Source organism: Enhydra lutris, unplaced genomic scaffold (genome assembly GCF_002288905.1).
Source record: "Enhydra lutris kenyoni isolate GAN:26980312 unplaced genomic scaffold, ASM228890v2 scaffoldscaffold46, whole genome shotgun sequence".
Lineage (NCBI taxonomy): Eukaryota > Metazoa > Chordata > Mammalia > Carnivora > Mustelidae > Enhydra > Enhydra lutris.
This window is the reverse complement of record NW_019154130.1, coordinates 14,216,509-14,288,597: the sequence shown is the minus strand read 5'-3', so window position 1 is coordinate 14,288,597 and position 72,089 is coordinate 14,216,509. Positions and strand designations below refer to the sequence as shown.

General features: G+C 43.5%; 1 protein-coding gene across 1 annotated transcript; it reads right to left on the bottom strand.

Moving 5' to 3' along the window:
- Positions 1–18,123: 18,123 nt before the first annotated feature.
- Positions 18,124–44,343, bottom strand: LOC111156339 (transmembrane protein 233). Its single transcript, XM_022517106.1, has 2 exons — positions 44,158–44,343; positions 18,124–18,264 (listed from the first exon to the last, which is right to left on the bottom strand). The coding sequence occupies exons 1-2, from the start codon at positions 44,341–44,343 to the stop codon at positions 18,124–18,126; spliced, it is 327 nt and encodes a 108-aa protein (XP_022372814.1).
- Positions 44,344–72,089: the final 27,746 nt, after the last annotated feature.

Here is a 72,089-nt window from a genome sequence, read left to right as displayed (position 1 = left end):
AGAAGAAGAAAAAATAACTGGAACAGCTAAAACAACTATACTATGCTTGGGGTTTTGCTGTGGCATCTAAATTTTAGACTCAGCTTATCAGTTTCTGCAAAAAGTCCTGTTGAGATTCTGATGAAGAGTATGGTCTTTTCTATTTACTCACACATCTAACATTTCCAGAACTTTTAATTTTTTTTTCCATAGATACTAATTTCCATCTGGCTTTCCTTTCCTTCAACCTAATGGACTTCCTTGAGCATTTATGGTACTTCAGATCTGCTGGAAACCAACACTTTCAGCTTTGGTTTGGCCAAAAATGTCTTTATTTCATTTTCTACTCAAAGGATATTTTCACTGGAGCTTGACAGTTGTTTATTTTACAGTTGTCATTCCACTGTATTCTTTATTCCATTGTTTCTGATGAGAAGTCAATGATTTTCACCATTGTTTCCATGTATATAATCTATTTTACCCCCTCTGGCTGCTTTTTAGATTTTATTCTTTAACTTTGGTTTCCAGCAATTTGGTTTTCTTTGAATATTTCCATATTAGAGTTTTTTGAGCTTCTTGAATATATGGGATGATATTTTAGATGACATTTGGAAACATTTAAGTCAGTATTTCTTTAATTTTTTTTTTTTACTGCTCTGTTCTCTCTCTCTCCTTTTGGTCTGTTTCTATTAACTGTTTGTTCTCTTGATGATAATACTTTCCTGTTTCTTCACATGCTCAGTGATTTTTAAACTTTATCCTGGACATTGTGTATGATGTAGTGAACTTGGATTCTGTTATCTTCCTCAGAAAAGTGTCGGGTTTTGATTTATCTGGCAGTTAAATTACTGACGACCCTTACTTAACCAGCAGAGGCATGGATTTAGGCTTCTTTCAGGTGAGTCTATTTTGGTTTTGTGCATTCTCGACTTTTGTCCTTAGATATGGTCTTTACGGCTAATGCGTGACTCTTCTAGAGTTTCAATAGAACGACTGAGGGGTTACCAGTCTTCTCTAATTTGGTGGAACTTAAACTCCAAACTCTGCTTCCCAGCCCTGAGGATCTGCTAAAATCTCTGCTCAGTTCCTTAAGTTTTCCAACTGTCTTCTTTTTCTTTTTCTCCTCCTCTTCCCTCTCCTTCTCCCTTTTCCTTTTCCTTCTCCTTCTCCCTCTCCTCTTTCTCTCCCTCTCCTCTCTCTCTCTCTTTATTTTTTTCCTGCTGGGCTCCACATATGCAGTTCAGGGGTCAGCCAAGGATTTGAGGGGAGTTTATGTTCAGATTTTTGGGCCCCTTCTCTGTGGCTCTTATCTTTTCTGGGATTTCTCCCCTCAATTTTGAGGTAGCCCAAGAGCCCCAAACACCAACCTGTGATTTCTCAGCCCAGCAAAACTATTGCTTTCTGCTTGACATTTATTCTCTGTGAGTTATGCAGGCTTGGAGCCCCCTCGAAGGAAAATCCAGGTAAATGTGGATAATTCTCTTCTTTCAATGGTTCTGTTGCTTACAGTTTTTGCCTGCTATTGGTTGTTCTCAAGAACCTCTCATTAAAAAAAAAAAAAAAAAAAAGTCTTGTCCAGCATTGGTAGCTGCTATTGACAGGAGATTAGTCCAATGTAAGTTACTCTGCCATTTTCAGAAACCAGAAGTCTAATCAGTATTGGTGGACATTTTTTTTTTCATTTTGGATTTTCACAAATAACACTGCCCGATCTATATATCCTAGTGTGGTTTTGTGAGTAAAGGAGTGGGAAGAGTTCCTAATGATAGAATCACTAGATCTAAGAGTACATACTTTAAAACATTTGCTAGAAATTGCCAAATATACCTCTAAAACATGGTGGTAATTATGTTTGGGATGACTGTTTATCACACCTTCTTCAAAACCGAGCATCATAACATTTAAAATTTTGTTCAGCATTCTGACTAGTAAAAATTACATCTCATTGTTGTGCTGTGTGTTTGTGGATTTATGACTGAGCCAGACCAGCTTTCACTATTGGTCATTCTACTTCTACTTTACCTGTGTATGGAAACATCTCATTTCTCGCAATAATAAAATTAGTAAGAGCCAATATTTACTGAGTGACTCCAAGGGCAGGTTGTGACTGGACAACCTCACCTGTCTTGCTACCATAGTTGCTTCAGGAATGGGCACGTAGCCCAGACCTATGGCAATCTGGATTCAGCCAGGGCCCTACAGTGCAAGTGTGGGGCGTTCATCAGATGGTTTGGGGGAGAGAAGCCTTCCATCTCCTGGAACACTGATGAGGAAGTTTTTAGCCTGAGGAGCTCCTCCCATAAGGGAAGCCAGTCTGACAATAAAGACTTATACACAAAAGCGAACAGAACAGAGACTCAAAGAGAAACAGAGACATAGTCTGCTCGCTTTGTGATCTGTTGAATCAAATCAACCTTGAAGTTTGCCCTCTGTCTGCAGTTTTCCCACTGTGAGAATGAGTAACTTCTCTTTCTGTGGTAGCTGACTGGATTTTCTCTCCCTTGCAGCCAACAGCATTCCAAATCACACATGAGCCAATCAGATGAGCTCCTGTTCGCAGGCAGTGGGCTTGTAGTTGTTTTGTCTTCTATGGTTATCAATCATCAAATATAGAAAATCAATTTTAGAGATAGAGTGGAGACCTCAGAGTTTCTTTAGTTCTTTATTTTTTAAAAGTTATTTGTTTATTTGACAGAGAGAGAGATCACAAGTAGGCAGAGAGGCAGGCAGAGAGAGAGAGGGGGAAGCAGGCTCCCCGCTGAGCAGAGAGCCTGATGCGGGGCTCGATCCCAGGACCCTGAGATCATGACCCAGGCCGAAGGCAGAGGCTTGAGCCACCCAGACTCCCCTCAGAGTTTCTTTAATATCTAATAAGATTCCAAACAGAAAATGTGTCGTAACAAAAGCAGATCTGTTCCAAAAGGTCAGCCCACACAAATTTATATCAAGCTTGTGCCTATTTAGGGAAAGTGGGGAATAGGCAATGAAGTCATTTTATTCTGTTATGTGTGAAAAGTAGTTTTGTTATTTTTTCTTAGTTATGAACTAAAAACTATGAAAGCTGGTTTGTGATTTATGGGAGCTAGTCAGGTGTTGTGATTAAGAACATGGATTTTAGAATCAACTCCCTGGGCTCAAATTCTCAGACTTAGCTGACGTGTGACCTTAAAAGAACCCTTTAACTTCTCTGTGCCTCAGTTTCCTCAGAGGCAAAGATGACTTAATCATGGTGTTTATGTCTGGGGTTGTTAACAGTGATTGTGTGAAAGTACAATCCTTGGTAGTTAGCACGTCATGCCTTAATATTATTATTATAGTTACCTGCTTTTTAAGAATGGCTAAACAGTATCTTGGGGGCAAAAGAGCTAATTTTAGAACTTCAGAATGTAGAGACTGAAGAACAAGCCTTACTGAGCCAGCCTTTGCCTTCCTTGGTCACCAGGCATTTTACCATCTTGTCTACCGTCGGTGTTTTTAAGGAACAGAGATGTGAATATTGGTATCTACATCATTGCTTTTGAGAATTTTGTGGCCATAGCTAAGTTTTGGAGTGAGCTAGCCTGAAAATTATCCTAGAAATCAGTCAAGGATCTGGTTCAAAAGCAACAGACTGGACTTTAGTGCTTTGAAGCAGTGACTACGGGCAAGGACCATCATGGTTGGGATCCCAGGCTCCGGGGCCAGCCCACCGAGGTTCACACCTTGGTTCTACCACTTTTTAGTCATGGGCCTTTGGGCAAGTCAGTTACTTACCCTTTCTACGCCTCAGTTTCCTTGTTTATCGAACTGGATAGTCAAGAGTGATTTCCTCAGTTGGATCTTGGAAAGATGATACGACACAGCGTGCTTATTAGTATGGTGCTTGGCCCAATGTCAGATCTTAAAGAACCTTGGCTCCGTTTCCACTTTATTGAGCTTTGTTGCTTCTTTTCTCTATCAAAGTTGTGTGATTTCCCTCCAGCTGGTTTCGGGATCTCCTTGCAAAAGCGCAGAGGGTTATAAGAGACAGAAGGAATGTACCATTCATCAAAGGAACACCTTAGGTGCCTTTGTCCACTGCTTCCACTAGGGGGCAGCCCAGCCTCAAAGGGAGCCTTGGGGAAAGGTCACGGGGCACCCACAAGCTGGAGTTCTTCATTAGGGTCAGTATCTTCTTGAAATAACTTTTGGGTGGACATGAATTGTCATAAATTCCTCTTTCCAAACCATCATGATGAGTGACAAAGGAATATGATGAGGATGTTTTGGGACAGAGCTTTGAACCAGTTCCTTGGTTAGTTACATCTTCCTTCGAAAAGGAGGTTCAAATCTGCCAGAGAATGTAAAAATAAGACCTAGGTGATGGAGCAACTTTTGTTTCTGTCCTCTTTTTCCATTTCTCTGTTCCCTACACCCTCATTCTCGTTCATTATTTATTTATTTCTTCTTACCGAAAACCTTCTTTGTGCCAGGTCCTGGGAATGCAGAGGTGAAAAATGTGAACAGTGTTCCCGTTTTCACAGGGGCTGAGAGTCTGCTGGGAAAGACAGGCATTAAATGATAATTATACAACCGATGACCCTATCTAACTCCATTGTGACAGACCTTGAAGCCAAGCTCTGAGGCTGTGTGACTGTGCAAATAGAAGACCCTAGGGGTGGGGTGGTGGGAGGGCAGGTTAGGGCAGCTCTCTCCAAGAAGTTGAGACCTGGAGGAAGAGAAAGAGAGAATCTGGGACTCATTGTTCTGAGTGGAGGCAACAGCACATACAAAGGCCCTGAGGCAGGAATGATTTTGGCAAATGTGTGAGATACCAAAAGGCCAGGGTGGGGCTGCAGCAGAGGGAGGGAGCAGCAGTGGTAGGAGAAGGCAAGGAAATGGATTCTCCCTGAGTAACTTCAGGAATGAGCGCAACCCTGGGGCATCTTGGTTTGGGCCCCATGAGAACTGATTCACTTTTTTTTTTTAAAGATTTTATTTATTTATTTGACAGACAGAGATCACAAGTAGGCAGAGAGGCAGGCAGAGAGAGAGAGAGAGGAGGAAGCAGACTCCCCACTGAGACAGAGAGCCCGATGCGGGGCTCGATCCCAGGACCCTGGGATCATGGCCTGAGCCGAAGGCAGAGGCTTTAACCCACTGAGCCAGCCAGGCACCCCTGATTCAGACTTTTGACCTCCAAAAGTGTAGGGCAATAAATGTGGGCTGTTTTCAAGTCACTGAGTTTGTAGTATTTGTTTTAGGCCGATCCACAATGAAGACACACGTGAGACCTATAAGAAAACTACTGTAATGGTTTAGATGAACTTTGGGAGTGGCTTGAGAAGTATTTCTTTACCTTCCCTACTAGGTGTTGAGACCTGTGCGAGGCCCTCTGTCATGCTGGTTATCAGGCCACTAGTTACCCCTGTAGGGGCAGGATTTATTCCCCCCCCGCCCCCGCCGAGGGCCTCTCAGTATATTATTCACTCTGCAGTACACCCAGTCCTCATACTTAGGATTCTGTGTCACCCCGGGGGAAGCGACACTTGGTGTCAGTGCCAGGGGCAGACAGCTTCAGAAAATGAAAACGGCAGGGCCCCTCTGTGAGGCAGGGTGCGACGGTGAACCAGGCAAGCGGGGGCTGAGACCGGAAGAGGGATGAGCGTTGGGACCGTCCCAGGTTTGACCTGGCGGCCCATCCGAGGTGTGGCTGCCCAACCAGGTACACAGATGAAACGCAGATGCTTGACCCAGGGGAATACACAACGGCAGCTCTGCTTCCCTCTCTTAACCCCCGATAAAGAAATCTCCATCGGAACAAATAATACAGAAATCTGTATTGGAAAGGGAAGTCTTCTTCTTTCTGTGGCTTCTCCAGGAACGGTGGGTGGTGCCTGGATAGTCTTGATGTGTCCTTCTGCCTCTGTCAAAACCAGAATTCAAAGTGTGTGGGTTCAGGGACCTGTTTTTATAGGGTAACTCCCCAGGCTCAAATATCTAACATTGACGAGCGTTTTTTATGGATTGGTAGTAGCCAATGAAGGTGGATGCTGTCTTAGAATAATTATTTTTTTTAAATTCAGTGGCCCAAAACCGTCTCTTATATTTAGAAGCATGGATCTAGGATTACATATCAAGATACACGCATAATACTGTTTTGCTGAATGCAGCTGTCCTAGCATAGGCCAGAGATAATTTGCTGATCCAGGAGCTGAGGCCAGCGAATTTATGTCTGCATCTGCTTCTGCCCATAACTCTTGGGTAAAGATAGGGCAACTTCAAGGACTGTAGCCATATCAGCCTGAGCAAGGCACAGAGCCGTGGAACAGGGACATTTGTTTCCTGAGGCTCCCGCTCGCCTTGGATATAGCCAGTGACACGTCCTGCAAAGTGACTGTGGAACCCCGTTCATGCCTGTCTTAGCATCCTCACATTTTCTCCGCATTTTTGACGATGTGTCTGCTCCTCACAGGGTCTTTCTTGATCCTACTGGAATCTCCAAAGCCTGGCCCGTGGTTGAACAGGAGCTCTGTAAATAACGATCAGGCGAGGGAGAGGATGAGAACGCCAACAGACTGGGGAAACGTTTCGAAATGACTTTCTATTACTTCTGCCCTTGTTTGGGGCAGGCCTGTAAGAAGTAGAATGCCGAACGCAGACAGCGGTGTTTCTTCTGCTCAACTTCTGTCTCTCCTTCTTCTGGTAAAAGCACTTTGGGTTTCCTTTGGGAAACCATCCTCCCCACTCAATCCATAAAGTTTGGGCAGAGCTGACCTCACCTTCAGTTCTACTAGCTGAGTCACGAGCCGGGCCAGGCCAATGAGAGTGCCACACTCCCTTGGTCACGGATTCTGTTTGTGTTGAAAGGGTGGCCACACCTGTTTGTTAATGGCTAGTGTCCGTACCGATGGACTGGTTCTCATTCTGAATCAATTCTGCATTATTTCGCATCATACCTGCTCCCCCCCCTCCCACCCCCGTAGCTCTTAGGGGAAAGACACTTCATTTCTGCCACATTGCCGACTGGTAGGGAGAAGCTGGAAGCTGCTGGCAGCCGTCATGGCCACCACGAAACCAAAATGAACTCAGGAAGTTGAAGCTGAGAAACAGGTAGGGAGAATTTCTTAATGCTGAGCGCTGAGATCCAGCCATGCCTGAAGCTATTTCTAGAATTTTCAGTTAGAGGAACCAGTAAACTCTACTTTTTGGTCTAGGCTTTTTTTTGGGGGGGGTGGTGGTCATAGGCTACTGAACGTGTCCCCTGCCCTTGGTCAGTCTTTTTTCTCACTACTTTTTGGAGTGGAGCAGGGATGATCTCACCCTTGCAGGAAGCCCGGGAGAAGACCATCACCTTACTTTATCAGTATGAAAGCTCTCTGCCGGGTTCTGAGAGTCCAGCAAAAATCAGACCCCTGTGGGTCCCAGGGAACTCCTTTAGTGACTTAAGTGGAAGGAACATTTTCAGTGCCTCCTGGGAAGGCATTTCTGAGTCAACTGCTCTCCAGCCCTACCCCCAGCTTCTCTGTGTTCCTTCCTACAAGCTTAGGCTGGGATGCAGGAGCCCACGGTGGTTACGGGAATCTCTAGAAGGTTGGGAGCACCAAGAAAACACAACTTACACACCATGGTAAACAGACTTACTTAAAACCATTTTTATTCTGCCTCTCAGCAACACTTCTCATTTGAGTTGGGTAAAAGATCGGGGACCCAAACACAAACAAACAAGAAACGAGGTGCCTGAAACAAATCAGGACCCAATACATTGGAATGAGGCTGGGATCCCTGCGTGCTGAGAGATTCAAGGCCATGATTCCATTTCCTCCTGGGACAAGTGCTGGCTCATGGCAGACATCCAGGTGAAGGGACAGGTGGTATCTGACATCCGTCAACGTTGATTGTTTTGCTAGGGTCCAGGGTTTTAACAAATAGCCTGAGATTCCTAGTAATCTAAGAACAATGCTTTGTATTTGGATAGCACTTAGAATCTCCCTCCAGGGGCATTCCCATCGATTACGATGATTAATTCTCGATTAATTCTCGTAACAACGCTCTGAGGTATGTAGGCAGGTGTTTTTATGTCCATTTCCAGGTGAAGAAACTCGAGGCACAGAGAGGCTAAGAAACTTGCCTCTCATAGCGAGTTAGTGGCAAAAAGGCATTGGGATGCAGGTGTTTTCTCAGCCTCATGTTTATTCCTTAGAATAAGCTGCTTTTTTTCTTGCTTAGGAAAGTTCATTACCACTGTGTTTCTATGAGTTCTTGAAGTTATTTTTGCCATGTATACATATCACCCGTTGTGTTAACTCCTTGATATTTTCTTTGAGTACACTTATTTTCCTTAAGTAAGTGTATTTGAACAGAAACAATAGATCCCATCCCTATGGGGAAACTGTAAATAGGAGGCGATTAATAAAAGAAATACAACAAAAACAGGACTATGTTCTTAAGTTCTATCTCGGCTTTGAACCTGAGGCCTGCTCTTTCTTTATGAAGAAGGGAAAAGAGCTAAAGTCATGGAAAGGTGTTGAGGACCCATGAGCACTAAATGGAAGTTTTCTCTTTGCTGTAATCAGCATTGGACAAGACCAGGAAAGGGGAAACATACTTTGCAATTGGTATCACTTAATGTTGTGTCCTAGAACTGTCTTGAAAATTATCTTGAGTACCACTAGCTGTATGCCTTGCATTCTGTGAAACTCTGGGTTGGCGTGTTTTGGCGGGCAGAATAATGGCATCATTAAACCAGTACGATCACACCTAAAGGGGTTACCTTTGACAAAAAAGAAATCCAGGTTGGCATCCGGGAAAAATCAAAGATCGTGCTTGAGACTTGTTAAAAAAAAGAGAGAGAGAGAGAGTTTGAAAAAAGCACATTCCTAAAACACAGCCAGTTTATTCCCAAAACTGGGAAAGGGAAAGGTGTTCCTGTACCTAGAATTGACCATGAAGTACATTCTCAGAATCTTTAAGTGAAGTGAGGGGAACAGCGGTGGATGAAAGCAAGGGAGGGGCCGTAGGAAGATCGAGGTCAGGATAAAAGGCCAGAAAGCCCTTTCCTTGGTTTCTTTGGGGAGCAACTGAACTCGGGGGGTTGTGACGGGGAGCAGCTGATGGAGGAGGACCCGCTAGGTCCAACAGGCAAAAATAAAAGGAAAAAACAAAAGCACAGATTCCACGCTGTCGGACAACTTGAAACATGCTACAAGTGTCTGTGCCCGACTTTGCAGACACCGGCACCCGTCGTTCTTCCTAGGACCTCCCTCCTCCCGCCCGATCTGGACCCCTTCACCGCCCCCATTAGAAGTACTGAGATTTCCCGCGGCTCATCTCTGCAGAGAGGAATGGACACGGAGGCTTTCACTAAACTCAGAGAGTGAGACGTGAGTTTTTCTTTTTCTTTTTCTTTTCTTTTTCTAATCAATGACCGGCTGTTCCAGCAGTACTACTTGGTTTTCCTTCATTTTGGAAATTTTTCCTTTTCCTTTTTCTTTTTTTAAAAGTTCATTTGCCAGGGACCTGCCTCTGGAGATTGCTAGAGGAGGAGATCTCACAGTCCTGAAGTCAAGGGTCCATTCCTTAGAAACTCCTGTGGGGGTGTGTGTGGATGAGGTCTGTCCTCCGTGCTCGCAGTAGACTGCTGACTGCTCAGGCTCTGTGTGGGACAAACAGATAGTGAGAAAGAGAGAGAGCGCGCGCACAGGCCCAAGCCTTCTTGGCCCAAGGGCTTCCGTTCTCTCTAGGAGAAGTCCAGCACATCTGTGTTTTTGAGTCTAAGCACTGGCTTCCTTTTGAGAAACATCGTTATCTGGAAACGTATTTACTTTTACATTAGGTGCATGCAAAAAAAAAAAAAAAAATCCCACAAATGGTACAGATGAAACAAAACGCTTCGTGAGCGTTTCTGAACCCCATTCTCCTCCTCAGGGGCTAGTAGCACCGTTAGGATTTGGTGTACGTCCTCCAGGTGTTTTTCTATGCACTTAAATCCATAAGTGTGCACTCAGAAATTCATCTTGTGTGCGTTTATGTAAATGGGATAATGTTATGCCCGTATACTGTATGTATGTGTCATGTATGTAATGTAACATACATATGATACATATATATTCATGCATTAATTTATTCAATAAATATTTACATGGCAGGCAGTGCTCTAGATGCTGGTGAGGACAGGTGTCCCACAGTTACATGGTGAGTACCATGTGCCGGGCACTGTGTCAGGCACAACTTAATCTTCACAGTTCTGTGGGCTAGGTACTGTTTAATCCCCATTTTATGGGTGAGAAAACCAAGGCACAGACTGGTTAAAAGACATGCCCAAGAGCACACATCTACTTAGAGGTGGGACCTGCATTTAAAACCCAACAGATCAGCTTCAAAGTGAACATCCTGAGGGGTTATGCTCTATTATTATGGACAGTGACAGCAATGAAAGTGTTTTTGGCTTTTATTCCAGTAGGATGAGAGAGACCATAAAAGTATATATGATTATGTGTATGTTAATATATAAAATGGATAATTATATATCAGTATATTATAGAAATTATGTATAATTTATATTATATATTTGGTTTCTCAGGGAGTGGTAAGTACTAGGAAGAAAACTAAAGTTGGGATAAGGGGATCAAGGGAAGGAGGGCAGGGCTTTGGGTGCTATTTTATTTTATTTTATTTTTTATTTATTTTTTTTTTAAAGATTTTATTTATTTGTCAGAGAGAGAGGGAGAGAGAGCGAGCACAGGCAGACAGAATGGCAGGCAGAGGCATAGGGAGAAGCAGGCTCCCCGCCAAGCAAGGAGCCCGATGTGGGACTTGATCCCAGGACGCTGGGATCATGACCTGAGCCGAAGGCAGCTGCTTAACCAACTGAGCCACCCAGGTGTCCCAGTGGGTGCTATTTTAGAGAAGATGGTCAGCGGTAGCCTCTCTGCTAACAAAGGGGCAAGCATCTCAAGGAAAGATGGGAACAAGCCATGTGGATATTAGGAGGAAGGAAATTCTAGGTATAGGAACCAGAAAGTGCAAAGGCCCTGTGGCAGGAGCATACTCAGTGTCGCTGAAGTGGAGGAGGGAGGGGCAGTGTGCTGGGAGATGAAGACAGAGAGGCAGCAGCCAGATCATGTGGGGCCTCATAAGCCATAGTATGGGAGATTATCCATGTGTAAGCTGCAGTGTGGCATTCCGTCCTCTGAATAAACCGCTGTGTATTTTATTTTATTTTTTTAAAGATTTTATTTATTTATTTGAGAGAGAGAGATCACAAGTAGGCAGAGAGGCAGGCAGAGAGAGAAGAAGGGAAGCAGGCTCCCTGCTGAGCAGAGAGTCCGATGCAGGACTCGATCCCAGGACCCTGAGATCATGACCTGAGCCGAAGGCAGCGGCTTAACCCACTGAGCCACCCAGGCACCCACCACTGTGTATTTTAATCATTTCCCCATCAATTGAGGGAGGCCATTGAGGTTGTTTCATGGTTTCCCCTATTTCAAACAGAGCTGCAATGAACTTTCCTGCACATTCTTAGTCCTCTACCCTGTCTGCATTAGAATCCTCTGGAAAGCCCTAAAACCTACCAATGCCCGGCCCTATCACTGGAGATTCTGATTTAACTGATTCAGGGTGGGCCCTGGACATTGTTTCTTGTTTTGTTTTGTTTTTGTTCGTTAAAGCTCCCCAGGCGATTCTAATGTGTAGCTAGGGAAGAGAGCCACTGTTTTACATCCTTTTTGTGCACTTGTATCTAGGGAGGATATCCAGAAGTAGAATTGCTGAGTGGGTGGCTGATGGATTTTAAAGTTTAATAGACGTATCCAACTTGACCTCCCAAACACTGTCCCAATTTACTCTTCTGCCAAGAGTGTTGTATCTAATTCTGCACACTCTTGCTAACCTTGATGTTATCCGTCTTTTTAATTGTTTCAACCTGGCAGACAAAAAAAGAGAAGTGTATCATTGTCATTTTAACTTGTATTGTTCTGGTTACTGGGAAGGTCGAACATCGTTTTCATGGTTATTTTGATTTCTTTGCCAGAGTCCACCACTTTATAACCTTTTCAAAGCCAAAATCTTTCCATTGTTGATGATGACTTAGGTGTGACTTCTGGAAGTAGGTAATGTTCCCCATTTTTCATCATGAGATCACAAGAATTATCTGAAGACACAACTATGCAGGAAGTTTTATAGTCCAACCCATCATGTAGGAAAGAAGATGGATTTGCTTTTACGTTTTTGCAAAAAGGCCAGCTTCTTGCCTCTTACCCACCTTGATGCATATGTTTGCTTCCAATCCTAATGCAACTGAAGGATATTTTGCAGCCAGCAAAGGACTTATGCCAGTTTGTTTATAAGACCTAAGCTTTACCAGTGGGTTAACATCTGCTAACTTTATGTGGGCTAATGGGTGACTGCCATGGGATCCTTAATCCAGTTAGGAGGTCACATTCTTCCTTAATGGGAACTTTGGAGCACGAAGGCTTTCATTGCTAAGAATGACAGACAAGCATTTTTAATACATGGTAGGGGTGTGCTTGGCTATTTAGAGACCTACAAGGCCATCCAGAGGTATAAGTTCAGCGGAGTTGCATTGTATATGCATTTAACGTATGGTGAATGGACCATTGATGTTTTTCCAAAAGAAAATGGAGCTGAAGATTCTGGCCATCACCATGGTCAGTGCTCATGAGCATAGATGGGCATTTGACTCCTATTCCTTCTGTGTGAGCTTAGAGCCTGGTTCCAGTGTTGAACGTTTGCCGTGACCCCTAACCAGCCAGCTGTTTGAGCCCAGGCTCAATCCAAGGGATGTCGTCTCTTCCAACACTGGTGGGAACATCGGCTCTATTGGGCTGACCAGGATACAGGGTGTGAATCTCTTAATGGGGCATCCCACTAGGGATGCTTCCAAGATGAATTTTGATTATCCTCCAAGTTCCTATGATGTCCTGACATTTGAACCTCACTCCCCTGAGTAAGATGAAAGTGCCCTGAATGTCAACTGTCATATTTGTGGTGGGCAACACTCATCTACCTTACATCCAAGCTTTATCATGGTCAACTCTTTTTGCTGCTAAGGAAGTCCCACAGAATTCTACAAGGCATCAGATATGTGACCATGAGCTTGATCATGAGAAGAAAGGGAAGAACAAATCTGGCAGTCATGTAAAGTTTCTAGGGAGTAGGGAGGAAGCAGCAGGGTCTGAAGCTTCTACCAGGCTTAAGGATGTAAAAAAGTCCTGTTTTGTGACATATGTTCACACAGGCAAGAATGTTCTCCATTATATGCAAGGCCCTAGAAGAATGGCTCTAGAACTTCAGAATACCTAAAACTATTTGGGAGGGGAGTTTCAGGTCTACTTGGGGTCTGGATTGGAGGCCAGGAATCTGCATTTTCACAAATATCCCAGTTAAATCTGTCGTAGATGTTTCCAAGACTTTGGGAATCACGACGGGAATAACCTCACTTTGCTTGAATCCTCAAGACACCAGCAGAAAGTGAAAGCCTGTAGACAGGTTGATTTAGGCAGGGAACTTCATTTCTCCTCTTTCCCTAGCAGCTGGAGAATAGGGAATTTTCTGGCTTTGAGAGCCTGCAAATTTCTGCTTCAGTCGGCACCAGAATGCTTCTCATCTGAGAGCACTGCTTCCTATCCCAAGCTGTTGAATGTTTTAGGGTCAATGATTCCAAGTCCTTGTGGATTTCATGTCACGACACTCTATTTTCCTTTGCTCCAACTGCCACATGGCTTGCAGAGATATCCTGTGAAATTAGGATGAATGAGACTTTTTTCTGAGGTTGGGTAAAGACTCTGATGATCCCAGTCTGTCCACCTGGAATTTCCATCATCTGGAGGAGAAGAGATGGGTTGCAGTTCTCTCGATAAGGATACAGAGAAATTTTTTTGAAAGACAGGGACTTTGGGATTAGTTACAGTGTTGTTGATTAGGATAAAGAAAACTTTTTTTTTTTTTTTAAAGGCAGGACCTTGGGGCTCCTGGGTGGCTCAGTGGGTTAAAGCCTCTGCCTTTGGCTCAGGTCATGATCCCAGGGTCCTGGGATCAAGCCCCACATCAGGCTCTCTGCTCAGCAGGGAGCCTGCTCCCCTCCCCCACCCCGCCTGCCTCTCTGCCTACTTGTGATCTCTCTCTCTGTCAAATGAAGAAATAAAATCTTAAAAAAAAAATAAATAAAGGTAGGACCTCATAGTTTTTAAAAGGCCAGTGTTTACTTAACTCTTTTGAGTGAAATTCAGAAAAGTTACCTACTCAAAGCTTTTTGCCTCAAATCTAGGCTTGGGCTCCTCTAACACCAGACTTCCCCAGGCCCCCTCAGTGGAAACCTTGACTGCCTTGAGGATTGTTGCAAAAGAGCCTTCCTGTGGGTATGTCCCACTCCTTGGCCATAATTTGACTCCCCTCCCTGGCAATGAGTGAGACATAACACATTTTGGGTGATGAATTTGCTGATGGAAATGAAGACTGGTCCCTCTGTTAAAGGCTATTTTCTGTTAGCGCATTCTTCGTTTTGGGTTCAGGAGGGAGGAGGTTGGGCAAAGACTATTGTGGTGACCACCTGCATCCAAACCCCAGGTGGGAACAGGGAGCTGGCAAATGCAGATTCTTGGGGCTCACTGCTGATTTAATGACTTTCAGTCCTTTGAGATGGGGCCCTGATGTCAACTTCTTTTAAATCTCCCCAGGTAACTCTCATGCAGCTCAAAGTTAGGGAACCTCGGCCATAGTAATTCCACATTGCTGCTCAGTTCCTCCCAGGGCTGGGAAATTTTATTTCAAAGGATTACTGAGAAATTCGCCTGTTATTGGTCTTAAGAAGATAGAATTGATTTCATTCTCTAAGGGCTAGTTTCTTGCTCTCTCTTACACACACACACACACACACACACACACACACACATATGACAAAGCCTTTAAATTTGAGATTCTCCATGGGATTCTAACTCTGGAAAACATTTTTGTTTTCTTTGATAACAGAGAGAGAAGGGTACAGATATGGAAACTGAGGCTGACAAGAGTTTAGTAACTTGCCAGGGTGCTCTGTGTGGTGGGACTAGGATTTGAATTTCATAGCAGGCTCTAACTGCTATGAAATACTGCTTCTTAGCAAGAAGGGATAGAGGGGGCAACTTCCTCTCGATCATTTACAATTGTTAAGAGAACCTCAGTCCCAAGCTAATCCACATTGATGCTTGGTCTCCAGATGGAAACACTGATATTAAGAATGGAGAAAGTCCCCACATATGAGGACTTCTGGGTCCCTTGTGAAACTTCTTGGATGGTATCTAATGGACATACTGATCTCTGAAAGCCACATTGCCTGCCAGAGACTGCAAAGTAAATAATGTCCAGGCTGGAATGTGGTTTTGTATTTTTTTTTCATTTTGTTTTGTTTTTGACCCTCATCCTATGCTTAACTGATGTGAATTGTGTGCCAAGATCCAAAACCCAGGAGATCTGAGATGAAAAACCTTTCCAGTGTTTTTGTGAAAAATGGGCTTCCTGGGGTCTGCGTTCTAAGTGGTCACAATCAGCTGAACCATGCTCTGGAACACCGCCGCAGTCCCCACCACTCCCTATAGCCCCACAACTAGGCCACTCCATTCATGTATGTTTCTTGTGTATCTCCTGCAGTGTTTTGATTTTGTTACCCTTGGTGCTGCCTTCTTTTTTTTTTTTTAAGATTTTATTTATTTATTTGACAGAGATCACAAGTAGGCAGAGAGGCAGGCAGAGAGAGAGGGGGAAAGCAGGCTCCCCGCTGAGCAGAGAGCCCAATGCGGGGCTTGATCCCAGGACCCTAAGATCATGACCTGAACTAAAGGCAGAGGCTTACCCCACTGAGCCACCCAGGCACCCACCCTTGGTGCTGTCTTATCACACATTTTTTATTTTTCAAGTTGAAGCTTCCCCATAACCCCCCCCCCCCCGCAATATAAATCACTTCTGGAGGTAGCCACAAGGCGAGTACTATCCACTGATTTTTGTTACGGAGTATACTAGTTATTGGCCTAGAGGCAGTGTGGCATTGTGGTGAAGAACACAGCTTAAACAGCTCTTGGAGCCAGATTATCCCAGGTTAAACCCTGCCATTATCGCTAACCAGGTGTGAGACATCAGGCAAGTTATTTCTCTCCCCCGCGTCTCAGTTTCCTTATCTGCAAAGTGAACATAATACCCATCTCATGGGGTTGCTGTGGGGATCCAGTGGAGATTAATGCACGTAAGAGCTCAGACAGTAGCTGGCCTGTGCTAAATTCTGTGTTCGTGTCAGCTGCTATTATTATAACCCAGCTCAACACTGATCTGGGCAGTATGTATCTTCCCAAGTCCCTGGGAGTTAGGCCAAGACTTGGCCTTGTTCCCCTGGAACACCATCCTTTGAACTGAGCTCATGAGCACAAAGCCTTGAACTCTGTTTGGTAGCAGCTTAAATTCTGAGGTCCTCTCCCAGCCAGGTTGATAACTGATAACAGTAGTAATAATAGGGTTAGTAAATGGTTTGCCTTTTTGGGGAACTAACTAAGGAACAGACACCATGCTGTATGTGTGCTGGTCATCTAATGAACCTTCACGATCACTTTATTCAATGGATACTACTATAATCCCCATTTTACGGAAGAAGAAACGGAGGTTTAGCACTTGGCTGAGAGTCTCACTGTCCGTACGTGGCAGAGGGGGAAGCCCAGGAAGTCTGGTGCCAAACCTGCATTATAATACCTATAATACCTTGAGCCCCTCACTCCACAGCCCCGTGCTCACACGCAAGCACGCAATGCCTTCCTTAAAGAATGAAGTTGAGTGTGTTCATATCTGCTCTCTGACCATCTTCATAGGCCAACATTGTCCATTTTCCATCTTGTAGGCAAGATACCTTGTGCTTCTGTTAAAGTTCCACTGTCCTTTTCTTCTCTCTTTGGTCTAAAACATCTATTTTTTCCTTTGTGACACTTTTGTCTTCCTATCTGCCCCCCATCCAGCTGTCCTAATTGCCGCTGGGTCTGGCCTGTCTGATAGGAAGTTGACCTCCTGTGACATTGCACTACCCTCTTGACTGCCCAGGTTGGCTTGGCCCATCTGGCAGGCTCACGGGTGTCCCCTTCCTTCCTCGCCCACCATGTGAGCCTTTCCTGAAACTAAGCCAAAGGGGCTGACCTTCTCAGCTTGAGGGAAATGGTGTGCAGCTCACTGTGTTGCTCTGGCAGAAGAGCTAAAGAATGTCTCAGAATCCTTATCTTCCCTACCAGGAGTGACACAGTGAGACAGAGATGGATCTGGGCTTGTCGTTTCTGGGCCTTGGTCATCTGTCACATGACCTTGCCTTCTGTCAAGCCTCCGACGGGAAGTGTCAGTGATTGTAGCAGATTCAACCCATCTCAGCTGGCTCGAGAAATGAGGATAAATTCATCCAAATCTGGAGAGAAATAGCGATGGTAGCCGCCTCTTTATGAGATGAGAGCATGTTGGCAATACCAAAAATATGTGGTCACCCTTCTATCCTGACGCAGAACAGGTAGTCTAAATCATGAAATCATTTAGCGGATCGGATGGCAAGGCAGAGCAAGCAAAAGTCCTAATATTCCATTGATTTTCCCACATTTCCCTCTGTCTCATGAAAAGGTGGAACCGTGTGACTGGTTTTAGCTAATACATTGTGAGCCTAAGGGACATTTGTCACTCCAGGGCCGAGGCATTGCAAATCCATGTGGGTTTCTCTGGTCCTCCTCGCTCCTCTCTCAGAGATTGAAAACTGTGGCCCCTGGGCTAGATATCTGTAAATAAAGCTTTATTGAACATAGCCGTACTCATTCATTTGCATACTGTATATGGCTGCTTTTGTGCTGAAAGGGCAGAGCTAAGTAGTGACATGCGATGGTGATAGACACCAATGATATTTACTCTTTGGTCCTTTGTAGAAAAAGTTTACTTGATCCGGGTTCTAGATAGAGCAGCTGGAGGACAGTGGGGGTTTGGATAGGCAGGACCCCGAGTCACTGGGTAGAGGAGAGACCCTTCACAAAGCTCCCTGACTTATGTACCACCAGTGAAATAAAAATGAAAACTCTTTTGTTTGGGATTGTTTGCTCTTGGAACATAACCTAACCTGTCCTCACAGATTGCTGTGGGCACTCAGTAGAAGCCATTCTATATTGGGAGGGATTCAAAAAAGCTGACTTACTTCCTTGTGAAGTGAACTGCACAAGAAATACCGATGATGAGAAGGCCGATAATGATGGAGGCGATGGCCACCCACTTGGCATTCCTCCCGAGCCGCTTGGATCCTTCGATGTCTCCCTCGTTGTAGCTGTTCAGAGACTGGGAGACACAAAGGAAAATGTGATGACAGACGACCCACAGAGAAAGACATGTGCTTCTCAGACTGATCTGAGCAGGCAACATGGTTGTCACCTCCTCCAGGAAGCCCTCCCTGGATTCCTGGGTTGACTTCCTTCCCCTTCTGGATTTCCCTATTACTTTCATCTTAGTATTTACTATACCACATTTAAAAGGATTGCTTTGGCCTCTCCCATTAGAATATTGCTATGTGGGACCATTTACCTTTTGTTCAGTAAGGTATACCAGTGCCCAGTGCCATATTTGTCATGAAGAGGATGCTTGAACAAATACTTGTATAACGAACAGGTGTGCACATCTCATCCAGCAGAATGGGCTTTGCAAACCCTGGCCCATGGGCCAAATCCAGCCTGCTGTTTTATGAATGAACTTGGTTTGGAACACAGCCCCACTCATCTGTTTACTATTGTCTGTGGCTGCTTTCATGCTGCAAGAGTTGTGTGGCCAGATCAGAGGCCATATGGCCCTCGAGGCCTGAAATAGTTACTACTTGGCCCATTACAGAAAAAGTTCGCTTCTCCTGCCCTAGACCTTCAATCCATGAGGTCTCTGATTGAATTGTCCCCCTCTCTCCCCAAGCCACACTGTCAATGGGTACTTATTCATATGGCTTTCCCAGCTGGTAAAATACTAAACTATTTCTATACTGGCTGGTAAATAGCAGTGACCCCTCCCCAAATCCCAGCCATCCTGGTCCGCCACCTCTGAATCCCTACCGGTCCAGCAACTTAAGGGTTACGACTGGGCCCAGCAGAATGTCCTTCCTCATTGAATATTTTGTTGAATATTTGAATACTTGTTGAATATTTTAAATATCGCCTTTGTTGCTTGTACTTAGAGCAGTGTCTGCTACCTTGTAGAAGTCCAGAAATAAGTATTGGCTGAGGGGGTGAATGAATATAACCATTTCTCTACAGGATGTGAGTTTGTTTGGGGGCAAAGAGGAGGTGCCCAGAGAATGTTTGCTGCTGAGCGGATGGCCAGGACAGCTGAACAATCTTACAATAAGCCCTCTTTCTTTATCATGACTCCCACTGCTAAGGCTCCCCCAGAGGTTCTGGTGCTGCTGAGAGAAGACTGGAAATATGTATTCATGAGTTACGGACAGAGGTTGATCAGTGCGGGTAATTTTAGATTTCAGTGGGAACCTCTCTTCCCGAGCCTGAAATCACAGCATGTCGGTAATAATTTCTCCTCTTCCCAGACTGTGAAGGAGGATTAGGCACATGCAGACAATTACAAGCCAGGGAAACACCCAGTATACAGCTGAGCTTCCCACTTCCAGAACCTTCCATTAATTCTTGGATTCTGGCCACCTTTGCAACAAGCTGGGGGCTTGTGCTCAGGTATCGGGTGTGAATGGGAAGGCAGGGACCTGCAGTGACGTCCAGAACTTCTAGCAGGAAGAATTCCAGAATTCTGAGCCCTGAATCCTGGAGTGCGTGTTCAACCCTGAGTATTTATTAGGAACATCTGGCTAGTGTTGGTTTGTTTTAAATACAGATGTCCTGGAGAGATTCTGATTTAATTGGTATGGGGACCAGATACCAGTTAAAAAAAAAAAGTGGTGAAATATACATGAAATGTACCATTTTTACTATTTTTAAGTGAATAGTTCAGTGGCATTAAGCGGTGTTCGCTTTGTTGTTGTTCAACCATCCCCACCATCTGTCCTCCCAAAGTGAAACTCTGTTCCCATTAAATCCTAACTCCCCATTCTTCCAGCCCCCAACAACTGCTATTCTATTTTCGGTCTTATGGACTGGATCACTCTAGGTACCACGTGTAAGTGGAATCATACAGTATTTGTCCTTTTGTGTCTGGCTTATTTCATTTAGCAATGTCCTCAGGGTTCATCCGTGTTGTGGCATGGGTCAGAATCTCCTTCCTTTTTTTTTTTAAGATTTTATTTATTTATTTGACAGAGAGATCACAAGTAGGCAGACAGGCAGGCAGAGAGAGAGGAACGGAAGCAGGCTCCCTGCCTAGCAGAGAGTTGACCCTGGGGTCATGACCTGAGCCAAAGGCAGAGGCTTTAACCCACTGAGCCACTCAGACGCCCAGAATCTCCTTCCTATTTAAGGCTGACTCATACTCCGCTGTACGTATACTGTCACATTTATCCCTTCATCTGTTGGTGGACACTTGTGTTGCTGCTACAGTATTTTTTTTAAAGCTTCTTAAGATTGAAACCCTTTGGTCCAGATAGATATCTTTAACGCCCTGCAGGGTCAAGGTGCCCACCAATTTAAGATTAATTCCGAGGACGTGTGCAACAGAGCACGGGCTCTAAGCAAAATGAGAGCTGAATTCAAATTCCATGTGTTAGCTGCTATGAGAATGAGAGCAACTGATCAAGCCTTGGTGTCCTCATCTATAAACTGGAGACGGTGGTAAGCACCTTCTTCACAGTGGAGGAGTCAGCGAGTTATGAGTTAAAGCCAGTGAGTCTATGGTGAGCGTTGCCCCGGCCCATAGTAAATGTGCCCCAAATGTTAGCTTTTATTGTGAATTGCCACTGTCTGTCTTGTTCTTCCTCCAACACTGAGAGGTCTTTGGTGTAGACTCCTCTGGGCTATTTACCAGAATCAGAGATGATCAGGCTCTGCCCCTTGTTGGAGCAGCATCTCTGAAGACCCAAGTTTGAGAGCTTTGTTTTAGATCAAAGACGCTGCATAGAATCTTAGAGCCCCCCAAATGCTGAGCTCACAGTCCAACTTATTTCTTAATTTTCATATTTTTCACAGTCCAGTTTAAAATGATATAGATTCAGATGCTCCTCAAGTGACTGTTACCCTACATGCTGCTTTGGAGAACCCAGTTCTGAGAGGTGTTCCGTCCTGGCAATCCACCTGTGTTGTTGTGATCAGTGGAAAAATAACGAGACCCCTCCTTTCCCCAAATGTCGTCAACTCCTGGCTGTTTGGTGAAAAAAACCCAGTTTCATGGTCTCAAGTGGGAAGTGGCAAGTTGGTGCCATACTGAGAGACACATCTCTATCTGTGTCCGTAAGCTCGGGGGAGATGGGGGCTTCTAGAGTCACTTCTTTGCAGGGCTCTGCTGGTGGCCTGGCCGACGGGCATTTGGGTCTAAGCCACGAGTGAGTCTTACTCAACCCACATCGCTTACTGACAGTCTGGCATCTTGTATGCGACCCTTCTCTCTGCAAACCACCCTCTCGCTGAGGCTCCTAAGGGACATGCTGGGTTGTCTAGGAATGAAGCCTCGGTTGGTTTGAAAAACAGATGAGGGGTCCTTTTGGTATCCACTGTGGATTCTGCTCCCCCCAAGTTCTCTTAGGAATCCGTTTCCTCCTCTGGACTCATAGAAAAACGGGCTACCCAGGGGCGAATCTACGGGGGAAATGTAAGGATATGGAGAGAAGAGGGTGGGAGACTTTTGAACTCCCAGATTTCACTCTGAAGGAGTTGGGGAGTCTTAGGGTTTGGTGGAGATCTAATGAAGAAACGAGAGGGAATTAATGTTCCCCTCCTCCATTCGGTGGGCGTCATTCTTTTCCCTTCCCCATTGGAATTGCTAAGGATCTCCTGACAGATGCTACAGACTGAAGTGGTGGAAATGGGTTGTAGAGAAAACGCATAGTTTATAAATCTTTCTCTGAAGAGCCTAGAAAGCAAACTATCCCATCTGCTGTGCAAGAACCAGAGAGAAACGGGATGGCTTAGATCATCTTATTAGTTCTTTTACATATTACAGATGTAATTTGCGAACACATAAAGCATTCGAATGCTACAGAAACATCCAGTAAATAGTAAGCTCTTCTCCCCATCCTGTTTCCCAGAGGTAACCATTATTTGTAGCTTGGTAGATTTGCTTCTAGATTTTTTTTCCCCCCATGAATAACATGAAAGGAAAACTGACACTCTCTTGCTTCTGTTATGGCTAAGCACATCATGTATCTTCATCAAGATAAAGAAACAGCAGTTTGTACCCTGAGATAACCCAAGAATACAGAGTCAGTTTTTTGACTCCACATTGCTCCAATATTAAACCCTTGAATATTTCCCATCAATCTTGGCAAAGACCGCCTCATCTCTGCCTTGTGCAATGTTGGTACCCAAACATGGGTCACTTCCTTTGTGGCTATTGTAATCTCTTGAGAAAGTTACTGTTTTGCTTTGTTAAGTTTTTAAATCATGAACAGACTGCTGTAAATCTTGGTAGCCTTGGCAATTTTGCATTTGTTTCCTTGAAATACTTTGTGTTGTGCTAGCTGGTCTTTTCGAAGTTGGACTTCCTTGCATTTCGTTCTAAAGTGAAATTTTTTCTAAATGTTTTGGTCTCTGAGTCTTTCTTTGACAAAATTAATAATGATAACAGGTAACTTTTACTGACTATTTATATGTTACAGGCACTGTGGTAAATATTTTTCAAGGATTATCTCAGTAGTCTTCGTAACAAGTGTGTGAGGTAGATGCTTTTTTTGTTTCCGTATTACTGGTGGGAAAATTGAGGTACAGAGAAATTAAAGTGATTTGCACAGAGTCACATAGCTAGTTTGGTAAAGTGCGTATATATGTATATGAATGTTTATTGGTTAAATGTAGTTCTTTTTTTTTTTTAAGATTTTTATTTATTTATTTGACAGACAGAGATCACAAGTAGGCAGAGAGGCAGGCAGAGAGAGGGAGAAGCAGGCTCCCCACCGAGCAGAGAGCCCAACGCAGGGCTCGATCCCAGGATCCCGGGATCATGACCTGAGCCTAAGGCAGAGGCTTTAACCCACTGAGCCACCCAGGTGCCCCAATGTAGTTCTTTTTTTAAAAGACTTTATTTATTTATTTGATGGATAGAGATCACAAGTAGGCAGAGAGGCAGACAGAGAGAGAGGGGAAAGCAGGCTCCCCGCTGAGCAGAGAGCCCAATGCAGGGCTCGATCCCAGGACCCTGAGATCATGACCTGAGCTTAAGGCAGAGGCTTAAACCCACTGAGCCACTCAGGCGCCCCAAGTGTAGTTCTTCTTGATATACTTATTTCCTTTGTTCAGTTTTCTATTAGTTTGTCTTTTTCTCATTGATTTGTGGGAACTTTTTATATATTGTAGACCAGTGTTGTATAATAGTAATATGGGAGGCATGTATGTGATTTTAAATTTTCTAGTTGCCCCATTAAAAAATAAAAATAAATAATGAAATTAACTTTAATATTTTACATAAATTTTATGTGCACATACACACTCAGAGTTTTTTGTTTTCTCTTTATCCCAAAGATATGAATAGCATTATACTATATATGTTTTGCAACTTGTGTTTTTCCTCTATTACAGGTGGTGCACCTTTTCAAGCTAGTGCTTCTAGATCTATCTCTTTCTCATCCCCCCACGCCCCCGCTTAGGCATGATTTAAAATAACAAGTTATATTGATAGAGTTCCTAATTCTTGCATCCTTGGGGGAAAATCTTCAATTGTCATTGTGCTTGTTGTTACTGTTTTTAGGTAACTTTTTGTTTTCAAATACCTTCAGACTTACAGTTTGTGAGCATAGTTGTCTCCTTTTTAATGGCTCTGTAGTAGTCACGTACAGGGCTGCTCCTCACCATTACCCGTGTCACTCATTTAAAGTTTGTTACAATTACACAGTGGGCTTCAGTAGGCATCCTTATCTAATTGTCCTGCCAAAAAGCTAGACAGATTTATACGGCCACTAATAGTATTTAAGTGCCCTTCCCCCCACATCCTTGCCAAAACTGTGTGTTACCAATGTATTTTTTTTTTTTTTTGCCATTTTGACAGGTGACAAAGAACCTCAAAATGACATTTCTTTGATTCAGTGGTGAGATTGAGCTATCTTCATGTGCTTGAGACCTCTACTCGAACGTTCACCTTCTTAGAGAGACTTTCTAAGAACAGCTAATTTAAAACTCTCTCTGGTGACTAATATAGTGCCTGAAACATAGGAAATCAATAAATACTTGTTATATGGATGGATGTTTATTGGTCAACTGTGTTTCTTCTTGATGAATTTTGTATTTACCTTTTGTCCGGTTTACTATCAGTTTGTCTTTTTCTTATTGATTTGTGAGAACTTCTTATATATTATAGATCACCCCTGTGCAACAGAAATAGAATAGGAGCCACATATGTAATTTAAAATTTTCCAGTCACCACATTAAAAAAGTAAAAATAGATAGGGGAAATTAATAACATGTATTTGATTTAACCTAGCATGTCTAAAATAATGTCATTAAGACTTGTGGGACTACCCACATTTCAAATACTCCATAGTCACCTATGGCTAGTGGCAACTGTACTGAATAGCACAGCAGATAATGTACCTTAATCTATTACATATATTGCAAAATTTTCTCCTGGTTTCTCCCAGTTCATTTTCTTTCCAAATTATAGCTTCTATTTTGATATAGATTGAGGCTCATGAGAAGTTGCAAACTAGAGATAATACCAGGAGTTCTCACAAACACTTCCTCAAGCTTCCCCTAATGATGCCTTATGTCTCCATAGTACTTTGTCAAAGCTAGGAAACCAACATTGGTATGACACTATTAACTCAGGCATAGACTTCACTCAGATTTCACCAGTTTTTACATGCACTCTTTTTTTTGGGGGGGGGTATGTATATAGTCTCATAAAATTTTGTGTCATCTAGATTGGAGTGTCCACATACAGAAATTCTCTCATGTTACATCCTTCCCCTGTGTCTGTGTTCATTGTCTTCTAACTCATAGATGTGGTGCTTGGATGGTGCCTGGAGTTTTCTTCTGAGCTGTAGACCTCCTAATTTTCCAGCCCAACTGCCCTTATTTTAAGATACTGGACAGCAAGTTGCCATTTCTGCTCACCACGCAAAGTATGTTAAAAAGAGGGACCTTTAGATTCCGTCCAGTTTTTCTCTTCTTCTGTGAGGCACATGAACCTTCTTCAGGATGTGGAACAAATGAGGCCTCTTCACACATTTTGCAAGGCACCCGAGTCCCCAGCAGTGCCTTTTCTCTTTTCTCCAAGCATGGGTTTATGGTGACAAAAGGTAATGATCATTACAGAACCTAAGGAGAGCATCTAGGTCTTGGTGAGCTGCCCCGAGCCAGCGGAAGTCACACTTTGACAGAAACGTGGGTGAATTCCTTTCTCCTGCAGTGGATACTAATGATGTCATGGTCACTTCATCAAGTTGTTTCAAGCATATTTATACATCCCCTCCCTGGAGGGACACATGACACTCAAATACTCACAGAAAGAATGTTGGTCAGGAACTGGAAATGAGGGGGACTGTTTCTATGCCCAATCTCAAAAACAAAAACAAAAACCCAACAACTAAGCAACAATAACAACAACAACAAAAACCAAAAATATCCCTAAAAAATAAAAAACCAAAACCAAAAACTGCAGCAGGGAGCAGGAAGTCTGTGTCACAAGCCACGACTCCTGGCTGCCTATTGGAGGGTTCAGGCAACTCCTAGCATCCACATTTCCAAGAAGGAGAGACTCCATGTGACTCCATAAATTTTGTTAACTGAAGTTGAACATGAGGGGATCCAACATTCTAGAAATTTGTGACACTTTACATTAAATGATAAAGCTTCACCACTGTCCTGAGCTGGAAAAACATGGGAAGTACTTTGTCCTTTCCCTCTGCTCTTAGAGCAGAGCTCTTGCCATGTCCCACATGGTACCAGATGAATCCGCATCACTATTGAGTGTCTGCCAGGTGCGGGCCTGAGATGCAGCTCTTCCAAGTTGTACTTTTTTTTTTTTATTATTCCCTTGGATTGGTGGTTCTCAGCCCCAGCTGACCTTAGAATTACCTGGAAGGACTTTACAAATTCCTGTGCTCAAGCCCACTCCAAGACCAATTGAATCAATACTTTTTTGGAAGCTTCCCAGATTATATCAAGAAGAGTTGGGAGCCATTGTCCTAGATGGACATCCATCCATCCATCCAAAAATTATTTGTCGACCACCAACTATGTGCCAGACAGTGCTCTCCATCACCCTCATGGAGCTTACATTCTGGTGAAGACCAAAAATAAGTAAATGTGTTAATAAACAAGATGATGACAGAACATTATTAAGGCAAGAATAATGGGGTGCAGGGAGGGAGCTCTCACTGAGATGCTGGTAGGCAGACTGACACGTGAAGACTTGAGAAGGGGTCAGGCCTGCAAAGAGTTGGCGGGGAAGGGGAAGGCTGGCAGAGAAGACAGCATGTGCAAAGTTCTAGGGGTAGGAAATAACTTTTTTACTGAAGGTATTTAAGAAAACCCAGAAGGAAATGCAGGAGTGAAGGAGGGAAGAGAGAGAGAGAGATGAGAAGAGGCTAAGGGTAAACCAGGGGCTATGTTAGTTACAATAATAATTATGGCAAAATAATAGTTAATATTCACGAGGTACCTACTTTGTGCCAGGTCCTGGACTAACCATTTATGCCATCATATAACTGAATCTTCACCATGATCCTCATGGGGGTTAAAAATTGTATCCACCGAGAAAACTGAGACCCAGAGACAGGGAAGCAGATAATGTGTCTGTTTTCAAAGGCAGCTTTCTAAGGGGACTACAAACATCACCAAATGATAGTAAGTTAATCGACAAAGCTCTTATGATAACTACATCTTTATGTCCATAAAAGCCCAAGAGCTAGATTTAATACACTGTTGATAACCCAGCTTCACATAGCTGACTTGATTCCAATTTAATAAAAACTTGGCCACTTAGGTGAAAAATAGGGCAAATATGCCTCTAATCTGTGCTCCTGATCTCCCTGTCAAAAATGTGTTCGTTTTCATTGTTCTTGTCTACCACCAAACGTGCTCGGTAATCCCACATTTACCCTCAAACAAAATTAGCCACCAAACACAAAATAATAACAATGGAAGACATAGTCAGTCGTTGTTTTTATATTCTGGTTACCTAGTCATAATGCATTAAATGAGTTAATACATGTAAAATGCTTCAAGCAGCGCTTGGTAAATAGCACCAGTAAGCATTAGCTATTACATCGATATTATTATTATTATACCATATGCTGATTGACGAAGATGAAAACAAATGAGCTATTAAATACACTTTGGTGTGCTCCACATCCCCTGTGCCCAATTGCTCTTCCTTATGATTATGTCTACTGTTAAGAAAAAAAAAAGACCTGGGGGGCGCCTGGGTGGCTCAATGGGTTAAGCCTCTGCCTTCAGCTCAGGTCATGATCCCAGGGTCCTGGGATCGAGCCCCGCGTTGGGTTCTCTGCTAAGTGGGGAGTCTGCTTCCCCCGCCACCGCCTTGCCTGCCTCCCTGCCTACTTGTGATCTCTGTCTGTCAAATAAATAAATAATATCTTAAAAAAAAAAAAAGAAAAAAAGACCTGGGTAAAAACCAAGAGTCCTCCTCCCCTTTAATAGGGCATAGAAGGCACATTTCTGTTACCTGGGACAGGTAAGCAGTGAAGCCTTAGCAGCCAGTGACACCACAGTGGGAAGTAGTTCTTCTGGAAAGTTCTTGTTGTCTGATAATGCCATAAGAGAAGAGAACATAAATCACTTGTGTGGGGGGATGGGATGGGATCCCCTAGTGACCTTGGCTGGGAGCCCCTAGCAACCTTGGTTAGAAACCTGTCCTTGGCTCCCCATTGCCCTGGGAGAGAGACGCATGTTCTTAATCATGGCCTTCCAAGTCCTGCAGGATCTGACCTCTGCCTGCCTTTCCAGCCCCATTTGGAGCCTTCATCCTTGCTCCACCTCCCTCTTTCCAAACTGCCCCCCCCCTCCATCTTTGTCCTGGTCATTTCCTTTGCTGGAAGCCCACTTCCCTTGATGTCTCATGTGGCCAGGATCTGCTCATTCTTCTGGCCTCAGCTTTCATGTCTCCTTCCTCAAGGCAGTCTTCTCAGGTCATCCCATCTTCAGTAGGTTCCCTGACCTATGTGCTGACTCAGTCTGCGTCTGTTTCCTTCATGGCCTCCTCTCGGTGCGACTCGGTCATTTTACTCTGTTGCTGATGGTCTCATTGAGTGTTTGACTCCGTCACCTGACTTGAGCTCCATGAGGGTGGGCGCCATGTCTCTTTTTACTCATCACCCTTTTTCCAGTGCCTGGTGGAGGGTCTGACACTTAGTATGCCTTTACTTCCCTTATATGAGGTTGAATCGACAGAAAAGCAAACCAGTAACACAAACAGTGCGAGCAGACGTTGAAATGAAGCCATTGGCCAACTTAACATTCTGACCAAGGTGACCAACCAGTCATTTTAGGAACCGACAGAACAGAGGGTAAACTGTGTCATCTAACTTCTGTGTCAGAGTTCTGAAGGGTGGGCTTCTGCCTTAGACAGGCATGGGTTTGCTGTGTGAATGACAAGAATAAGGAATTTTTGGCTTGAGGTCAAGCACTCATGAAGGAAATTCAGCTGCTTTCACTTCATAAGCCAGAGTCACTGACAATTTTTCACTTAAATGGAGCCCCCTCCCCCCAGTACTTGTCCATGGGTATGTGAATTGTGCTATGCCTCATTTTATTGCAGACAACAGATATTTGGATCTTTAATACCGTAGTAGCTGACCTCAAGGGAAAATAAGGTTTTGTAGGGATGGCTGGGAGTCTCAGTTTTCCTCATTTGTAAAATGGGGATAATAATGTCTACAGCACAGGCTGATTGTGAGGCTTAATTGAGATAATGCCTGTGAAGGGCCCAGCCTTACCTCATTTAATCTTGAAAATAATGCAGTGGGGCACCTGGGTGGCTCAGTGGGTTAAGCCCCTGCCTTTGGGTCATGTCATGGTCTCAGGGTCCTGGGATCAAGGCCCACATTGGACTTTCCACTCAGCAGGGAGCCTGCTTCCCCTTCTATCACTGCCTGCCTCTCTGCCTGCTTGTGCTCTCTCTCTGTCAAATAAATAAATAAAATCTTTAAAAAAAAAAGAAAAAAGGAAATAATGCGAATAGATCTGCACTAACATTCCCATTGTATAGGTGGGAAAACCAAGGCTCAGAGAAGTTAGGTGAAAGGGCAGAGCTGGATTTCAAACTGGAGTTGAGTGCAGAGCCCAAACCACTAGTATCTGCGTTTGACTCTGTTGCCAATTCTTGTTGGCGGAAAGAGAGAGGCTACAAGCAAAAAAAAAAAAAAAAAAAAAAAAAAAGTTCTCATTGGAAACTCTGAAACACATAGACAACCCCCCCGCCCCCCCCTCCCCCGCAATAAGGGTCACAAAGCAAGTGAAATAAACAAGGGCCAGAGAGCCTATTACAGAGGAGACAATATGCTGCTTACATATGAGATAAGGGACTTCTATCCAGAATATATAAAGAACTCTTACAACTCAACAACAAAAAAACAAAGAACTCAATTAAAAATGGCAAAGGATCTGAACAGACATTTCTTCAAACAAGATGTACAGGTGGCCAATAAGGACATGAAAAGATGCTCAATATCATTTGTCATTAAGGAGCTGCAAACCGAAACCAAAAGATACCCACTAGGATGGCTAGAATACAGAAGACAGACAAGGGGCACGGGTGGGGGGTGGGCTCAGTTGGTTAAGTGTCCGACTCTTGATTTCGGCTCAGGTCAGCATCTCAGGGTCTTGGGATGAGCCCCGTGTCAGGCTCTGCCCTCAGTGGGGAGTCTACGTGTCCCTCTCCCTCTGCCCCCTCCCCTACCTGTGTGTACACTCCCTTTCTCTAAAACAAATAAAATTTTAAAAAACTTAAAAAAAAAAAAAGAAAAGTTTTATTGAAGAGGTAGAGACATTGGAGCCCTCCAGCACAAAGCCGTTAAAACAGCATAGCTGCTTTGGAAACAGCTTGGCAGTTTCTAAAAAAGTTAACGTAGAGTTACGGCATGACTCAGCAGTTCCACTCCTAAGTACATACCCAAGAGAAGTGAAAACATACAAACAAAAGAACTTGTCCATGAACGTTCACAGAGCATTCCTGATACAGCCAAAAAATGGAATCAACCCAGTGTCCATCCACAAGTGAATGGAGAAACAAAATAGGGTGTTTTCATACAATGGAATATTACTTCGCTTTTAATAAGAGGCTGAACCTGGAAAACATTATGTTGAGTGAAAGAAGCCAGACATAAAAGATCATAGAATGTATGATTCCGTTTATACGCAACATCTACAATAGGTCAGTCCATAGGTATAGAAAGTCAATTAGTGGTTGCCAGGGCTTAGGGGGAAGAGGCATGGCAAATGAAAGCTAATGGGTATGGAATTTCTTTCTGGGGGTGATGAAAATTTATTGGAATTAAATCCTGGTAATGATTGCACAACCTTGTGAGTATACTAAAAAATCACTTGAATTGTACACTTTTTTTTTTTAAGAAGGAAGACCTGGTGACAGAGCTTTTGCACCTTAAGGATTCCAGGGGACCAATGATGGAGGCCAGAGAAGTTGGCGGTGTCAGGCAAGAGATAATGTGAGGGCTCAGAAGCAGCTCGGGAGGTATATTTGATGGTTACCCCAGTGTCGCCTGGAAGCAGCTGCCAGGCCCTGCTGGTGTTAACAGTTGACGCATTACGGTTTTGTGTGAACACGTGAGAAACCCCTCTCAGAAATACAGAAAGGAATTTTGCGGGGGGGTGGGGGAGACGTAGCAGGGAGGGGCAAGAAGAAATGAAGCCTGGGCTGTTGTTTGGTAATGTGTTTGCACTCACAGGTCATGAACGTCTAGGGAAACTGGGACCCAGGCAAAAATGGGTATTGCTTCCTCAGTGACCAAATTAGTTCTGAGTGATTGTTCTAATTTGGAATGAAGGTTGAAGTAAAAGTAAACCAATAATTTGGTCCCACATATGGGAGCAATTTGGCTTGAGGCCGAGGCACAGTAATGATCTGTGAAGAGGTCTTGTGTGACCTCCCACCCCCAACCTGAGTAACAGAAGCCCTAGCTTTCCATTTTGTGGCCTATTCTGGGATTCCTTCCTGGGGGAGTTAGGTCCATTTTAAGTGGATGACCTAGATATCCTCACGTATGTCCCTGGATTATACCACGCTTACTCTGCCCCAGGGCCTTTGCACTGCCTGGCTCTGCCTGGCTTTTCCCATGGTTGGCTTGATTTCATCCTTCAGCCAACCATCCTTTTCTTTCTTTTTTTTTTTTTTTAAGATTATTTCTTTCTTTATTTATTTGACAGACAGAGATCACAAGCAGGCAGAGACGTAGGCAGAGAGAAGGAGGGGAAGCAGGCTCCCTGCTGAACAGAGAGCCCCATGCGGGGCTTGATCTCAGGACCCTGGGATCATGACCATAGCTGAAGGCAGAGGCTTTAACCCACTGAGCCACCCAGGCACCCCCCAACCATCCATTTCTAAAGCAGAATCTCTTCTCCACCACCTGCCACCACTGGTCGTATTTCCCTGTTTATTCTCCTCACAGTGAGAATAAACTCTTCACAGTTTTTTCTCTTACCAGTTGCTGAAATGATCTTGTTTATGTGCTAACCTGTGTATGGTCTGTCTTCTCCCACTAAGACAAGTTCCTAGAGAACCAAGACCTTGACTGTCTCATTCAACAAGCAAGGGAAGGCTGTGGTTGTCCTGTGCCCAGTTTGGGGCAGAGTGGTTCCTTTTGGCTGTGGATCTGAAGCCACATTCTGCAAACAGATCATCTGTTTTTTTCCTGTGTCTTATTTCTTAACTGGTTCAGAAATCTTGAGGGGAAGTGGGGTTAATTCACTGACCCAGAATGTAGGCCTCTTCTAGTCAGAGGATGAGTTAGCCCACAGATGCCCCAAATGTCAGCTGTATTAAGGGCCACCATAATGTCTGGCACATAGTATTCAAACATGAATTTGAGAGAACTGCCCCCCACTTCCTACCCTTGAAAAATGGCCAGAGTTTTCCCACGTGCTGTGGCATCTCCTCCAAGGGCGACCAGGCATATTTGAGTGATGTTTCTTTGGGTTGGCTTAAAGCTCTCTTCTCCCATCTGAATTCCTTTTCCTAGATTTTTCTCTTTGAAACTCAGAGGTACATGCTTCCCAGCCAGCTTCCTACCATGGCGGCCAGGACCAAGGATGCTGTAATTGGAAGAAAAGCCTCGTGACCTGGGCTTTCTCTGTCTTTGGCCATACTCGCCCTGCCTCTTCTGTTTTCCTTCTCATTGAAAATGGATTTTGGACTTTGTCACAATCAAGCACAAATGTGGAAGGGACTTTCTGGGGGTTCATGGGATGTTGAAGTGAACGAATACATTCTCGCCAGAGTCCACTTCTTTTTGTTGGTAGATACCTAAGAGAGAGAGTGGCTCAAGGGGAGATACTGTGAGCCACGTGACTTCTAAAAGCACGAAGAACTTTACCTCAGGAGCATCAGGTACCCTCTCTGTGGTTGAGGGACAGAACAAAAAAGTGGGCTTCGCTATGAAAAACAGTATGGTATTTAAAATTTTTGTTTGCTATGGTTGGATCTATTAAATTGCCCATACTGAAATCCTAATTTTAGAACATGTTCCCTTTTCTATAAGACACGTCTTCTTTTGGGGTACCTGTGTGGCTCAGTCAGTTAAGCGTCTGCCTTTGGCTCAGGTCATGATCTCAGGGTCCTGAGATCGAGTCCCGTATTGGGCTCCCTGCTCAGTGGGGAGTCTGCTTCTCCCTCTGCCTCTGCCCCTCCCCTGGCTTGTTCTTGCGCTCAGGTGCTCTCTCTATCTATCTCAAATAAATAAATAAATAAATCTTGAAAAAAAGACACCTCTTCTCTCAAAACCATCCTCCTCTTCACCGTCCCTATATCTCTAGTACGTATTTGGGCAGTGGGAAGTGAGGTTATCTCTCTGTCTGTCTATGTGTGTGTATCTCTCTGTGCCTCTCTGTTTCTGTCTGTCTCTCTACTCTCTCACACACCCATAGACTCACATACCTATACAGACTTAACATCAATGCCTGAGCACAGCCTCAGATACTTTTGTTCAGCTGTAAGAACTCTTTATGTAGATCAGCATTGTCTTAGATCCCTAACTCCTCCATAACAAGGCTCCCATCAAAACAGCTTAATAGGGTGCCTGCGTGGCTCAGTGGGTTAAAGCCTCTGCCTTCAGCTCAGGTCATCATCCCGGAGTCCTGGGATCGAACCCCATATCGGGCTCTCTGCTCAACTGGGAGCCTCCTTCCCCTCTCTCCCTCTCCCTGCCTCTCTGCCTACTTGTGATCTCTGTCAAATAAATAAAAAAATCTTTAAAAAAAAAAAAAAACCAGCTTGATAGACCTGGGCCCTTTAGTAACAACGTCTGAGTTTTCAGCTGACTTTGGGATTTCTCGTTTCAATTTTGCTTGCTCCTAAGTTTCTGTGCCTAAAGGTAGTGCTGGGAGTTCAGAGATGGAGCTTGCAGACCACGAGGCACAATTCCTTGCCATCAATCCTTCATTCATTCATGCCTGTCTTTCTCCTTCTTGTGTTTCTGGGCTGTGCCTCTCCATAAATATCTTCAAGGACAAGTGGGAATTGTCCTTTTGCCTATCATTGAAACCAAAACGCTAGAGAGGACTTCTGCCAGACTTAATTGAGAGCATTATATGATGCTTCCTCTATTGGTGGGGCAGATCTATTAAAAGGGAAAGCTTTCAGAACATCAAAGCTGTATTCCTATCAAAGGGTGAGGCATAGCCACCTGATCATAATCCTTAAGAGACTAGACTCTAAACTCCGTGGGGGTAAGGACTGTCGTGTCTGATTTTATCTACTAGGGTCACCTTTCTTTCTTTTCTTTTTAAAAAAAATTCCCAGTATAATTAACATAAAGTGTTATATTAGTTTCAGGTGTATAATACAGTGATTCAACATTTCTATACATTACTCCATGTCACCTTTCCAAGCTTTGCTTCCTCATGGATAAATGGGGCAGACGGCTCTCTTGCATACCTCCCTGGGAGTTTGCAAGGAAAGAGTGAAACTGTGTCCATATTAAAATGTTTCGAGAAGTAAGGACGTGTGGACAATATGATGATGATGGTGATGATATTGACAACGGCAATGGCACACTACCAAAATTATCCAGAACAAAGAACAAAAGAAGTTATCAGAAGAGGGTGTTAAATACAGAAAGTCTCTTTCGGTGCAAGGGAATAGGACATATAAAGAGTAAAGGAAAGGGAAAGGTGACTTTCTGAATTTCACCTACAGAAAAGGAGAATGAGGGAGGAAGAGCATGAGTTCGGCTAGGGAGACCCATTAAAAATACTTGTGTTGTTCACCCTTATTTGGGGCGTCTGGGTGGCTCAGTGCCTTTGGCTCAGGTCATGATCCGAGGGTCCTGGGATCGAGCCCCGCATGCATCGGGCTCTCTGCTCAGCGGGGAGCCTGCTTCCTCCTCTCTCTCTGCCTGCCTCTCTGCCTACTTGTGATCTCTGTCAAATAAATAAATAAAAAATCTTAAAAAAAATTCATACATTATAAGTGAGAAATAATTTGCTTTCTAATTAATGACGAACTGCACCTCATCCATGGCCCCATTTTGCCAGCTCATTTAATAGCTGCTGTTGTTATCTGGGCAGTGTTTGATGACTTTGGGAGACAGATTCTGGCCGGACTTCTTTTTTCCTTCTCTTTTCCTTCCTTCCTTCCTTCCTTACCCCCTTCCTTCCTTCCTTCCTTCCTTCCTTCCTTTCTTTTTTTCTTTATAAAGATTTTTTAAAAAAATTTATTTGACACAGAGAGAGAGATCACAAGTAGGTAGAGAGGCAGGCAGAGAGAGAGGGGGAGGCAGGCTCCCTGCTGAGCAGAGAGCCCAATGCGGGGCTCGATCCCAGGACCCTGAGATCATGACCTGAGCTGAAGGCAGAGGGTTAACCCACTGAGCCACCCAGGTGCCCCATCCTTTTCCTTTAAAAAAAAAAAACTGTCATGGAATTTTTTAAATGTGAAAAAAAATCAGCAAAATAGTATAATGACTCCTCGTGTTCCCATAGCCCAGTTTCACTATCTATTAGCAGCCAATCTTGTTTTATCTATATTTCCCACATTAGCTTATGACACAGCCATTGTATCATTTTATTAGTAAATTAAAATGGTATTTAAAATGTATTTTAAGGGGCACCTGGGTGGCTCAGCCAGTTAAGGGTCTGACCCTCGATTTCGGTTATTATCTCAGGGTCATGAGATCGAGCCCTGTGTTGGGCTCTGTCTCTGCTGAGGCGCTAAGCTTGGAGCCTGCTTAAGATTCTCTCTCCCTCTGCCCCTGCCCCTCTCCCCATGCTTGTGCGCACATACAGGCTCCCTCGCTCTCTAAAAAAGTAAAAGCCAGGTGGTGGGTATTATGGAGGGCATGTATTGCATGGAGCACTGGTGTGGTGCATAAACAATGAATTCTGTAATGCTAAAAGAAATTTAAAAAAATTTTAAAAAGAGTAAAAAATAAATAAAAGAAAATATATTTTCTTTCAGGCAAACTGATAACTATAGAGAACACAGTGATGGTTACTGGAAGGGAGGTGGGTGGGGGAATGGGGGAAATGGGTGCTGGGGAATAAGGGAGGCACTTGTAACGAGCACCAGGTGTTGTATGGAAGTGTTGAATCACTAGAGTCTACACCGTGTATGTTAACTAACTGGGATTTACATAGGAACTTGAAAGGGGGGAAAAAGGTATTTTTTTTTAATAGGAACACAAAGAGTAGTATCTTGAAATAGATTTAGTCTCTACCTGGGACTAGAAGGACTCCGATGGCAGTTTAAATTCTAGATTCCCAAGTAACAAATGTCAGTGGCCACCCTCTGCCATGTAGTAGTCAAGAAAGCAGCAGCGGCTTGGATGATACGCACATCTAGAAAATCGGCGTGTGTCTCTAACAGAAATTTCCAACAGTGGCATACTTCAGGTAATGTCTTTATCATCTGGAATCATTTTAATACTCATCAGAGCTTCATGTACAGAATTTCATAACAGATAAATCACAAGGGGGGGGCGCCTGGGTGGCTCAGTGGGTTAAAGCCTCTGCCTTTGGCTCAGGTCATGATCCTGGGGTCCTGGGATCGAGCCCCGCATTGGGCTCTCTGCTCAGCAGGGAGCCTGCTTCCCTTCCTCTCTCTCTCTGCCTGCCTCTCTGCCTACTTGTGATCTCTGTCTGTCAAATAAATAAACAAAATCTTAAAAAAAAAAGATAAATCACAAGGGTCCATACTATTAATACCCCATTTCTGCACTGACGGTTCTGTGGGAAGAGCTGGAGAGGGTGAAGAGAAGTCACATTGAGAGATCCAGTGAGCCATGACATGTAGAGTTCCAACGTGTGAGCAGAGTGAAATCTCTTGGGTTAGCTGCCTGGGCGGAGAGCTGTGATTTCCAAGTTCTGTCTCAGTCACAAAAAGCCCGACAAGAACAACAACAACAACACACCCCCAAAACTCCCCTTTAAACTTAATTGAAGTCCACTTGAAATATAGTTTTGATGGATGAGCAGACCCCAGTGGAGCCTGGGTCGGATGGAAACACGAGTCGGTTTGGTTTGTCTTTCATCCTGTGGACATTTACTTTGTTTTTGACCACAAACCTTGTTTTCTAGAGCAGGGGTGGTCAGGCACAGGGTAGGGCTGTAGTTTACTGTGCCAGCCCATGACCAGATAATGGATTTTGACAGTGGCTTTCAGACCACAGATCCATTATCCACTGTATCCTCTGCACGTTTATGAGACCCACTGCCTTGTTTTCAAGAGGACTTCTCTTACCCTCTTTTCTGTGTTGACCTTTTTTGCTGGATCCTGTGTCCTTCTCTTCCTTGATTTACTGCTTTGTTTTGGGGGAGCACATCCTCCCGTAACTTTCTGAGGAAAGGTATATGGCAGGTAGTTTTTTGTTGCTGTTGTTGTTTGGATTTTTTTTTTAATCTTGATTATCTGAAAATGTCTTTATTCTTTTCTCTCCCAAGACTGATTGCTCAGATGGGTCTAAATGGAGGTTGGAAACAATTTTCCGTTTGGATTTTGAAGTCATTGTTCCACTGTTTAACTTTCAGCATTACTGGGGCACTTGGGTGGCTCAGTCGTAAGCGTCTGCCTTCGGCTCAGATCATAATCCCAGGGTCCTGGGATCGAGCCCCGCATCAGGCTCCCTGTTCGGCGGGAAGCCTGCTTCTCCCTTTCCCACTCTGCCTGCTTGTGTTTCCTCTCTTGTTGTCCCTCTCTCTGTCAAATAAATAAAATCTTAAAAAAAAAAAAAACTTTCATTGTTACTTATGAGAATTCCAAAGCCATTATGAATGCATCCATGGCATGTTTTTTTCTTATAAGTTTGTGGGATTCAAGAGAAATTTTACCCTTAAATATCTGATATTTCATCATGATATGCTTTGGTACACATATAATTTCATTCATTTTATTGGGTATCAAGGGATTCTTGCAATCTAGAAACTCAAGTATTCTGTTCCAGACATTTTTCTGGATAGATAGATAGACATCTATCTAGACATAGATAGAGCTATTTATTTAATAATTTCCTCCCTTCAGTTTTGTCTGTTTGGATTTTCTTGAACTTTCTTTTTTCTTTTTAAAAAGACTTTTATTTATTCACTTGAGACAGACAGATACACAGAAAGGGAAAGCATGGGCAGGGGGAGAGGAAGAGGGAGAAGCAAACTCCCTGCTGAGGTGGGAGCCTGATGTGGGTCTCAATCCCAGGACCCTGAGATCAAGACCTGGGCCGAAGGCAGACACTTTACCACCTGAGTCATCCAGGTGCCCCTTTTATGAACTTTCTGATTAGATGTTGGATTTCTGGGAACAATTCTTAAATTTTCTTGATTATTTCTATCTTTCCTTCCTCATTTTTTGAGTTGTGGTAAGATATATATGACATAAAATTTACTATATTAACTGTTTTATTAGGGGCACAGTTCGTGACATTAAGTACACTCACACTGTTGTGCAACCATAACCACCATCTGTCTCCAGAACTTTCCATCTCCCCATGTCGAGACATTGTACCCATTAAACAATAACTCCACATTCCCCTCTGTCTCTAGCCACTAACAATCACTGTCTCCTTTCTGTCTCTATCAATGTAACTACTCCAGGTGCCTCACGTAAGTGGAATAATATATTTGTCCCTTTGTGGCTGGCGTCTTTCACTTAGCATAATGTCTTCAAGGGTTAAATTGTAGCATGTGTCAAACTTTCCTTTCTTTGAAAGGTGAATAATATTCCATTGTATGTGTACGCCATATTTTATTTATTCATTCTTCTGTTGACAGACATTTGTGTTGCTTCCACATTTTCCATCTTTTTTGATTTTTGTATTACTTCCTTGAGCTTCCCTCAATGTTGACTTCTAATATGTCTGCTGTTTTTTTTTTTAAATCAACCCTCATTTTTTAATTCCCAAGATCTCTGTTTTGCTTCTCTGATTTATTTTTTTCCCAGTCTGTTCTTTTTTTGTGGACACCATCATCATCATGTTCATCAGCTACCCTTAACTTTTCTTCTGCTTTTGGCACTATTTATCTCCTTACACTTAATTTCTTCTGTAAACCACAGGTCTCTTAATGCAGAAGAATTTCTCAAACATCTGATAATCTCCCACTGCTTGTTCCTATTTGAAAGTAAGACACTGAAAACCTTTTTGGAAGTTCTGTGGATGAGGATGGGGCTTGTCAGCAGACGGGCAACTTGTATGATCTGGTGGGGCTTTCATCATTTCTCTGGAGAATTTCTACATGTTTGTGTCTGTATGTGTTTTTCTTTTGGTATGATCACCTTGTTGGAGAGAAATTCTCCAGTCTCCTGCCTGGATGCCAGGGTCAGGGTACAAAGTGGGGACAGGGGCTAGAGCCTTTCTTGTTCAATGATACCTTTACTTTACCCTCAGCTGTACCTCGTATCTGGTGCCATTCTGTTCAATCTTACCAGAGAGCAAATCTCCTTCTTCTGTCAGGTGCTTACCGCAGGGGCTGGCTGATGATCTCTGGTAGTAATAACTTCTTAAACAGACTTTCAAAGACTCCTCCACTCTTCAACCCTACTCTTTATTCCTAGCTTCAAAGGTGATATCATCAACTGGTATCTCCAATTTCTGAGCCTTTCTAGAGTTTTCAAGGTAAATGGACTTTATTCTTGTTGGATCCTCCTTCTGCAGGATTTAAATTTCAGTATTATCTACTCTATAAGGTCAAGTCAATGCTCAACTAACCATTTTCCATGTTCCAAGATGTTGTCACCTCTCTCCTCTCTTCACCTGTTCTCCTAATATGTCCTGGGATGTTTGTACTCTTTCAGATTCACTTACTGTCATTTTAAGTGGTTGCAGAAGGGAGTGGAGAAAAATAGGCCTGTTCCATATTCCTTGTTTATTTGTACACATCCCAGTTTAGCATTAATATTTACTTTTAGGCTACAACAATTATTTATTCCTGTGACATATTTTCTTGTCACTGCTTTTGATCTTACGGAATTTTCTGTTCTCAATAAAAAGAGGAAAACTGCCACTGGAAAAGGCAATGGCTTGTATCCCTGAAATATATACATCATTGTGATCTCCATCATCACCATCATCATACTTCGTGAGTTCTAGCAACGTCCTAGACAATGGGATGAAAACATTTATCATTCAGTCTCCAAGGCTGTACTTCAGTAGGTACTATCATGACCCCCGTTTTGCAGGGTTGATAAACCAAGCCTCAGAAAGATTGAGTCAGTGGCATGAAATCACAAACAGCAGATGGCAGAAAAGGATTTGAACCCCAGTGCTTGGTATCTAGGCAGGTTCTATAAGTGCGATGGAAAAGTTGTTCTGATGAAAGAAGGCTTATAGATTATCCAGTCCAAAGTCATTGGCTATTTCGTATCCACACTTAGGATGATCAGATTGGTTCAGCTGTGCAGATGATTGTATCATGACCTCCTTAAGAATGGAGGCTCAGCGTGGACTCAACTTCAGTCTCTTGAGTCAGGTAGCAAATTCCATGTACACAACCAACAGAACTCAATCTAAAATTGCCAATACTCCTGCAATTTGCTTAGAACTTTTCTCCTTCTTCATCTAAGAGTGCAGAAACCTTGTTGATCTTATTTACCCCTTGATAGAGCTAAGAGAGTATGTCAATGTCTGGGATAGAGTCTGGCATATAGTAGGTGCTCAGTAAATATTTGTTGAATGAACCAACATTCTTTCTTTGAATCAAATGCCATATGGAAATTATGGAGTTCCTTTCAGATGGAATAAACAGAGATAACCAGGGAGCATGGGGAATGTGGCTTGAAAGCCAGGCTGAGCTCTACTTTCTAAGCCATGTGCCCTGGTGCAGGGCTGCATCTGCATGGAGAAGGGATGTCATTTTCGAATTCCCTGAACATGTGATATGGGCTAGAAGTGGCCCAGCCTGGGGAGAAGTTCTTGAGATACCCATCCCTGAAACTGAGTAGAGTTTAAGTACACTTTTAATAGAGAGGCAAAGATTTCCGTGTCTCTGCCACTGGCAATGCTCAACCCACCAGAGTTCCAATACAGCAAGCCATGTTGTACCGATTCTCATCTGTAGGGCACTGACTGGCCCCCCAACCTGCAGGACTTCCCTACCTCCACACAGGGTGGAGGAAGACCATAGATGCCCACAGTTGGAAGAACATTCTTCTCCGATGTATATTTCTCAAAGGTAGTTTTCTTATTCCCCAGCATCCACTCCAACTTGGTAATTTATAGAAGTCTTTTCTGGCTTGGTTTAATAAATAAAGATCTCATTGTTTTGAGATTGCTGGTTCTTTTTACAGTTCTGGGAACTAGTTCTTTTGAGCCTTATCAGTATTTCCCATACAGTCATGTTTATATCACTCTGCATTCCTTTGCAGTGTTTCTTGCTTGGGGTGTCATTGATGTCTGGGGGAGGTCCGTTCTCCACTGGGGGACAGACTCCAGCATTGCAAGACATTAGTACTCTTTGTCCTTTTCAACAAATGCCAGTAGGGCCCCAAGGCACTGTGACACCAAAGATGCTCCCCAACATTTTTAAATGCCTCCATGGGGAATGGCACCACACTGAGTAATGGTGTGCCTGACCACCACAAATTATAGGTAAGTCAGACTTGAAAAAAGACCCCACAAGACACCATAGGCAAGCCGCACAGCTGTCAGGGTTGGTCAACCCCCTTCCTCCTACACACCCTTCCTCTTCCTCTCTATTCTTAGGATTTTGGAGTCTTTATCATGAAACGTGTCAAGCCCAGATCTGTGTAGTGTCAGTGGGAAAACACCTTAGAGAGTGTGCGATGGGGAAGGTGTGGGAAGCTCTTCAGAATTTGGGTTTCACTCAGTTGATGATCTTTCTGTTTTCATATGTGACATATGTTGTTCCCAGGCTCTAAATCTATCCATCTGTGCAAAGATTATTGCACATACCTAGCACGATGCTGGGAGCTGGACATGCTTTATCCTGTTCCATCTTTCTGACAGTTTTGCACAACTAAAAATGCTTTTCACACTCCCATTTTCTAGATGAAGAAACCAAGTCTTTAAGAAGGTGTGAAACTTGGCCTCTAGTCAACTTTCCAAGTCCAGTGTCTGTGTTCTGGCGTGAGAGTGGTGTCTTGCTATAAAACTGTTGGAAAAGTCTTGAGGGAGGAAATGGGGAAGAGGGTGGTCAGAAAAAAGAGGTTTCCATTCAAAGCATGTACCAGTCTTGTCCCACCAGACACACCAAGTGGCATCATTAGTATCCAACCTGTCACCACCAGCTGGAGCGTTAGCTCATCTCAGATCAGTGAAGGAAAAAGCCTTTGCAGGCAGTTTTGTAATTGGCCATGGGAAAGGGGCAAACTGGCTGCTGATTCATTAATAAATCAGGATAGAGGTGGCTACCAGTTCCAGCCAGAGTGTCTGCTGCCGCCTGGAGAATATAGCTGCAGCGTCCTCTCCAGCTTTGCTGCAGAAAACCCAAGACCGGATATCTCTTGGTGAGGAAGGAAGAGAGGAAACTGGCTGGCTGGTCCTCAGGAACCTGATACCAAGGTTTTCCTGGCTCCAGTCTGTGGAACAGGGCAGCAGGAGTGAAGCAGACGTCATGATTCATTCACTCACACTTGCATTCATTTCGTGTATTTATGGAGTATCCACCACCTGCCAGATTCTCTCCTAGGTGCCGAAGATACAGCAACAAAAAATACCCGCAAATACTCCTACCCTCATAGGGCTTATACTCTAAGGAGGGCACATAGACAGTAAGTATATTAAGAAATAAAACAATCTGTCTCATGAAGAGGAGTGCTCTAGGGGGGAAACAGCAAGGGCAGGGGAGTAGAGCTTGTAGGGATTTTGATTGGAAACCAGGATCAGGGAAGGCCCAGGGAAGTGACATTTGAGTAAAGATCTAATAATAACATCATCCTGAACACCGCATCAAGCGTTTTACAATCATTAATACAACCACCTCAAGAAACCGTGGCTATGATTCTTCCCATTTTACAGACAAAAAGACTGAAGAGAGATGCGGTGATTTCCGGAGATCATACAGCTAGTCCGCGGTCGGAACCGGGGTTTGAACCCAGGCAGTCGGAACGGAAGCGGCGGCATGCTTGAATGTTGATGCGGACAAACGGGGTTTGGGGACGGGAGGGTTGCGCGTACAAATGAGGTCTTTGCACCAACGAGGCAAATAGGGTGCCACCCGTGGGCAAGTGTGGGGGGACCTGAATGGGGGAAGGGGGCAGTGACTCTCGATCTTCCCTGAGCCGAATCGGACTCTCTCGGTCTGTAACTGGGGAGGGAGATCGCGGCAAGGGTTGTCCCGGGACAGCGCCGGTCGGAACCTTACCCCGCCGCCACCCCCGGGCCAGCTGCTCCAGTCAATAAGGCGAGGGCCTCGCGGGTGCATGCCGCCCTCCTGGTGGGGTTCGTCCGGGAGTTCCTACCGGGGCTGAAGGAGGCTGCGGAGCCGAGCTCTGGGAGGGCGGACTGAACACCAGCAGCCACTACTCGGCAGAGGCGCGCGTTCGGGAGGCGAACGCGCTAAGGGCGCGCCCAGTCGCCAGTGCATTAGCGGGAGCGCCCCGGGCGCGGGACTGAGCGGTGTAGGGGAGCCTGGGAGCCCTTGGGGGACGCTAAGAGAGGCAGAGATAGGGTCCGCGCGCAGCAAACGAGGGAAGAACTACAACGTGCTGGGGCAGAAAGAGTAAAAGAGAGGCCCGGGCGCACGTTGCAGGTGAGAGGGGCAAAACGGGCGCTGGAGAAAAGCCTGGAGAGCAAGCGGGCGCGCTGGAAAGAAAGGGCCGAAGGGTTACTGGAGATGCCAAGGAGGGGAGCTGGCGTAAAGAGAAGGAAGAAGGAGCTGTTGCCCGGGAGAACGGGGTTGCCTAAGACGGCATGGGACCAGGATCAAGGAGAGAGCGTCGGAAATCGCTTGGGGATCCCCAGAAAGTGGCCGGGGCGGCGCCCTGGGCTCAGCAGAGCAAAGACTGTATGCTAAAAGGGTGCCTCGCGCTGGAGAGGGGGATCCCCCCACGCGGCACTCTGAGGGGGCCATGGAACCCGTGCACTCAGAGAAAGGGGCGGGCTTTTGCCTGCAAGGGTGGCGCACTTTGAGCTTCTAGAAAAGCAGGTTGAGAAGAACCGGACCAGTGCCTGCGAATGTCCGAGGAGGCAGGCAGGGAAAGAAGCCGCAGAGTCCACGGCGAACTCCCCGGGTTGGGCAGAGTGCACGATGGGTGCTGGAAGGAGGTGGAAAGCCGGCCTGGGAGAGGCTGGGTCGGGGCTCTGGGCACCACAGGCAGCGCAGAGGAGGCGCTGGTGGTTGAGGGCAGAGTGCTAAGCCTGAGACAAGTGAGGAGGAGGCGCAAAGGACCGAAAACCCGGGGTGCGGCGGGCGGCGCGTAAGGGAGCAGTGGAGAGCGCGCTGGGTCCCCGGCACTCTGGCAACGCCTCCCAGGTCTTCCCTCCCTGGCTGCTCCAGGTCCTCATTCACTCACCATGATGGAGAAGACGAAAGCCACGATGTTGATGGGGTACGCGGGGCAAAAACACGAGACGATGGCGAGCCACAAGTAGTTCTTGGGCATGGGCACGTCCTCCTCGGTCTTGTCATCCTCGGTGTTGGCCTCTGGACTGCTGTCCAGAGCCCTCTTGAAGTCCGCGCTGGGGTGGTACTGAGACATGGGCGAGGCCGGCGGCACAGGGTGGGCAGAGGAGCACAGGGTCCGCGCGGTCTGGGACTGAGGCTGCCGGCTCCTGGTGAGGCTCTGAAAAGCCAGAGGCTCAGGGCTCAAGGGAGACGTGACCTCACCTCTCCTGCGTCCTCCGAGTGCACTCGCCCGGGCTGAGGGACCTGGGCCAAGAGCTTCAGCACAAGAGGGAGGGAGTGAACAAGGGAGTGAGGGGAGGCCTCCGGGAGGAGAAGGAACCAGCTGGCCCGAGAAACAGGGGAAAGGCACTCCTTGAAGGACACACCCAGAGACCATCAGACAGGCGCACAGACTCACTCTAAGCCCGAAATAAAAGGAGGCTTAGGGCAGGGGAGAGGGAAGGATCTTTAATCATTGCACACTGGCCAGCCTGCGGTCTCCAGGTGACCAGCTCATCTTTTCAAGCCACTGAATTTGAATTCATTATGGGTAACAGAAGGCATCCCAACTCCATGCAAGTGGCCACAGACTGACTACTTCCTCTTGACTAACAATTTGCACCCCCTTCCCCATCCAGCCCCTCCTCAGACTTTGAACCCTGAGCCCCAGGAATTTCTCTTTCCCTGGCAGGTGGGCAGGGAGCAAGGTGCTAAGCTTTGGGCCCAACCCTTTGTGCCCTATATAGGGGTCCTCTGGAGACATCCGCCCCCCCCTCCCCTCCCCCAGTATAGACAGCCAGTAGCGGCCAGTCTGGGTTTGGTCCACTTTTCCCCAAGTGTACAAACAAGGAACCCTCTCCTCTCCATTTTTCCACCTACAGAGCCCCTGGAGGGAGAAACAGGTAGATCTGGCTGGTGTAGACAGCCCCAGTGGATAACTGGGATGGGAAGAAGACATAAGGGTCTATCTCGGCAACCAGCACGAGGAGAGCAATTATATCGCTAAGCAATTCATGAGATTGTGTATGGACCAGAACTGAGGCTCCAAACCCAGACAGAGATGGGAATTTGTCACGTTTGAGTTGAATGACATCAGGAAAGTCCCTTCCCCTCACTGAGCTCCAATTCCTTCATCTGAAAAAAAAAAAAAAAAAAAAAAAAGCAGATAATAGGAATCCCTTCCTCATAGGGACATTGTGAACATTATAAAATTGCAGATCAAACCAGGTGAATCTAAGTGCTCTGTCCACGTTAGTTTTTATGAGGAAGCTATTTCCCCAAAGTATAGTCATTATGCAGTATCTCAGACCCAGTATCCCTTGGTGCAAATACGTCCCCTAAAATCCCAATATTCTGAACTGGCAGGGCCACAGAGAAATACAAAGTAATTTTATGATGCATAGTTTCAAGAATAGTTGCTCACATCATAATGCAGCAGAAGTATTAATCATCTGCTTGACTTTCTCAGAATGTGAACTGATTATCTGGGATGCTCTCACTTCTGATGGGGCCATCCTGATTCTGTTACCTGCCTCCCTCATTGGACGGCAGACTTTGAGAAAGGGGAACCTCTTGCTCATCTTTGTATCAGCACCCGGTACTGTGCCTGGTACAAAGTCTGTGCTTAGTATGTGAACGCATAAAGACGAAATAGTGTCTTCTCCCCCATTTTGGTTGGTTGATCAAGTGGGAATAAGCCAAAGAATTAGATCTATGGAGTTCTCAACCAAGCCCTTGTTTTGGCTGTTCCCTCTGCCTGGGATGCTGTTCTTTTGGACTGCCACGTGGCTGTTCCTTCTTAGTTCTCAGCTATCAGCTCTGTCACTTTCTCAGAGAGAGATCTTCTCTTTATATTTATTTAGAGTAGGTCCCCATAGTAATTACATTTCAGCAGGCTCCGTGCCTAGCAGAGAGCCCGATGTGGGGCTCGATCCCAGGACCCTCGGATCATGACCTGAGCCAAAGGCAGAGGCTTTAACCCACTGAGCCACCCAGGTGCCCCTCAACAGCTTTTTAAAATGACATGTATCATTATTGTAATTTGTTTTTTTATGTGTTCTCCATCGGTTCTTTCTCTATACCTTAAGATTTGTAACCTGTTCAGAGCAGTATTTTTAGCACTTGGAGTTTTTCTGGCACATAATAGGAATGCAAGAAACATTTCTTGGACGAATGGGTCAGAATTACCTGTGAGTACTGCAAAAATGATTTCCAGATCTTAACCGAGACCTACTTGAACTGGAATCTCCCAGGGTGATATCCCAGAAACCTGTATTTTTAATGTCTGAGAAATCTGTATTTTTAGAACATTCCCTAGTGGTTTTGACACAGTGGACATTGTCTCGAATCTCACTACTATTTCTAGTTCTTAGGACCAAGTGCTGGGTCCTTAGTTCAGAGATCCCCTCTGGCTCTTCAAACTCAGCAAGCTGACAGTAAAACATCTGCCCCCAAGAACCTGCTCCTGAAGGCTTGGTCCTTAGCTAAGTCCTGTCTACTCCTCCAACCTTCTGTTCTACTAATTCTCTCCTCTCACTATGCTTCAGTTACAAAGGTGTTTTTTTCCCCTCTGTTCTCAAATGCACCTAGCCTTTTCCCACCTCAAGTTCTTGTACCTTCTCCTTCTTCTTCTTGGAATGCTTCCTCTCTTCTCTACCTGGTGGGTCCTTTTCATCAGGTCCCTTACATCAGGACCCATCACCTCATGTGTTACCTCCTGAGAGAGTCCTTCTCTGACCATCTGAAGTATGGTCCTCTTTTTAAAAAATTTTTTAAAAGATTTTATTTATTTATTTGTTAGAGAGAAGAGAACAGCAGGCAGAGGGAGAAGCAGGATCCCCTCTGAGCAGGGAGCCCCCACCGTGGGACTCTGTCCCAGGACCCTGGGATCATGACCTGAGCCGAAGGCAGACTCTTAACCAACTGAGCCAACCAGACTCAGACCTAAAATGTGGTCCTCTTATTCTCCATCCCATTACCTTCTTTATGTCCTTCATCAGGGTTCTCACAACCAGAAACTGTCTTTGTTTATTTGTTTATTGTTTGTTGTCTGTCTTCCCCACTAGAAGGTAAACTCACAAAAGCAGAGATCTTTTCCCCTTCTGGTTCGCTGCCATGTCTTCTGTGCCTAGAACAGTTCCTGGTCCCTAGCAGGTGCTCTGTAGACATTCATCGAATTAATGAACTGTGCATTTAGTCATCTAATTTGGGAACTCTTCTCTTTCCTTCAGCCTCTACATCAACGATCCATCAAACCCTACTGATTGGATGGCATATATGACTCTTTACTCTGTCCTTGTTTTCCCTTCCCCAAGGCTAGTGTTACCACTGCAGTTCTTATCAACAGCTCAAAGGCCCAACAGGTGCTGTCTCAGCCATATTTGTGGTCTGGGGCTGGTGAATTTAGTTGGCGTGGCTAAGCCCAAGGTTTGGGTACCAAATGGAATTTTGCTGATTCAAGGTTATGAACTGTACCGCTCATGCCAACCCACTTGTGTCATCCAGGGAAATACAGAAGAAGGGATTCTTGACTTTGCCAGGAAAACAGCCCTTCAACATTGGTTCAACACTCCAGAATCACCAAAATTTACTGAGTACCTACGGTCGTCATTCCCCAGATGCATCAGCTCATTTAGTTCCTTACAGCATGCTGGGGCACCTGGGTGGCTCGGTGGGTTCAGTGTCTGCCTTGGGCTCAGGTCATGATCCTAGGGTCCTGGGATGGAGCCCCCCCACCCCATGTTCTCAGCAGGGAGCCTGCTTTTCCTGCTCTCTCTGCTCCTCCCCCTGCTCGTGTTCTCACTCACGGGCTCTCTCTCTCTCTCATGTAAATTAATTAAATCTCTTAAAAAATAATAATTCCTACAGCACCATTTGTGAGGTAGGTGGAGAGGTTTCCCTTGTGCAAATGAGGGGACCTCTGACCAGATAGGTGAAGGGACTTACGTTAGGTCTCACAGCCAAATGGAGGTGCCGGGATTTAAACCAGATCTAAGATCCTTGCTCAGCTAGCAGGCCCAGGCCAGAGAGTTCCGTGGACATCTCTGAAGTTTGCTGGAGATATTATATTCCACCCAGAGAAGGTGGATTAATTGCTGTTGACTTCTCTGAAACGTTGCAGTGAAATTGCAAGCACTTGAAATATTTACAATTAAATTGAAAAGCAAGTGCCCACACCAGAAAGTGTAATGTATATGGTGCTAATTCTTGAGGGACGCATTAGACCACTCAGGGGCTCCCAGCTCTAATTTCCTGAGCGTCACTAATTTTCTCTTGAGAGGTCAGCTTATCGCTCTTGCATGAAGCCTGCTGGCTGATTGCTTAATAGTGTGGCAGTCCCTTCCCTCTTTTTAAATGAGAGGGAATACTTCTTGGGGCTTTCTAGATCCTGATGTAGCAACTTACATTTTTTGGCATTTGAAAACATTTTATTCCCAAATGTAAAAATCATGTATATTCATTCTGCAAAAGTTAGAAAAAAAAAGTCTAAATAAGAAGAGAGCTCACCTTTATCCCACCATCCAGAGGTAACCACAACAAAAATAAGATAATACTTCCTTTTTGTTCCCTTTCTACATACATATTTTTTTCCAATAAAGTGGGATTATAGATAGTTTTGTTTTGTGTTTTTGTCACTCAATGTTATGTCGCCATTAACATTTCTTGCAGATATTTTTTAAAAGATTTTATTCATTTATTTGACAGAGAGAGAGATAGTGAGAGCAGGAACACAAGCAGGGGGAGTGGGAGAGGGAAAGCAGGCTTTCAGCCGAGCAGGGAGCCTGATGAGGACTTGATCCCATGACCTGAGCCTGAGCCAAAGGCAGATGCTTAATGACTGAGCCACCCAGGTGCCCCTCCTTGCAGATATTTTTATAGTATGCATAATTTCCCATCGATTCAATGGATTATTATTTATTATTATTTATTTTATTAACCCATTCCTTGATCATTAGGTATTTAGGTTATTTTTGGTGGGTTTTCATTGTTAAACGAGACATGAATAATGCTGTGACTTTGTACCAATTATGAGCATTTGTGATCATTTCTTTGTGACTTGTGATCTTACAGGGGAGATGTCTCTCTTTGAAAGGGCAGGAAAAAACCTCAGATTGGCTGGTTGAGAAATTGTAGCATAAGATACATATCAAATGTAAAATTAAAATGTAGGCCAGGGGAACAATCATAGATTCAATGGACTACAGAAATGAAGTGATTCGAATGAGATGAAATGAGATGGATTCAAAGAACTTCTCAATGCCAAATGGATCCCCAGATCTATGATATTTAATGGGGTGATTTTTAAAAAGATTTTGTTTATTTATTTGACAGAGATCACAAGTAGGCAGAGAGGCAGGCAGAGGCAGAGGGAGAAGCAGTTTCCCTGCAGGACCCTGGGATCATGACCTGAGCCGAAGGCAGAGGTTTTAACCCACTGAGCCACCCAGGCGCCCCCAATGGGGTGATTTTTAATCTGTGCTTCTTGATCTTAGCCATGTCTAGGATTCCAAAATAGAAGAAGGGAGGTAGGAAGGGGGAGAGAGGGAGAGGGGGAGATGGAGGGAGGGAAAGAGAGAGAGAGAAGAGGGAGAGGAGAGGGAGAGAGACAGAGGAGGGAGGAGAGGAGAGGGAGGGGAAGGGGAAGAGAGAGAGAGGAGGGAGAGAGAGGAAGGAAAAGGAGAGAGGAGAGGGAGGGGGAGAGGGAAGGGAGGGAGAGAGAGAAAGATGAGAGAGAGGGAGAGAGAGGAAGTGGTGAGAGAGAGAGAAAGAGAGAGGTTATGCTGATCTGTAAAAATATAAGAGTAGGGTTCCAGATCTTTAGGAATGATAAAAAGTTGAACGTATCTCCTGCCAAATTTTGCATTAGTCTCAGTACCAGCCTTTGGCAGTCATAAAGTAACTGCTATGGTCTCAGGGGTTTGCTACAGTGTCTTGTTGGCTAATATTGTTAGAAAACCATTTACCTTTCCAGTTTCCAACAATTTTGCTCTTCTCACAAGAATCCCAAGTGGTGGTGGTGGGGAGCAAGCCTGCAGAGGGGGAGTATGAAGGGGAAACAGATTCCGTGCTGCTCATTTTTAAAAAACCACGCCTTTTAATGAAAGCATTTCCGGATAGAGGGGCACAAAACACAAACTCTCTCAAACTTAAAATGCAATCCTTTTCCCATTTATCTGTCCTCCACTGTACCAGAGAGCAGTATCTATCCTATCATTTTTCTTGCCGGGTGAATGGCAAGCACCATTATTATATATATAATGATACTGTGTTATCACTATATATCATCATATATCATATATATAATAATTGATCATATGTAGTAACGTAATGCTGTGTTTTGGACTATACTGTGCAAATTCTGGATGAACCAAATAGCAAATGTTCTAACAGTGATCCTAGAAATCAGAAGGAAGTCACCCACACCCCAATATCCTAGCCATTGATGGTTCCCATGCAACCTCCCGGTCCTTGTGTATATCCAAGTGCTTTTCCACACACTTGCAGTCACACTGTATGCACTATTTTGTATCTTAACTTTTTTTAACTTAATGCCCTCTACGGAACCCTACCCACATTGTGATCCTCTGCTGAATTGTCTTTGAGGATTTTAATAATTTTATGATAATTTAGTTGTTTTTTTCCCCCCTCTTGTTGGATAATTTTGGAGCTCTGTCATCTTTTGTGTTAAGAATAAGGAAGAAGGGAATTTATTTTAGAAATGTTCCCAAACTCTTCCTTCCTCCTCTTACTGCCCTACCCAGGAAAGTAGGATGAAATGGAGATTGAAAGCAGCTAACTGCACCGGAGGTGAGGGAGCAATCTCTTAAAGCAGAATCATCTCCAAACCACTTAGGTTCTGAAGGGCTGAACGTTGATGTGTGGAATTGCAAGCTGGGGGCATGGGTGGTGGGGGTAACTGGGGTGACTGGTGAGCAGGCCTGGTCTGGAGAGGGAGTCATGAAGACTGAAACAGAATAGACAAGAATTGCACTTACAGGTGGGCTGGAGGGGAGAACTGACCTTCTTATGTTTGGAGGGTATCGTTTGGTGCACCTGAGTTAAGGAGACCAGACGCTTTGGTCTTGTCATGCTGTATTCATTAAGTCTTCCTATTCCTTCAAAAATATTTGAGAAGCTACCAGGTGTCAGGCACTCTTTCGGGTGCTGGGGATAGAGTGCCAAGCAGGAAAGCCATGATCCCTACTCTTATGGACAAACAAATAAGATGCTTATGATTTGTGCTGAAAGGAAACAACAGGGCAATGTGACAGTGACTTGGGGGAGGCGGGAACTTAGGTGGGGTAGCTGGAGAAGGTATGCTAAATTAATCCTGTTGAACCTTAGATGCACTTTCTACCTCTCTTCTGACCCAGCAGACTATCTTGAATGTTGACCATCCAGGCCCAACACACTCTGGCCCACGGCCTGTTTTGTAAATAAAGTTTTATTGGAACAAAGCCACATTCAGTCATTTGTGCATTTTGTATTGTCTGTGGTTTTTCTCATGCTATGATGTCAGAGTTGAGTCATTGTGACAGAGATTGTATGGCCCAGAAAGCTGAAAATATTTCTTGTCTGGTCCTTTACAGAAAATCAAACATTTTCTGTTTCAATAGGCTTCTTTGCCTTCTGGTTTCAGATGGGTTGAGCCAACAGAGAACCCTGGCAGGAGAGCAGAAGGAGGGAGGAGAATGATGTCAGTCTATGTTCCTCTCTGGTTCTCTCCTTGTTGAGTTGCCTTGAGCTGGGGAATCACTGGATTGAAGTCACAGCTCCTCCAAGGCGGCCTCTCCAAGGAACTCTCATTTTGGGCTCCAGAGAGCCCCTTACCCTCTTTCCTTGAGGCCTAGGATCGATACTGGCCCCTCTGTTGCTTTTGGGGGTACTCTGCTATCCCTTATAGCTCCCTACACCTTGCTATGTAGTCCTAAAGTTCTAATGGGCATGTGCCAATGGAGTCCTGTGGGGCGGGGCCCGTGACAGATTTAGAAGGTTTCCTTGGGGAGATAACATTTGAGTGGAGATCTGATAGTTAAAGACAAGCCAGATGTTTGAAAAGCTGAGAAAAGAACATTCCAGGCAATTCGAACGGCGAGTGGAAAGGCTCTGAGGTGGAAAAGAACTCAGGATGCTTAAGAAATAGAAGGGCCAGGAGGGTAGGTGATGAGGTGGGAGAGGTGAGCAGGGCCAGACCAGGCAGGACCTTTCCACCACTGGTAAGGGGTCTGGGTTTTATTCTAAGAACAATGGGAAACGGAAGCATTCTGAACCAGATTTTGATGTGAGCCAATTAATGTTCTTTTGTGTTAATCAGTTGCACTCGTGAGTTGCCAGATGCAGAGAGTGACTAAAATTGACTTTGGGAAATTTATTGGAAGGAAGCTTTATTTCCGGAGCTCCAAGAAGAGTGAGGCAATGCAGCTGTGGGGCAGGCAGGACCCAGAGCAGATCAGGGACCTTACCACAGGAGTTAGTGTCTTCTCATGTGGCTTCCAGCCCATCTATATCTGTGGATCCGATTCCAAACTCTTGTGAGAGAGCATCTGGCTTAAGTCAGGCCTAGTGTCTCTTGGGTTCCAGGTAATTGATGGCCAGTGAGGTGAAGTGAAGAAGTCATCTATTCCTTGATTCATTCACCAACACTGTGCCAAATACATGCCTTGCACCATCGTAGGTGCCCGGGATGCATATAATGATGAGCTAAGCAGACCTGTCCTCCAGGTCCTCATGGAGCCTTTATTTCAAGGGAAGAGAGCCCCTCCTTCTAGAAAAAAAAAAAAGTAAACAAGTTATTTTAAAATGCTTCTTGTGGGCGGGACCTTTATCTGGTCCCAGTTCTATGGCCAGAGAATGAACAGAGCCTGGCACAATAGGTGTTTAGTGAATATTAGTGGATTGACAAACAGATGACAGCAAGGGGTTTACTTGGGCAGGAGGGTCAAGGAAGGCCTCACTAAGAAGTTGACATTTTTTTAAATTTATTTTTTATTTTTTATTTATTTTTTTAAGATTGTATTTATTTATTTGACAGATAGAGATCACAAGTAGGCAGAGAGGCAGGCAGAGAGAGAGGAGGAGGAAGCAGGTTCCCCGCTGAGCAGAGAGCCCGATGTGGGGCTTGATCCCAGGACCCTGGGATCACGACCGGAGCTGAAGGCAGAGGTTTTAAACCACTGAGCCACACAGGCACCCCAGAAGTTGACATTTAAGTTGAGATGGGTAGCATGAGAAGGAGAAGCCATGTGAGGGACAGAGCATAAGCCCACTGACAACAAATACATCAGGAAATGGTAGTGACAATCTCTACTTCAGGGCTTCAAGTGGACTAACTGTAAAGTACTTGACTTGCCTTGTGAATGACCAGATCTCAGCAACTCTAAAAATAGGGCCATTCATGACTGATTTTAAGTGCTTCAGAGTTTGAAGAAGACAGAACTTTTTTTTCTTCCCACACTCATTCTTGTGGTTTCTGAAATACTTTGAAGCAAAAACACCCAAACTCAGGGTCACCTGAGTTCTAGGAACCCTTTTGGGCTGGATTTCTGCTACCTTGTAACCTCAGTGGAGAGCGTGACTTTTCATTGTTTCTGTCTGGTTTTGCTCTTTGGATCTCTGAAGCCTCTCTTCCCTTCCCTCTTGTCTCTTACCTCTGAACTTCTGTATCATATTCCACTGGTTGGAATGATGATGGACGCTTTCCCTAAAGCACCAACTTCCCCCCTAGAGGTTGGACACCTGTCATCTGCTCTTCTGAAGGGCAAGGCCCAAATCATTTTGCCTCCCAACTGCTTTTTGTCATTATTTGTACATTGTCAAGATCTATAACATTTACATTTTGTTCTATATTATATAGAAAAATTAATTCTTTTGGGCTTTGTCCAAAGGTTAAACTGAAATCATCAACTGACAGCTTCAAAGTCTTACAGATTTATCATTTACCGAAGAATGACTTTGTGTAATTGGACTTACTGGACTTAAGTGTCATTACAGTTGTGTCCTTTAAAGGAGTTACAGTTATTAGAACTTGGGAAGAGGGATGGTGGAAAGGGGAAAGGATACAGCATATTGTAACCTTGTTTTTATTACTTTTGTTACTTCCCATCTGATTTCACCAAGTCTCTCTAGATTCTGTGTCAGTATTTTAGATGATCTATTTTTTTTTTTTTTAGAGCTTTCTGACTTCCTGTTAAAATTACGGTCATTGGTTTTCATGCCCCCTGCACAGCTATCATTCTTCGGATTTCTTTTTATTGGACTCCTGCCTTAATTGTTATATTTTTATAAAAAGTCTTAGTATTTGATAGGATAAACCCAACTATCTTGTTTCCTTTTTACAAAATTCCCTTGGCTGTTCTTGGCCCTTTGTTCTTCCTCATGAAACATGTTTTTTGATCTCAAGAGCCGAGAGCTGAGTTAATCATACTCCTGAGTTCATTTACTGTGTTATTGTTGGCCCATTCAAGGTTCTACCCATTTTTTGTTTTATTTTTTGACTTCATTTTCATATTCTTTTTTAAAAAAAAAGATTTATTTTTTTTAAGATTTTATTTATTTATTTGATAGACAGAAATCACAAGTAGGCAGAGCAGCAGACAGAGAGAGAGAGAGAGGAGGAAGCAGGCTCCCCGCTGAGCAGAAAGCCCGATGTGGGACTCGATCCCAGGACCCTGAGATCATGACCTGAGCTGATCTTAAGGCAGAGGCTTAACCACCCAGGTGCCCCAGATTTATTTATTTTTGAGCGAGAGAGAGAAAGCAGGGACAGAGGGAGAGGGAGAGGGAGAGAGAATGTCAAGCAAACTCCAGGCAGAGGATGGAGCTGACACGGGCTAGATCCCACAACCCCAAAATCACAGCCTGAGCCTAAAACAAGAGTCAGTCGCTTAACCAACTGAGCCACCAGGAGCCCCTATTTTCATATTTTTAAAAAAATTTTTAAAAGATCTTATTTATTTATTTGACAGAGAGAGGCAGGCAGGGGGGCGGGGGGAAGCAGGCTCCCTGCTGAGCAGAGAGCCCGATGCAAGGCTCAATCCCAGGACCCTGGGATCATGACCTGAGCGGAAGGCAGAGGCTTAACCCACTGAGCCATCCAGGCGCCCCCCTATTTTCATATTCTTTATCCCCTCCCACATATTGCCCTCCTACCCTTGCCAGAGGTATCCGCTCAAATGTGTTTGCTATATTTGCCTGGATACCTGTGTATCATTGTAAAATGGATGTTGTTCTTTGGGGTGTAAATGTGTTCAAGTGATGCAAACACTTTTATGCAACAGATGGAATTGTTTCTTTTTTCTTAAAAGCAATATCGGGATTTTCAGATGTGTTGTGCATGGTGTGTACATCGAGTTGATTCCTTTGAACCGTTGCACAGTATTTCAAGGCACACATTGGTTAAGTTTTCTTTTCTTTTTTTTTAAAAAGATTTTATTTATTTATTTGTCAGAGAGATAGAGTACAGGCAGGCAGAGTGGCCGGTAGAGGCAGAGGGAGAAGCAGGTTCCCTGTGGAGCAAGGAGCCTGATGTGGGACTCGATCCCAGGACCCTGGGATCATGACCTGAGCTGAAGGCAGCCGCTTAACTGACTGGGTCACCCAGGCATCCCTGGTTACAGTTTTCTATTACATTTCTGCCAGCGATGGGCATCTGGTGATCTTTAGCTCCGTACTATGCAAACAGTGTTGCAGTATATATCCTCCTACATGTCACTGTGTGGTTCTGTGTGAGGGTTCCTATGAAGTACCTATGTTCAGGGGAGGGGGATGCTAGGTCCTAGAGTATAAATTGATATACTTTCACAAAATACTGACAGGTGGTTTTCTAGAATGCAGGAACCCATCAGCAATGCATGGAGATCCCAGTTATTACCTTACTTTCCAGTTTTTGCCAGTCTCATGGGAGTAAAGTGGTATCTGGCTGCTTTAATTTGTATTTCCTTGATTAGTCCTGAGTTTGGGCATCTCATCATTTACTTGTCAGCCATTCAGTCTTCTCCACCTGCAAATTGTCACTGTCCTTTTCTGAATTTTTCTAGTGGAGTTTACGTATTTTCTTATTGATTTTGAGTTTCTTTTATTTTCTAGATGTTAATACCTCATCAGTTTCATATGTTGCAAGCACATTCTCTCAGGCTACTATCTCCCAGTTAATTACGTGATTTATTTTTCAAATAGGAATGCTTAATTTTGATGTACTCAGAACTACCACTTTTCCATTTATGGTATGAGACTTGGGATCTTATTTAATAAATCCTCCATTAAGAGAAGGCAAAAATTCTCTGACAATGTCTTATGTTAGATTCCTGGTTTCATGGTTGACAATTAGGTCCTCAGGGAATTTGGTGTTCACCTTTTTAAAGGACTGAGGTAGGAATCCAACTTCATTTTTCTCCAAATAATGAACTCATTTCATCAAATCATTTATGATTATGGGGTTTTTTGGTAACCAATTCCTATACCAGTATTTCATGATTTTTATAGCTATGACTCTGTATTATGTGGTAAAATTTGGGATGGTGAAACTTCCTTATTGCTTGTATTTGCAAAATTGGCTTAGCCAATTCACATTCACTTTAAGTAATTTTTCTGAAACATACACATCATATATTTCATGGATAGGGAACAAAGTTTGTAACATTTTCAAGTCTGCTCAAATTTACATATATTTATTTAGAACTTCTTGTAGGTATTAGATGTTTTGTAGTTTTCTTCATAAAGATCTTCTCTTCCTAGATATAATTTTTGTAGCTATTTGAATGGATATGTAGTTTTCCTATTACATTTTCTAACTGGTAGTTCTTAAAATATAGAAACTTCACAGATATTTATATGTTGTTATTATATGCAATAACCTTGCTGAGCTCCCTTATTGGTTCTCATACTATATCCATAGATTATCATTAAATTTTCTTTTCAGTCAATCATATTGATGTAGACCTTTCTTCTCTTAAACATCATTTATTTTTCTTGTCTTGTTGGAGTAGCTAATATCTCAATTACAATTTTAGCAATAACTATCAAGTATTGTATTTTTATTACTAATTTTAATGGGAATGCTTCTAAAGTTTCACCAATAAATCTGTTTGTGGTAGACTTAAAAACAATGTTAATTTTTAAATGAAAGTTATGTTTTATTAAAACTCTAAAGTTTAACTTTATATGCATATCATTCAGGTTTGGGTGGAATAGAATTCAATAAAACTAGATAATTCAGAGTGATACCTTCTAATAAGTTGCTCTAGGTTTTTTATTTTAAGATACCTTTTATTGGTTTAAGAAAGTTTTCATTAGTGTATTAATTTTTAAATCATTAATAGATGTTGGATTTATTGAATGCCTTTCTTATATGGATCGAGATGATGATTCTGGTTTTTGTTTTTTTTTTTTAATTTTCTCATTTTCATTTTCTGTTCTCATTGCTGGGATCTTTTCCTAGATGAACTTTGAATCTCCTGGGTTATAACTTTATGTCTTTTAGTTTTCATGCCATATTTTGCATCTCTTTTTCTTTCTTTATGTTCTGGAAGAGTTTCTCAGATATTTTTTCCAGGATGTCCACTTAATTACAAATTTTAGGCAATAAAGTTTTAATTTCTTTTTTTTTTAAAGATTTTATTTATCTATTTGACAGAGAGATAGAGTGCGAAAGCAGGCAGAGTGGCAGGGAGAGGGAGAGGGAGAAGCAGACTCTCCACTGAGCAGGGAGCCCGATGTGGGGCTCAATCCCAGGACCCTGGGATCATGACCTGAACCTAAGGCAGCTGCTTAACTGAGGCACCAAGGTGCCATAATTTCTTTTTTTTTTTTTTTTTAAGATTTTATTTATTTGAGAGAAAGAGAGTAAGCACAAGCAGGGGGAGGATCAGAGGGACAGAGGCAAGCAGACTTCCCACTGAGCAGGGAGCCCACCATGGGGCTCGATCCCAGAATCCTGGGATCATGACCTGAGCTGAAGGCAGATGCTTAAGCAACTGAGCCACCCAGATGCCCCTCAAGTTTAAATTCTAAGAGTTCCTCCCTGTTTACTAAAAACTTCAGTATAATTAGAGCCTACAATTATTATTATATTTAATAATATTATTTACAAGTGAATGTCTTCTTGAATCTCTGTGAAGATACTAACTATAATTTCAGAAATTTTTAAAATATTTTTTGACTCTAAGTCAGCTGTGCTGTTTGTTCAACTCAGTTCTCGAATGTCTGGGGACCTTTGGTTATCCATTTATATTTATAATGGAATTAGTTGACTAATTCTAGAAGCTGTTGTGGACTTTTCCCACCTTGTATGAGACTGTTTCCAGCAGGACTTCTACCCTGAATGAAAGGCCATTATCTTGTACAACCCTCATAGTAACTGTGTTAGTTATCTATTGATACATAACAAATTATCCCCAAGTTTAGCAGTTTAGAGCAACACGTATGTATCCTCTCACAAGTGTGTACTCTCTCATGGTTTCTGTGGGTCAGGAATCTGGGTAGTAGTTTCAATAGATCGCTCTGACTCGGGGTGTCTCCTGAGGTGGGGCTGCAGTCATCTCGAGGCTTGACCTGGGGGAGAGTCACTTCCAAGGTTGCTCACAGAGCTGTTAGCTGGCCTCATATCCTTGCTGGCCGTTGCCATGGCAGCTGGTTTCTCCAGAAAAAGGAAGAGGGAGGAAGGAAGGGAGATAGGCAGGGAGAGAGGGAGGGAGAGAGAGATGGAGAGAAAGAGAGAGAGAGAGAGAGGAGGGAGGAGGAGACAACCTTTTTGCAACCCAGTTTCAGAAGTGACATCCTATCTCAGGGCACCTGGGTGGCTCAGTCAGTTATGATGACCTTCAACTCAGGTCATCATCTCTGGGTCCTGAGATCGAGTCCTGCTTTGGGCTCTGCTCAGTAGGGAGTCTGCTTCTCCCTCTCACTCTCCTTCTGTGCTCTCTTTCTCAAATAAATAAGTAAAATCTTAAAAAAGAAGACGTGACGTCCCATCATTATTGCTCTTTACTATTGGTTATAAGCAGTTACTAGATCCAGCACACACTGAAGAGGGTTTTAAAAGGAGGGAATTATACAAGGGCATAAATGTGTGAAGGTAGAAATCACTGGGGGCCATCTCAAAGGCTGCCATAACACCCTAGGTCCTATTACTAACTCCCAATGAGGAAATGGAGCCTAGCAAGGTTAAATCACTTGCCCAACATCCCATAGCCCATAAATCATAGAGTTAAGTCAGGAACCCATATGGAACTACTTTCAAAGTTCACCCTCTTAATTACTGTGCCACCATCTTCCAAAGTGTAGGTGCATTACTGTTAGAAAGTAAAATCATTTGAGGTGATACAGACAGTCTTGGGTTGGTGCTACATGCCCTTAATGCCTTTAACCCTCATTAATCTTCCATTTAACTAAGAAAGAGCTGGCCTTGAGCTCAGAGTCTTGGGAAGACAAAGGTATCTGGCTAGACCTTAAGACCATTGCTTTCTGTTACTGGTGTTTACTTCCAGTTGTGGCAACTAGGCATGGCTTTAAACTAATGATAGTGACATAAAATTTCCTTTAAGAATACCCCCTAAACATATGATATATGTTAACTAAAGTAAAAACTGAAATAACAAAAATGGCACTCAGGTATGGCAAATGGAGTGATGGGCATCTATGGACTGCTCAAGCTTGGGAAACACTACCCAAATTATAGTGCATCAGTTCCATAGAGAATCTCAGGAATAATAATCCCATTCTTTTGGTTCAATCTTTTCTCCCTTTGTTTTATAGATGTGTGAAATGGCATCAAAAGAGGGTGACTTATACAACAGTGTAAGAGGGGTCCCCTTTGTCCACATCCTCTCCAATATTTGTTGACTCTTGCCTTGTTGATTTTTGTGAATATTACTCAGCCATCAGAAAGGATGGATACCCAACTTTTGTATCAGCATGGATGGGACTGGAGGAGATTATGCTGAGTGATATAAGCCAAACAGAGAAAGTCAATCATCATATGGTTTCACTTACTTGTGGAGCATAAAGAATAACATGGAGGACATTAGGAGAAGGAAAGGAAAAGTGAAGTGGGGGAAATCGGAGGGGGAAATGAACCATGAGAGACTGTGGACTCCGAGAAACAAAGTTTTAGAGGGGAGGGGGTGGGGGATGAGTGAGCCTGGTGGTGGGTATTAAGGAGGACACGTATTGCATGGAGCACTGGGAGTTGTACATAAACAGTGAATCTTGGAATATGCATCAAAAACTAATGATGTACTATATGGTGACTATATATGTACTATATGGTGTACTATATGGTGACTATATGGTGACATAACACAATTAAAAAAAAAAAGAGGGTGACTTCCCTAAGGGTATGTAGTTCCCACGATCACAGCCCAAGTCCCTTAGCCTTCATGGCAAAGTTTTCTTTTCTCCCTCTTTTACCTCTGTTAGTTATTTTCTTTTTACTCTCCCTACTCCAACCCTTCTATTTCCAATATTTCCAATTCACTTTCCTCTAATCAGAGTTTCTCAGGAGCAGTGCTGTTGACATCTGGGGCAGGAGAATCTTCGTTGTGGGGAGTGTCCTGTGCATTGTAGGATGATTAGAAGCATCCCTGGCCTCCACCCACTAGAGGCCAATAGCATCCTCACACCCCGCTGTGACAACCAAAAATGGTTTTGATATTGCCCACTATGCCCTGGAGGGTGGGGAGCAAAATCACTCCAATTAGCCATCACTGCTCTAAAGTCATGTTTTTTATTTCTACAAGACCTCTCAGATGCTGATGTTGCTAGTCTTTGGGCCACATATTGAATAACATTTCTGTAAACTGCAAGATAGCTATTTTTTCCCTTAAATTTTTGGAGACTGTGTAGGGCAATTATAATGCAAAGTTAAGGCCCCATTCAGTACAGCACTACTATGTGGAAGGTGGGGATTCCAGCATTAAATTTTCAGAAGGAAATTGTTCTCGAGGGGGTTAGGGAACACCCACAATCTAGTTTTACTCCCTACCCTCGGCAAATTAGAAATCAACCGGATAAATTAAAGGAAAGCCTTATCAAAAACAATCATCTCGTTATTTGTGTTATTATTTTTTTAAATTAATGAGCCTTACCTATGTATTTAGCAAGCACAGTTTGAGAAAAGTTTGTAGAATGTGCACACTTAGAGTGAATAACCACTAAATGTGTACTTGCAATGCACATGGAGGTGAGGGCGGGCTCAGACTCTGGCTAGGCGGCGGAATTACCATTTTTAATTGCTTAAGAGAATGTTCTGAGAGAGCTTCACATTAGTGAGGATTTGGAGGCAGTTCCACGTATAAGCAGGAAGGGTTATAATGCTGTCCTAAGTATCTTCAATTATACATGAAGGAGTGGGCTTTCTATCACAATCCAGCAAAAAAGCTCTTCTTGGGCTCCTGGGGAATTTTCGTGCATTAAGGATTGAAACTTTTCCTGGATCTTTTTGTCCGAGGAAGGTAAAAAAAAAAAAAATCTCTGTATTGTTCTTCTGAGTAAGAGTGAAAGTGGGTTTTTAAAATTCAAAACCATAGTTGGTAGAGCCCATATTTGACTCCTTTTCTTTCTTCTTTCTCTTTCTAACCCCACCAGCTGTCTCCTACCCTTCTGTCTCTTTCTCTTCTTTCCGTTCCTTTGATCTTTTTGCAAAGTGGCTATAATGAGGCACACGTGTTACTCTTTTGTTTTATGATTTCTACTCTGAGATGCTCCACTTGGCTTTTTTGTTTTCCTTACAAAACCCAGAACAAAGGCAGCACAGTTCCAGGAAATGGGATGTGAAATTGTTTATCAGCTATACGAATTTTCGACCATACGGCGTTGGTTGACGCTAGATGACTCCCATTTCTTTAGGCAGCCAAAATTTGGGAAGAGCAGAGTTCAGGCAATGAAGAGAGAAAGTTCCAAACATCAGGACCGATCAAATTGGCATGTGATGCTCTCTGTTTCTGAAAGTTTCCCGGCAGAGTCTGCATTATGTCAGGAAGGTCAGGCTGGAGGAGTCAGTCCTCTTCCTGGCTGCTCACCAGAATCACCTGGGAGAGCTTTCCAAAAGAGGCTGATGTATTTTTAGCCTTGGGTTCAAATCCTGACATCTCTATTTAAAAAAAAAAAAAAAACACTCCCTAAGGGCTTAGATGGAGCCAACTTGGGTCTGATCCCAAATGACATTTGGAACTAGTAAATTAGCCGAGCTAAAAGGTCCCTTTGAAGAGCTTAAGGACTCCCTGAGGTTCTCCATGATTTTAGGAACACACTTAGGCCAAGGGTCATGTGCACCACGTGGGGAATAATGGTAGCCAATATTGTGTAACCCCATATGCATGGCATATGCCTGGACAAGTCAAATCTTTGTTCTCCCACTGCTTGCTTGGACGAATTATCCAGTCTCTTTGAGCCTCAGTTTTCTTGCCTGTAGAATGGTGCCAACCCTTCCAGGGACATTATGGGGATTAAGGAGCTAATGTCAGTGAAGTGCTTAGCAGGATCCCAGACAGATTAAGTGCTCAGTAGGTGTTAACTATTAGGGGCTCAACAAAGTTATTTTTATCAAGAGGACTTGGGGTGGTATGAGTTAAGCTAAACCATTGAAATGCTTCCCACTAGAAGCAGAAGCTTGAGAGTAGTTGTGATTTGAATCTAACCTCAGGAAAGGGATAATGGAGATATTTTTTACTCACAGGAATGGATGGCTCTTCCTGTTTCCCAAATGCTCAGGAGAATTCAGCTTAAACCAGGTAACAGAACATATCATTCTGGACACTTACTGAACTTTGGATACTGGGAGCCACATTAGACTTTTTTTCTGTTACTCTGTTCTTGTTCCTACCCCAAGGCTTTTGCATATGCTGTTGCCTCCAGCTGGAATACTACTTCTGATTTTCACATGGTTTTTAATTATCTTTTTTCAGTTGTTCTTACCATTGCTCTTGTAAATTACTTAGCCACTCTCTCCTCTACTAATATGGAAGCATCATAGACGCAGAAACCTTCCTTCATTGTTGTATCCCGGGCCTTAGAACAGTGCCTAGCACATACTAGGCACTAAGTAAATATTGAGCCAATGAAAGAATACTGAATGAGTGAGTACTGATCAGGAGAATGAAGGACTCTACTCAGGACTCTACTCTGAAGCCCTGATTTCCATGCCAACCCTGATTTCTTAATCCTGCCAACAGTTGAAGGGCCACAGTATTAACCTTTGATCAGTGAAAAAGTGGGGAAGATGTGTTCTGTCCCCTGATTGTGAATCCAAGTTTTGAAGCGTCCTTTGTGAAAATAGGACCTTTAGTGTAATGGGATGAGTTAGGGGTCAGGATTCTTTTTCCACATGGATGTCTAATTAATATAACACCATTAATAATTTGTCATAAGTCAAAAGTCCAAATATATGTGGGGCAATCCATTCATTGGCCTCATTGTCTTTCCTTGAAGAAGTACTTACAAACATCTTTTTAAAAATTTTTATTTAAATTTAAATTTAATTTATTTACAATTTTATTTAAATTTATTTAAAATTAATATTAAAATTTTAAAATTTATTTATTTTTTATTAAATTATTTCAATTCAATTCAATGAACAAATACTGTATTATTAGTTTCAGAGGTAGAACTTAGAGATTCATCAGTTGCATGCAACACCCTGTGCTCATTACTTCAAGTGCCCTCCTTTATGCCTGTCACCCAGTTACCCCACCCCCCCACTCACCTCCCTTCCAGCAACCTTCAGTAGAAGTACCTATGCTGTTTTAATTTCTCTATACACACGGTAGTCTCCTGCCATACAATCTCTTCTGTGTATCTTTTTCTTTCCCAGTTAGTTAACATACAATATAATATTAGTTTCAGGTGTAAAATTTAGTGATAAAACACTTACATACAATAGCTGGTGCTCATCATAAGTGCCCTCCTTAATCCCCATGACCTACCACCCATCCCCCTACCCACCTCTTCTCTGGTAACCATTAGTTTGTTCTCTGTAGTTCAGAGTCTGTTTCTTGTTTATCTCATTTTTCCTTTGTTCATTTGTTTTGTTTCTTAAATCCACATATGAGTGAAATCATGTGGTACTTGTCTTTCTCTGACATATTTCACTTAGCATAATACTCTCTAGCTTTATCCATGTCACTACAAGTGGCCAGATTTCATTCTTTTTACGGCTGAATAATATTCCAATGTATGTGTATACACACACACATGCCCACCCCACATCTTCTTTATCCATTCATCAACTGATGGACATTTGGGCTCTTTCCATAATTTGGCTATTGTTGATAATGGTGCTATAAACATTGGGGTGCTTGTATCCATTTGAATTAGTATTTTTTTCTCCTTTGGGTAAACACCACCTCTGTGTATCTTCTAATGGGAGAATTCCTTCAGCTTTTGCTAATATGTGTATATTTAGCTTTCATAATTTAGCTTTCATAATTTTCAATTTCAAACATATACAGATAGGTTGGAAGAGCAGCAAAGCAACATTCATATCTCCCTTAATCAGATTCACAACTCTCTACCGTTTCACTGCATTGATTCCTCATCCTCTTTTCCTTTCTTCCTATATATTTCTGCTTATGTGTGTAAATTCATTAGCATTAGTATTTCTGAATCATTTGAACATAAGCTACATGCATGTTCTCTTGTCACCTTTAAATTATTCTCTGTGTCTTTCCTTCAAGCAAAATATTCTTCTAAATAACTACTGTATAATCCTTCAAGTAAGGAAATCAGTCTTGATACTACCCTGCCATCTAATCTATACACCTTGTTGATATTGCTACCTGTCCTAATAGGCGGTCATCTGTGGTCCCAAGCAGGAACATGCATCACATTTTGTTACCATGTCTCCTTTGATCTGGAATAGTTCCTCAGCTTATCTCAACTTTCATGTCTTTGACCATTTTTATTATTTTCATTATAAAAATTTGGGAGGGGAGGCCAGAATATGATGTCTTGGTGACATCATATGGGCAGTAGGAAAAAACTATATATTCTACTATTGTTGGGTGGGGTGTCCTATATATGTCCATTAGATCCTGTTGGTTGATTGTGCAGTTCTAGTCTTCTATATCCTTGCTGATTTTCTTTCTAGTAGTTCTATCTGTTGCTAAGAGGGGCATGTTGAAATCCCAACTACGACTGGGTTTTTTGGTTTCACCTCTCATGTATCTTCAGGCTCTACTGTTTGGTGTACACATAGTTGGGATTATGTCTTCCTGAAGAATGGATTCTTTTGGCATTATGTAATGTCCTCCCTTGTCTCTAGTAATTGTCTTTGTTCTGAAGCCTATTTTTATGATATTAATATAGCTATTCTGCCTTTTAAAAGATTAGTGTTTGCATGACATATCTTTATTCATTCCTTTAATTTGATTTACCAATATCATTGAGTTTGAAGTTAATTTCTTGTAAGCAGCATATAGTTGAATGTTACTTTATTATCCATTTTTCCAGTCTGCCTATCTCTGCCTTTTAATTGGTATATTTAGATCACTTACATTTAAGGCAATTACTGATATGTTAGAACTTAAGTCTGCCATTGTATCTTCTGTTTCCTGTTTCCTTCCCATTCCTCTTTTCTTCCTTCCTGTAGGTTCTTTGAATTCCATTTAATGTTCCATCTTGATTCATTTCTAGTGTTTTTAAAGCTGTACATTTATTTATTTATTTAAGTAAACTCTTCCCCCCAGTGTGGGGGTTGAACTTATGACCCTAAGATCAAGAGCTGTACAGTCCCCCAACTGAACCATCCAGGTGCACTTTCTAGTATTTTTAGGTGTAGCTCTTTGTATAGTTTTTTGTAGTCATTGTGCTGGATGTTGCTATCTATTTACACACATATAGTATGAATCATATGTATGTTTATTATAAATTTAACATAAAAGGAATATGTAACATAGTTTTACAAATCATTAAAAATGTAATTCTTTATTGAAATTTCAAATATCAAATTAATTCTCACAGAATTCTTCTGTTGATTTCCACCAAACTCTTGCATTCTTACCCAACCTATGGTTGCATTGATGAATGAGGGTAGTATTGACAAGAATGTTAGTTGATTTTTTTTTTTTCAGGTTAATGAGTAAGACAAAAGTGAAATGACAAAGACATGGGAATTTCATTTATTTGTCAATGACATAAGTGATTTTTTTGCTGAATTGGATAATTGTCTCAAATACTGGAAGAATATTTCTTCTTTGTCGTTATTCATAATGTGATGACTACTTGTAAGTTTAATCCACATTATTAATATTTTTCCAGCTTTAGTAAGATATAATTGACATACAACATTGTGTAAATTGAAGATGTACAATGTGATGTTTTGAAACATGAATATAATGTAAAATGATTACCATAGTAAGGGCAGTTAACATATCCTTCATGTCACATCATTATCATTTTGTAGCTGCTGTTGTTATGGTGAGAACATTTAAGATCAACTCTCAGCAACTTTCAAGTATATAGTGCAGTATTGTTAACTATAGTCACCACCTTTAGATTCCCAGAACTTATTCCTCTAACACCTGGAAAATTGTATCCTTTAACCACACCTCCTCATTTCCACCATCCCCTAGCACCTGCTAACTGCGAGTTTGGCTTTTTAAGATTTCACATAACTGTACAATCATACAGTATTTGACTTTCTCTGTCTGACTTATTTCACTTAACATAATGCCCTCAGGATTCATTGCATGTTGTTCAAAAACCCAAATGGCAGGATTTCCTTTTTTTTTTTTTTAATGTCAGTTGCAACTGTGTAAAATTGGTTAGAACTTCTTTAGAAATGGTTACAGCAGTAGGTGCCAAACATAGAGGTGAGCCTGAGGGGATTTTAGAAGCAGGGTCCACTTAGTATCCAATTCAGAGAGAAACTGATATTGACGAATAACAAACTCATTTTCCATGGCTCTGTGTGCCTTTGTCTCCCAGGATTTGGGGAAAGCAGAGCTGAGATAGAGACAGATTTTGGATGGTATCATTTGAACACCTGGATCCTGCTATTTCTAAAACTCTTTATCTTTGAATTTGTTTGGTCATGTGAGCCAATAAAATTACCTTTTAGCTTAGGTGGGCTTGGGCTGTGTTTTTTCCCACGCACCTAAAAGTCTCCCCAGCTGTGTTCTTCATTTATTCAAGAAGGTTTTCAAAAGTTACTTTAAAAAAGTGTGGTAAAAACCACACACTATAACTTACCGTCGGAACCATTTCTAAGTGTACAGTTTAGTAGCGCTAATATATATGCCTTGTCGTGAAGCCAATCCCTGTAACTTCTTCATCTAGCAAAACTGAAACTCCATGCCCATCAACCAAAAACTCCCCCTTTCCCCTCCCCACCCCCAGCCCCTGGCAACAGCCATCCTGCTTTCAACATTTGTGTGAATGTGACCACCTTCGATACTTTCTATATGCGAAATCATATGACATGTCTCTTTTTGTGACTGGCTTTGTTTCACTTAAAACATAATGTCTTCAAGGTTCATCCATGCTGTAACATGCATCAGAATATCCTTCCTGTTGAAGGCTGCATAATATTCTGTGGTATGTGCAGACCACATTTTGTTTACCCATTCATCTACTGACGGACATATGGGTTGCTCTGACTGTTTGGCTGTTGTGAATAAATAGTTCTGCTATGGGGGTGCCTGGGTGCCTCAGTGGGTTAAACCTCTGCCTTCGACTCAGGTCATAATCTTGGGGTCCTAGGATGGAGCCCCACATCAGGCTCTCTGCTCAGCAGGGAGCCTGTTTCCCACTCCCTCTCTGCCTGCCTCTCTGCCTACTTGAGATCTCTCTCTCTCTCTGTCAAATAAATAAATAAATAAAATCTTTAAAAAAACAGTTCTGCTATGAACATGGGTATACAAATATCTCTTTGAGACCCTGCTGTCAATTCTCTTCGATAAATACCAGAAGTGGAATTGCTAGATCGGATGATATTCTATTTTTAACCTTTTGAGGCATTTCCATCCTGTTTTCCACAGTGGCTGCATCGTTTTATCATCAACCATGCATAAGGGTCACACTTTCTTTTCTGGTTTTTTTTTTTTTTAAGCTATTATTTGTTTATTTGAGAGAGAGAGAGAGAGAGAGAACACAAGATCGGGGTGGTCAGAAGGAGAAGCGGACTCCCCATTGAGCAGGGAACCTGATTCAGGACTCGGGCATCACGACCTGAGCCAAAAGCAGGTGCTTAACGGAGGAAGCCACCCAGGCGCCCCAAGGATTCCAGTTTCTTCACGTGCTCACCAATACTACTACCTCCTGTTTCTTTTGGTAGTAGCCGTCCTATTGGGTGTGAAGTGGTATCTCACTGTGGTCAGTATGTTTTCATCACGTGCCTTGCACAGTGCTGGGGCAGCACAGCAAACACAGTGGGAACTTGTGGGTGTTAAATGTATACAAGTAACTAATTCCGGGGTGCGTGGGTGGCTCAGCTGGTTAAGCATCTGCTTGGGCTCAGGTCATGATCCTGGAGTCCCAGGATCAAGTTCCGCATTGGGCTCCCTGCTCAGTGGGGAGTCTGCTTCTCTCTTGGACCCCACCCCCTCTCGTGGACCCTCTCTCTCCGATAAATAAATAAAACCTTAACGAAAAACCAAATAACCAATTCCAATCATGCACATCCTTCTAAAAGAGAAATTACAGGCTGGGGGTGGGGTGGGGGAGGGCTTGGCTAATTCTGGAGGAGGGGCATCTCTTAAAGACATAGTTTACTCCCTGCGTTGTCTTCGGATGGAGGCTTTTCCACACTGCTCCCTTCATGGGCTCCTGGAGAGGTAACGTTCTGGCTGCTGAATTTTCTTGAGGCCCACGGGCCCTTTTTCTCAGCACGCAGCAGCTTTTGGGACTGGGGTCTGCCAAACATCTTCAAAGGTCCCCAAAGAGGTCTTATTTTGGCAGTTTCCCATCAATAAACAGGGCAGTGCTTCCTGCCCAGAGGCCTGTTAAATTTTTTTCCTCCCACAGACAATCACTCTTAGCCAAATGTTCTCGTTCTTGTTGGGCAGGATGCGCTGGTGACCCAGGGCCCAGGTTTTCTGTGCTACGGTCTGCCAGCTGGTGAGCAGAGGTCAGCTGGTCACCGAGGAGCAGCGAGGAGGAGTGTGGTAAATGGAGCCGGGAGAGGGGGCAGGATGGTGGCTGGGTGAGTGCATTTTCTGTGACTCCTGCCAAGACTCAGATTTTTCTTTCCTAAAGTGGCAGAGTTGGGTTTCATGGCTCCCATCTTGCTTGGCATTTGGTGAGTTTGAAAGGAGGGGGTTAGGGCGGCTGTTTCTTTAAAAAGAGACGGATAGGGGCGCCTGGGTGGCTCAGTAATTAAGTGCCTGGCTTTGGCTCAGGTCATGATCCCAGGGTCCTGGGATCAAGCCCCACATCAGGCTGCCTGCTTGGTGGGGAGCCTGCTTCTCTCTCTCCCACTCCCCCTGCTTGTGTTCCCTCTCTTGCTGTGTCTCTCTCTGTCAAATAAATAAATAAAATCTTTAAAAACAAACAAGCAAACAAACAAACAAACTAACAAAAAACAAACAAAAAGAGACGGATATAATGGAGGACGTTCTTAGGAGGACAGTCATGCTTAGTTCTTGTAAGAGTAGCGGTAATGCCGCTCTCTATCACAGAGGGGGATGACCTGATCTTCACTTATCCTAGAGCTCTTCATTGTGCCTGTGGGCACTCCAGATGGAGCCCCTCTTCTCCTCCCCCTGTCTTGTGGGTCCAGCCTGTTTCCCATGGTCAGTAGTGCCTTGGACCACCATTCCCCCAAACCACAGTTGAACCCCCAGCTCCCACTTTGTTACAGAGATAAGAGAAGCCTTTCTCCCCTCTCCACCCCCACACAGAACTATCTTTAGAGAGACATGCCTCTGCCCTCAATAGAGACCTTTTCAGAATAAGCCTTTCCTTCCTCTCTGCTTAGCTCAGAGGTCTCCGAGAGTGATTCTTTTGGAACAAAGTAGAAGTCTTTCCTCTTCTTCTTACTATGATGAACTCAATGACTATACAAAAAGCAAATGAAAAAACACTGTGGCTTTAAAATAAGTGTCTTGGGGCGCCTGGGTGGCTCAGTGGGTTAAAGCCTCTGCCTTCGGCTCAGGTCATGATCCCGGGGTCCTGGGATCGAGCCCCACATCCGGCTCTCTGCTCAGCGGGGAGCCTGCTTCCTCCCCTCTCTCTCTCTCTCTGCCTGCCTCTCTGCCTACTTGTGATCTCTATCAGATAAATAAATAAAATCTTAAAAAAAATAAAAAAAATAAAATAAGTGTCTTTTGCTTTAAACTTACAAGGTGGTACACAAGAGCAGGGTCCAGTTTCACAGCAGAAACGAATTAAGAGGGGCGCCTGGGTGGCTCATTGGGTTAAAAGCCTCTGCCTTTGGCTCAGGTCATGATCCCAGGGTCCTGGGATCGAGCTCTGCATGGGGCTCTCTCCTCAGCTGGGATCCTGTTTCCCCCCTCTCTCTCTGCCTGCCTCTCTGCCTACTTGTGACGTCTGTCTGTCAAATAAAAAATAAAAAAATCTTTAAAAAAAGAAAAACGAATTGAGGAATGATTGAATGTACTCTCTCTCTATGTAAACATATATGTATGTGGTGAAATTTAATCTGTATAATTTTATACAGCATATATATATGTAGACTATAGTATTTACAAATATGTATATTTTTTCCAGATAACGCACACAGTAAAATCTATTTACTATATGTAATAAATCATATACTACATTGCTATAAATAATAAGTTATTTTAACATCTGGGCCCTTTATGTTAGTGTCCCATGACTACGACTTACCTCATAGGGCTTGTGATCCGTCTCTGGTTCAGAACTTCTGGATCTGCGGGAAGGTGCTAATGCCCGAAGTTGTAGGACAGCTCACTGAGTGGGCCACTTGGCTTCACTCTTACTTTTCTGTGCCTACAGCCTGGGGTCCTCCTCCAACTTTAGCTAGCTCTGGTGTTTAATAATGATCTCCATAGTCCCCAGAACTGGGGGCAAAGGAGGTAAAGGGGTAAGGAGAGGACAAGTGTGGGTGTAGACCGGTGACCTCCCCTTCCTGGAAACGCTCTTCCGAGTGTATGTCCTACCGGTGGCAGGTTATTCTGGGCTTCTGAGACCGTGGGGATGCGATGGTGTTAATAGCTTCCCCTGTGCTGAGTGGGCACAGATGGACAAAGTGGATACCCAGGAAGCTGGAGGAAGGCAAGAGAAGCATCGGATGGGACCACAGGCTGAGCAAAGCAATTTGATGTACTAGTGGTGTCTGGTGTTTGCTTCTGGCAGCAAGGTCCTTCTGGGGATAACAGCCAAGATCAAAGATCCGGTGGCATTGGCAGAGGTGGTGGTGATGGTCTTGGTAGTGGCAAGATAGAAAGATGCTTATTTTTGGGGGGTGCCTGGGTGGCTCAGTGGGTTAAAGCCTCTGCCTTTGGCTCGGGTCATGATCTCAGGGTCTTGGGATTGAGCCCCATGTCGGACTCTGCTCAGCAAGAAGCCTGCTTCCCCCTCTCTCTCTGCCTGATTCTCTGCCTACTTGTGATCTCTGTCTGTCAAATAAATAAATAAAATCTTAAAAAAAAGAAAGATGCTTATTTTTGTCTCTCTTCTTTGCATTTTTCCTTATGTGGAGAGTCATAAGTTCATTGTATACAATTAAAAGAGAGGTAAGAAAACCAAGTTGGGTCACACCACCGAGCCCTTTTGCCAAAAAATGTCTGTGGAGCTTCTCCTAAGGCTAGGTTCTAGGTTCTGGGAATAGAGAAAGAACGAAGCCGACTCCCTCCTTCCTGGAATTTATAAACGGATGAGCAAATGAATAAGATATTTTCTGAAAGTGATAAGGGCAGTGAAGAAAAT

Bases quoted from the DNA above. Each gene is read 5' to 3' on its own strand.
- LOC111156339 (XM_022517106.1), bottom strand. From the start codon at position 44,343: ATGTCTCAGTACCACCCCAGCGCGGACTTCAAGAGGGCTCTGGACAGC. The intron at 18,265-44,157 runs GTGAGTGAATGA...TGTGTCTCCCAG, and splicing joins CTTTCGTCTTCTCCATCATG to TCTCTGAACAGCTACAACGA.